We start from the raw sequence: 72,089 nt of genomic DNA on the forward strand, positions 1-72,089 counted from the left end.
GGTGCATACGCCATGCGTTGCCTCTTTGCCAAGGGCAAGTCATACTGTGCATGCCTCCTTTTGCCTACTGGGTCCAGCTCAGGTAGTTCCTCCTCTGAGTCGCACTGTGCCTGTACAGGCCTTGGCATTGGTGGGGGGCTGTGTGGCCCAGCCCCATGCTGTTCCTGCTGCAACTGTTTCCGCAGGATCATATTGTGTAGCATAGCACATACCATAACAATTTGGGTGCATGTAGCTGGTGAATACTGCAAGGTTCCACCGGATGTGTCCAGACACTGGAACCATGACCTGAGCATCCCAAACACACGCTCAATTATATGACTTGCCTGTGCGTGAGACTCATTATGGCGTAGTTGTTCAGGTGAGTGTGCATTGCTGATGGGTGTCATCAGCCACGGCTCCAGTGGTTACCCAGCATCCTCCACTAGGTGACTGTAGGGGATGTCCATATTGGCAAAGGTGTGGTACAGCTGCATCAGATGCCATATATCGGAATCGTCATAGCTTCCAGGGCAGCCAGCACACACATTCAGTATAATGCCCTGGGCATCGCATCCAACCTAGCAGTTGAAGGAGGGGATGCCCCTGCGGTTAATGTAGGCCCTACCCCACTCACTGGGTGGTGCTTTGATGCATACGTGCGTGCAGGCTATAGCACCCACTACCCCAGGGTAGTCTGCCATTTGGTGGAAGAGACGCATATTGCTGGTCAACACCTCACGTGTGTTGAGGACATGTACATGCTCACTGGCATCTGGTGACATGGCATCTAGGAACTGGTGCAATACTCTGGATGCAGATGCCTCTGAGATCCCATGATATCCCCAGTTGTGCTTTGGGAGGTACCTGTGGCTAGTATACCTAGGCCTACACATACCTTGGTATCCACTGGGATGGGTTTCCCTCGGCCTGTTCGATGTGTCAGGTGTGGCCGGCACAGCTCAACAATCTGCTGTAGGAGGTCTCTGTCCACTCCATAGCGCTCCACTGTCTTCAGCTCATGTAGCCCCTGGTAGGTTACCCTGGGTCTGTAAAGTCTTCTCTGTCTCCTCACTGAGGGTTGTTCGGCAGCATTCACATCCTCACCACCCTCAGCCTCCTGCATATGTTGGTCTATGTTGCCTGCTGCAGCCCTTCTCATTTGGTTGGATTGTTTCGAGATATGTCCCCGCATGTATACACCGGTGGTGTAGAGTGTGGAAAAAACCTGTGTGTATGGTGCTTGCTCACTTTACCATAGTGTTCTGGGCCGGGCTGGGCTTGTAATCTGCTGATTGTGCTAATTATCACCTGTTTGCGCAGCTTGTCCACCTTGACTACTCTACTACTGCTGTTGTCCCTCCCAATTTCACTAGGCAGGTATAGACACACCCCTAGCTTAGGCATGCTAAGGCAGGAGCAATCCCAAGACACAGGGCTCCAATGTACGTACAGTATGCCTGACACCCCCCCCCCCATGCTTTCACCTATATTTGAGTCCTGCACCCGGCTATCTATACATATACACTCTTGGGATCTGCATCACACCCTGGGAATAATCGGGATTCACTATTTTCAACCTCATTTGCATTGTATTGTCTTCTAATGCATAGTTATATGACCCATACTGAGCCTCCAAAATAATAACCACTGCTTACTGTCGCGCAGATCTGCACAAAACTGGTTAAAAGTACCTTACTATCACCGTATTCAATGTCGCTTATTCTTACCAGCAACAAAATAACTGGTCTCTACACGACTAGAACCCGGGACCCTGCACACCACAGACGATGTGCTTTACCACTAAGCCATGGCAGATATACATACATCTGAGGTGATCACGTACAGATCATCCAGCACAGGCATTCAATAGTATAGGACATTTATTCCATCATGTAAATTTTGTGTGCTAATGTCCACGCACACACACACACACATATATATATATATATATATATATATATATATATATATATATATATATATATATATATATATATATATATATATATATATACACACACACATACATAGATATAGAATATATATCATAACAGCGGACCACATGACACCAAAGCATTAGACAAAAATGAAAAGGAAACCACATGTGCCTCCTGCATTATGTACTGGTGTTACTATCAAGGCAAATGTGTTTCGTTGCATCACATGGGTCAGACTGTATTAAGGGTAAGAGTAGGGCTGCTGACATTTACTCACCAGCCCTATTGGCAAATGTATGTGTATGTCTTGCCAACCCAGTCTCTTGGGCGATTGTGACATTTGTGGACACTATATAGGAAAACAACAAAACATGCTCAACACATCCTGGAGCTAGCCACTCACAGATACCAACACATAGGATATGACTGCCAAACACACACACCTGTCATGCCTTGGAATAGAACACCCAGCTGTTGATTCTATCACACTACAGCATTACGCAGTTACAGAACGCACTACAGAGATTACTGGATCACAGCACTCCCAGAGGCATACTTCTAGGTGGGTGACATCATCAGCAATGGAAAAGACGGCGATAGGGATTGTATGGAGAGTGAGCAGTCTAAAAGCATTACTCTGTCCCCAGGCAGATGGAAACACACACACACACACACACACACACACAATTGGCAGGGCTGGGATTAGAACATAGACCTAACTACCTTATCACACTACAGCATTACGCAGTTACAGAACGCGCTACCGAGATTACTGGATCACAGCACTCCCAGAGGCATACTTCTAGGTGGATGACATCATCAGCAATGGAAAAGACACCGATAGGGATTGTATGGAGAGTGAGCAGTCTAAAAGTATTACTCTGTCCCCAGGCAGATGGAAACACACACACACAATTGGCATGGCTGGGATTAGAACATAGACCTAACCACATTATCACACTACAGCATTACGCAGTTACAGAACGAGCTACCGAGATTACTGAATCACAGCACTCCCAGAGGCATACTTCTAGGTGGGTGACATCATCAGCAATGGAAAAGACGCCGATAGGGATTGTATGGAGAGTGAGCAGTCAAAGGATTACTCTGTCCCCAGGCAGATGGAAACACACACACACAATTGGCAAGGCTGGGATTAGAACATAGACCTAACTACCTTATCACGCTACAGCATTATGCAGTTACAGAACACGCTACTGAGATTACTGGATCACAGCACTCCCAGAGGCATACTTCTAGATGGGTGACATCATCAACAATGGAACAGATGCTGATAGGGATTGTATGGAGTGTGAGCAGTCTAAAAGCATATTACTGTCCCAAAGCAGATGGAGACAAACACATGCCAGTGGTGTGAGCAGGACAACTGCCTATCTATGGACCACTATTACAACACTACATAGATACGAGATGCGCCACAGACACTACACCTTGTAAGACAGTCAATATGACCTTCTAGGAATGCGGACATCGACATGGATGCTAGCAGTTACGATGTACATACCTGTGAACCAGTGTGTTCAATGTAGGAATCCAACCTGAAGTGGGGTATGGCCATCTGTTGCCTGGATGACCACTATCACTATACAGGATTACAATGGTCATGCCTATACACATAGAGGCACATAACTGACACAAGGTGTCACTGTGCATGCTCACACACTTAGTAGTACACGTCCGTTTGGAATGCACTATGTGTCCATCTACACAATGGCGTACTGGGCATGCTCACACACTTAGTAGCGAAGGGCTGTTTTGTATGCACTCTGATTCTAAACACGGAAGGGCACAGTGTGTCAGTAGTCGTCATTGTTAGCATGAATGCTGCACTACATATATTTGACTCCGGTCTTCTACACAATGTCTGCTGCTGTCCATCACCTTAGATGTACCAATCTAAACCTGGCACACTAATACCACCCGTGGTGATGTCCTGCCAGGAGTGGCTACTTCTCCCATATAGTACCATTCATAGACGAATGTCCTGAGATCAGGTAAACACCCTGACACCTAGAGGACAACTGCATTGTATGTGTATGCTAAATAGTGCTAGATGTGTAGCGTTCGTAATCACATCTGCCAGTCTAGATCCAACAATGGGGAATACTGACATCTGTGCAGTGAGGAACACCTGGCTTAAGACTCAGTTCTGCACAATAGCACTACCACCCTATACCTCAGATACAGACATGTGGGCCATAACACCATTACGGACCGCTCCAGGTGGTAGTGTCCCCACGTACATGAAGGCCACTCACATGTACTGACCAGTACACTGTCAAAAGCCATCACAGATGTGTCAGGTGCAGATCACAGTGTCAAAAGCCGCATTCTAGGATGTAGCCCTCAGACATCACCATGTCCTTGGACCAGCAACACACATCCATACATGTGGCAGAACATACATTAGTACAACACCATGTTACTCATGACCAGTGGACTGTACCTAGCTCTACAGCAACTGTGCAGACTACCCATGTACTGACATGGTTCCATCATGTGTTATGCAATGCAATGATACCACTGTTCATAACCAGGTCGGCTGTACACATAACAGGGGCCCTGGGTCATATACAGCTGTAACAGATAACTGTTGCGCACCAGTAAACACACTCATGTTTGGATATGACATACATGTACCTGCCGTGGATATGTACATGCCCCACACACACACAACACATATGTACATAGCATAGCTGTTGCTGTCCTTCATGCAGCAGACAAGTGGCTACAGCAATTGCACACATGCACATGGAAGGTAGGTCCATGGCTGTTGAATGCTAACAGTACATAAGGTGTGATAGCAATGTTGACTGAGTTAACATTCCCTCTGTACTGGTTACCCATGACAACTATCATATCATACAACAGTCCATGTGTCATGTATGTCATCACATATGTCCACCAATTGCAATGCCTACAAATATGGCTAAATGACAGGAATGTAGGACCTACACACATGTACATCTAGTGGTGTGCATTCAGCTACCATGCGTGTGCAGTAGCTGATGTTTGCAGTTGATCTGTGTCTTACTACAACATGCAGTTGCAATGCAGCCCCATCATTGACACCTGTATATGGTGAAATACTGACAGTATGGTAAGATGTACATCAGGTACGGATGTGTGTACATAAAGTGGTGGGCCAACTTTGCAGATGGATGTTTGCTGAAGACAGCTCACAGGTGTGTCACAAGCCATCCTACCATAACATGTGCAAACACTAAGCTATGTTTCTGTTAATTGAAGGTGAAGACATACAACCTACACAGCGGTCAGGGTGCCACTGACTGTAAATCACTTGACACCTGCAACACTTAAGACCACCCATGTGCATATAGCAGCACAATTGCCAAAGGTAGCGTTGGTACACATTGCAATGCGGGCAATACTGCTGCATGTCTGTCATACGTATCATAAAATAGCAGGTGTTTGATTCACAGTACTGCCATGTGTGTTTGCTTGTGTGTCCATATATGCCACATATGGTGGGGAATACATCCCAGTTGTTACACACCCCTGTACACTGTTGTAGAGATCTGTACATACTGCAGTGTAGAAAGCAAGACATAGGCAGGGGTGGTGTGTGTATCACACACGTTAGCTATCTGTATGTGCATGACATAGGTGAATTCAATTGTGGACTCCACAGTGTGTGTGTGTATATGTATGTCTGGCTGTCTGGTCCATGGAGTGAGGATGTATGCTACCATAGTGAACAGATAGGACCCCTAACCCCTCCAGGTGATGCAATCTACTACCCTGTTGATGCCGTCGGTCTTAGGCATTACTGACTACCTGTACATGTTCATTCTCTGTGTTGCGTCATGTGAGTGCACAGTACTGTAATGGTGATTACCACATAGGCAGGGGTCCTCACCTCAACACTATCAGGTGTGTGTGTGTGTTACAGTGTCGTTGACCCCGTGAATGTGGGCGTGTTACTGTGTCTGAATACATGTGTGCGAATACCTGTGTGTGTGTTCTCATCCTGTAATGTGTGTGTATTACTGCTACACAGTGAGGCCTCATGCTACCAACTGGCCTCTACCCTTGACATCAGCTAGACCGCTATGTAAACTCCCCATACCATGTAACTCAACCTGTGATGTCACCCAGTATGGATGTCACATCTCTAACCACTGTAGCTTAGTACACAGCTCACATGCTCCTGGATCAGTAGATGTGTAGACATCTTTGGAATGTCAGCCTTTCTAACAGTGAGGTTGAAGCTACATATAGCATGCTGGTATTGCCATACATGCCTGTGAGTAGTCCACATTTACACCTGGGAAACTGAAAACACTGGTACTTAATGGCACATGCGATTGGACCTTAAGAAGGGAAGCAGGGCATCATTACCAACATGCTGTTACTGTTGTTACCAAGACACGTACTGTGAACATAAAACAATGCATTCTAAACCTGTACTGTACTACATGGTATGTCTGCTGCGTGTCAACAGTACACAACAATTGTAATATACACTTATCTCCCTATTCTGTTCACCCTGTGCATCAGACCATATGAGCATGTCCCTGCACCGATGGTGTGGATGACAGGGATGCAGCACAGGCATCATCATATGCACAGGGTGATAATGTTTGCCAGGGATGACATCATGTGTGTGGGTTAGGGCCTGTGATCTAATTGGCCATGTGTGGTTGCTATGCATGTGAGTGTTGCGGTGCCCTACAGATGTTTCTGGTGTGTGCGTGTATGTGTGCACACAGTTCTGCCATATGTCCGGCCTACACAGGGGTATTACTGACAGCTCCAGACTGTACAGACCAGGATTTACAGCTCATGGTGTCTGGCCACGGCCACGTGACCTGTGCCTGCCAGGGGTTGCACGGGCACTACCAGGCAGAGGTACAGATTGGGTACTGTCCAATGACACATGTCCACTGGAACCGTGTCCCCATTGGGACTGTCCAGGGCCACGTCCATGTGGCCTGCTGTGTCCTGGTGTGGACAGCGCAGCACCAGCTGCTGCTACCGGCACTATGGGAGCGGGCATGTGAGGTAGCTTGTTCATGTAGACCTGCACCAGGTGGTGTAGTTGGCTTATGTCCATGTGCCGTACGCCTCACTCCTACCAGATGTTCCAGCACAGATAGCTCACGCTCGCAGATTGTCATGCCACGGTCAAGGATTCCAACCATGTCACCCAATCATCTGTCCAAAACCTCAGCAATCTGCTGTTGAGCATTTACCAATGCCTGGATGTTGTCATTTAAAGAACAGATAGCAGCCCTCTGAAGCCTCTGCCCTTCTCTGTTCTGCCATTCAGCACATGCCTGTGCCACCATTACAGTCTGAAACGTGTCTGGTGACACCAGCTGCTGCGCTCTGTCCTGCAGAGACATATCGGCCAGAGGTCCTCCTACGAACAGCACTGGCCACATGCCTGTGTGGCACATCTGGAGTCATTTGACTGACACCATGGTGTGAATACACACCTTCGGTAGCCACCACACATTCCTGTTACAAGCTACCACACGCTAACTGTCCTTCCTCTATGGCCACTGGTGATGGGGTATGTGTTGGCATGAGAACTGCATGCGGCGAAGAGGGGGATATAGGTGGAATGGCAACCAATGGCACAGATTCAGCCCCTGCCAACCCTGCCTGTGCCTCAAGCATATGTTCATCATCACTGCTAGATTCTGTGGGGACACTAACATCAGATGGACCACAGGAGGGTAACGCACCTACATCACATGTGAAGGCAAACAAAGACTCTACATTACAATAGAGACACACACACACCATGCATGTGATTTGACAGAAGGCATGCAACATGCATGTGATACAAGTTTGAATAAAGAAAAAACTCACTGCCAGGTGAAGCACTCTCCTTAGTAACAATAAATCAGCAACAAAAAATTAGTGAGTGCACCATGGGTTGAAGCCTGAAAGCAAGTTTATCAAATAAATCCAGTAGGTCTTCTTTAAAATCTTCGTTTATTGCAAAGAATAAAACTGCAGAAAGTAGCTAGTTGTGAGCTAAGCGTTGTTACCCAACGCTTCATCAGACATAAAAAATTCTGAAACCTTTCCTCTTATAAAGCACTGTTTGTCATGATGTCATAATAATTAGTAATTAAAATTTAAAGAAACAGAGATACAAAAGCATTGTAAATAAAAACATAAACTGTCTAAAACACAAACATAAACATAAGCTTGTATTAAATATAGTTATCTGCATATGCTAGTGCTTCAATGGTCTGGAAGCTAAAAAAGGCTTAAGGGTAAGCCTCTCATTAAGCCCAAATTTGTGGGCTTGTAACTTAACAATCCACTTGCCTTCTCTTTCTTCAATTCTATTTCTGATGTTACCTAATCTCCCACCAGTATGCACCAATTCAAGAACCTGGAACTTAAAAGTATGAGCATCGCCTAACTCAACTATATGTTTGGCTAGAGCGTTCAAAATATTCCCTTTGATATGGCATAAACATGCTCTCTAACACGTTCTCTTAGGGATCTAGTTGTCATGCCTACGTAAAACTTTTTGCATAATTGACAATCAGCTAAATAAACCAAACCAGTGGACTTACAGTTGGCTTGATGTTTGAACGTATAGATCCTATGTGTGTCAGGATGTGTGTATTTGTTGGTATTAGCCACATATTTACATTGATTACAGGTTGAGCAAGCATGGGTGCCACAATGTGTTTGAATACAATCTGTGGCATGAGGTTTGTCATAACAGAGCAGCCTGTTTAATGAAAGCATATTTCTATAGGCTACACGGGGTGTGCTGTCAACTAAAGATCTAATGTCATCATCTATCATGAGAAGGTTCCAATGTTTGTTGAAAATCTTCAAAATGTGTTTGTTCTTGTTGCTATAAGGAATCAGAATCCTGTTGGGATTCGACCTTGATGTTCGCGTGGGATCTAAACACTGAGATTTATGTCTTTTTATGATGGGTGCAGCTTCATCATCTCTCTTGATGTCACAATCAGAAATGGTTTTATGTACAGAATTCTTGTTGTAGCCCCTAGATATAAAATGGTTGGCTAATTCTGTTTTCTGTTGTTGATATGCTGTCTGTGTGGAAGTAAGTTTGGAAGCCCTCAATGCTTGATTCTTAACAATGTTCTTATAGATGTGTTGTGGATGCATGCTTTGTCTATGTAATAAGTTGTTCCTCCAGCAACTCTTTCTGAACAATTCAGTATCAAAACCATATTCATTCTTGTAAACACTTACGTCCAAGAAATCAATGCGCTCGCTGGAGTAGGTATAGTCAAAACTCAAAAAATCAGTGGTAGCATTAAGGTAACTAATGAAATCATGCAAATGCTCAACCGTTCCTCCCCACAGAAAAAACACATCATCTACAAACCTGTTGTAGAATAGCAATGATTCTAGAAATACAGAGTCATCATTAAACACAAACAACTGTTCCCAATGTGCCAACACTAAATTGGCGTAAGCGTTGGCACAAGGAGTGCCCATCGCTACACCTTTGATTTGAAGATGATTAGTATTCCCATAGCATAATACATTGTTTTTAAGGATGATCTCAAGTAAAGACATACATCTTTCTACCATAAGAGGTGTGAACTCATAATTTATAAGAATGGCTCTAATGTACTCTAAACCAATGTCATTGGGAATTGAAGTAAACAACGATTTGACATCTAGAGTTACCAATATACATTTGTCATGGGGTGGAAAGGATAGACCAAAATCTCCTAGGTTCTCCAAAAAATTGGTGGTATCCTTCAAAATATGTTTGATCTTTAAAACAATAGGTTTTAATGTTTTATCAAGATAAATCGAGAGGCTCAGTGAGCCAACCTCGACTAGAGACTATCGGTCGTAGTGGCGGTCAATAACATTCTTGTGTATTTTAGGTAAACCCCTAAAAGATGGTATAAGGGGCTTATCAACTAGTAGGTATGAATATAAATCATTGTCAATAACATTTGTTAGTACTAAGTCATATAACATAGCATGTACATTCTTGATCAAATTATTCAAACCATACTTAGGTAGAGGTAGATAGGTCTCATAGTCAGACAGCATAACACTCATTTTCTCAGAGTATGTAGTACTGTCCATGATTACGACGGCACCACCTTTGTCTGCTTGTCTGATAGTAATAAACTCATTGCGTCTCAAACCATCCAAGGCTTGTTTCTCATCATAAGATAAATTCACAAAATTAGATTTAGCTTTATTATCATTGTAAAGTTCAAATAAATCTTTTTCCACAGCTTGTTCAAAAGCATCCAAAAGTGGATGCTGTTGTGGAATAAAGGTAGATGGCTTCCTAAAAAGAGTAAAGTCAGTGGCATTATTCTGGTCATGTTGGCCATATAATAATTTCAAAGTTAAAGTCCTTGTGAACTTCTTGACATCCACTACGATGTCAGTAACGTCGTTACTATGTGAGGGAATGGAGCCCAAACCCTTATTGAGAACCGATGATTCATGTGCATTCAAAACATATTGAGAAATATTTACTACTAAATTATGTGAGTTCAAAGACTCAGGTAATGAAACATCAACATTCATTTCTTCGGTCGCCATACCTTTTTTGCAAAGTGTGTGTGGTCTTCTGTGAACTTCCTTTTGTTGGTTTGTGTGGACGGGGACCAAGTTCTCTTTTCTTGTGGTCGAAAAGGTAGAGGAAAAGAAGGAAGACCCTCTCCCAAGGCAAACAACTCGTCCTCTGCTGGAATAACAAAGGAATCGATGCTTAGCTGCTTGTTGCGCATGTCATGAACTTTCGGTCTCACCGAGTCAACTTTTTCAGCATGAGGTGTAATATCTGGAATAGAATCCATGTGTACGAGTGCCTGTGTTGTTATAACATGCGGATGTGATGTATTAGTCGTGTTAGGCTCCTCGGTAACGTTACTGAGCATCTCAGTTGCCACAACTATTGTGGAATCCGTGTTCGATGGTTCGTCTCGTGACGTCAGCGTCATGGGAGTGGTCAAGCATGTAGAACGCTGTCCATCAATAGTTTCAGGATGTTGACTTATATCATTCAAAGATTTGCGAACATGGTTGGATCTCATATCGGTTTTCTCTTTGGGCCAAGAGAAAACTTGAGACTTGCTGAAATCAATAAAGTCTCTTTGCAGCTTGCGTTTCTTATCACGTAGGCACTTCATGTCGAGAGATGTTAACATATTTTGTAGATCCTCAAAAACGGTTCTAGTTTGCTCTGTATTAATTAATCCAACCAACTCAGTGTGAATGGTTAGAATGTCACATTTTAATTCAGTAATAGAAATATCATAATGCTCAATTAGGATGAGGAGATAAGAGAAGCTAGTATCAATGTTATGTTTTTGCCACTTGGCCAAGAGGCTAGGTTGTGAATCGCCAAAAGTCGGCATTTTGAGGATTCTGAGACCTCGCGGCACTAATTTGAATTTCAAGCAAGCTTCCATATGGCATGCAGCTCAGACATTAATAGTGGTAGTTATCATACATGCCTGGGTTGCACACAACAGCAAGCATGTTTCATAGCAGAAGCCATGCATTTCACACAATCATGGTAGTAAGCATGCATCCCTGTGTTACACCATGTGGATCAGCACAGGTTAACAGTACACATGGCTGATGTGAGCCATATGACCTTGACATTAACATGTAGTATGACATGTAATCTGCTGGTGTGTGCATTGACATGCATACATGTTTGACACAATGGTGTCCTGACACATGTACAGCGGTGTAATGGTGTCACATTGCAGTGTTGTCTGTACGCCCTACAGATAGAATGCACTTTTAGCAGATGTGCATGACCATTGAAGGGTATTATGAGGCATCTATATTGCTATACAGCGTGAAGTACAGACACAGTGCCATTGCATGGAATCATGAGGCATCTCTATTGCTATACAGTGTGGATTACACACACAGTGCATAGCCATGACTGTGTGCATACACAATACATAAATACTGTGGATTGTGACCCACATCGCTGAGGTGTATACACACTAAACCATGATGTGTCATGTGTGACAGGTCACCAAAGGATATATGGATGACACCCCTGCACAACTGCTAACATTTCTTAGCTGCCTGGCAACCATGTCGAAACATGGCAGACTTGTCAGTACACCATGTCCCACATGACATTTGTGTACCACACACACGAGGTGCACAGCTGACAGTGATGTCCAACAGCAGCAAGGGAAATGTACTGTATCTGTGGACTGATGTGGTGTCTGTGTATGTATGTGGATGCTGTACAGGTGACTACTGTCATGCTGTGACACAGTCATGATGTTCAACACATCTTATGTGGTCGAATTAAGTGACGCCACCACAAGCTGTGCACAGGCTTGTAGGATGTCCAGTCCACATCTGCTATATAACTATTCAACAAAGGCTATAGTTGGACCATGTGTAGCCAATGTACAACAGGGTGTACACACAAACACATAACATCTACTGTGTGTTGCTACATGTCTTTGTCCATCCTCCATGGCCATGTGTGAACATGTGTTGGCCAAATGTTTGTGATGGCCATCTATCTCACATGTCTGTGTTGTCCCATTTGACATACACCCATAGATGTGAGATACTCCACTGTCCATAGGGTTATGTAGACAAAGGGTTGTATGTTTGGTATGTGGGGTATGTTTTATGGGATAGTGAGACAATGTTGCAGCTGGACCACTACATGTCATGGACATGTCAGATAGCACATCACAATGTGTGCACTCATTGCAGGGGCATATTCCACAATGGTGAATCATGTGGGCTGCCCATACTCCAGCTCACTGTGTAGTACTGTTTGTGTAACCCACATGTGTTGTTCTGATGTATAGTACATATTCCTACATTGAACAACACCTCCACCGTTGTATGCACAGCTGTCCACACATCTAGCAATGACAGTTTCTGTGGTTTCATGTCGGTGTTTCATTTAGTTTGTATGTATTGCACATGGGTAGCCAGTGTGATTGATTAAAGATGTGACCTGTATATCATGACCGGACCATACATTATGTGTACATGTGTTAACTGACCACATGGCAAATAGATCTGTGCATTAACATGCCTGATACTTATAATTGTCTCACCTGCAACAGTCTGCTGTCCCTGCAGCACGCCAGAGGTACCTTTATAGGGGTGACAGCAGTATGATCATTATCCATGACTGTATGGCAGCTACAGGGTGCAATGTACATGTTAACACATTCACCAGTACAATAGGATATACTATGGAGTATGCACATGTGTGCATACACAGGGTAGCATACTATAGTATGCGGCATATGTGTAAACATACCTTGCACATGATGTTACATTACATATTGTGCAGTGACACATGCAACTAAATGGGATATAATAGTTATATGTGCAGTAGAGACTTACCAGGCAACTCCAGGCTCGGTGGTTGGGAGACACCCACCTCCACAATGGCAGCTAGGGTTTGTGGATACTATTCTGATGATGTCCCCAGGTTGGCCAGTAGCTCCTCGGTACATGTGAGTGGGGGCTGGGTTGGTGGCCCACCACCTGTTGCACCTTGTTCCCTGGCAATTGCATTTGCACGCTGTTTTGCATGTCTGATCAGGTCCGTGCAGTGTCTGTGGACCTGCTGGTATGTGTGGTTATGGCCACCCACATCATTAACCCTCCTGCGAAGTTCCTGCCACAGGTCATCACACTGCTGGGTATGCTGTGGCACATGGCTGAACAATACCTCATAGTTATCTTGGAGGTAAGGTATGAGGGCCTCATCTTCCAAGCGGCTATAAGCTGGGAGTCTTGATCGAGGCATATCTGAAGACATAATGATGGAGACAGGTCACAGTATCTCAGAGATGCACAGAGATACAGCTGCACATACATGTGTATTACATTTAGTATATATGAACAGTTGTCTTTGCAAATCTTCATGACACTGACACCACTGACATGTTTGTGTCACACACATGTGACACCCAATGGGGGATTGGATGTTATCACCATATATGTGTGTCACCTGATTACATTGCTCATATTCCATGTGAATGCTGTCTTGATGTGGGCATGTCTGTTTGCCTGTACTGGTGTTCTTACCTATCAGCACATGCCTGGATGTGTCCACATTAATGCTGTTGACCTTGATGCTGTGTATATGTCACATATCAGCACATACACTGCCTTAATGGACATGACCTGTGACAATGCAGACATGCGCACGGAAACCTTTACATGCATGTGTTTTGCCATATTCACCTACATGACACTGTACAGCAGTTCAACATCCTGCCATGTATCGCCTGTGTTGAACATGTGATACACATGGGACAGTGGCTAGCCGGATGATATTTGCTGGGATGGTTATCAACTATAGCATGTACGGCCAAGGTCATGTAGTAGTGTGTATGCCCTGGGCCATGTATGAGCATAGGATGTAAGGTTTTCTAGCTGTATCTGACAGCCATGTTCCCGCCGCCAGGTGAATCAGTGCCACATAACTGATCCAGACAGTTAATGATACATCTACCATGAGGTCATCACACCATGTCTGACAGAGATGAAATGTGCAGCTTTGCTGGACAGGGTTGCATAGTATGGTAGGAGTATGTAACATATATGGCACAAGGATCTGTCCAGTATGTGGCGATCCTTGTACTAGGAAGCTGGCTGTCCATGACGTATGTATTTCAGATCAGGATATGTACGTGTAGCATGTCCAACATCACAGTGTTGGACATGTCTTTATGCAGGGTAGGCAGCATGCTGCATAGTGGAGATGAGGACTGTGAAGGCTGGTGTCGCCCATCCAAGCATGGGCAATACCCCTTAAAGGTGATATGTGATCCGATATTGGTCACTTGAGTGATGAGTATGGCTGTACAATGATCTCCATGCTTATGGATGGCACCCTGTCATGACTAGGGTTGCCTCTTCTGACTACCTAATAGGCTTGGTGACATCACTAGCTCAGGGAGGTAAACTGCACAGCACCATCCCTTACACACAGTGTCCATTATATTAACCGCTGCCTAGGTGGTAGTTCATGGGTACAGGGTTATTAACCTAGCAGTGATAATGCAATATGCAGCTGTCAGATTGTGCATATATGTCACACACCTCACCCACAAAGCCCATTTTGTATGTTGTCCACAACACTGAGTCAGCTATTGCTCCTAGGTCATAGCCATTCACAGACTTACATACGCAGATGCCTCCCATTTGTCTGTGTGGTATTGGCTACAGTGAGGGGGAGTACAAAACATTAACCCTTTTTTACTGTAGCTGCCACTGGTGTGATATGCACATATTACTCAGACACCTTTTGTAATGTTGGTTCTGTCAACAGGCCACTGGGAGAACACTCCTGTGACATACAAAGGTACATCTAGTATACTGAGTGTAGGTGGAACACAGTATGGGTGATGATGTCCTATGACCTGTCACAGGTATGATATGCAGTGTGAAATCATCCGTACTGTCATCTACATCTGCACTGCTAACAACATATAAGTTGATTAAGGTTCATGGACTTTCAGACCAGACTCAGCAGGGTAATAGTGCAGTGCCTCCCATTATGAGTGGTGTCTCCACTTTGTGGGTTGTGATAACTGTTGGTGTGCACCATTCAGTGTTTTCACAGACTGACATGAAGCTATGTTTTACATGATGTGTATGTGTAGAGCAAACTGTTTTGCTATATGTGTATTATACAACCAGGGATGTGGATAGGTCACATGCAGCCTGAGTGCACCTTGTACCATCATAGTTATGGTTACAGGGGCTTTGTAGTGTTCATGGATATGTGATTGTGTACCTGTTGGGGGGCAGTGAGTTTATGTTATCCGACACCCTATCTGTATTGCTTATTCATGCTCAGCACTTGTTCACAACATGTAAGCACTTCATGAGCCACTAATTACTATATCACTCAATCCTACTCATTTCCTACAGGTAAACACTGTTTGTACTTACATTTCCAGCTTGCTTAGGGTAAAACAGCTGTTGTACACACTTACCTCACATATCTAGTGAGAAATAGTTAAATATTCAGGCATGTCCAAGTGACAATTCCCAGTGTTATCACCTGTCTATATGATGAATATGGGCATCATGAGGCAATATAGAAATTGTCTTGTGTACACAGTCAATGCTCCCCTTCTAACATACAACACTACAACCTGTGGGAGATGCACATATGTAGCCATGCTGGAGGTAATGCTCTCTCCAACCCAGACTGAACCTGACAGTCATGTAGGGATGTTAAAAGTTTGCACCACACCACACTCATCACATAGTCTTGCTAGATCTCCACCACCACAGGCCACACATAGTAAGACTACAAGATTTTCGGAGCCTCTCAATACTACTCTGTGTAGGCAACAGAGGACTCCGAAGCAGGAACGCAGGCAGCCCCCATCACCCAACACAACACCAATTACTTATAGCCCACAGACTCAAGTGTGCCCATCAACTACAACCAATAGGACGATATAACATACCCAACACACTAGTCATAGGTGACTCTATAGGCAGTCACACTGATGTCCCACTCAGCAGGCTACACAAGGTGATAGTCACTTTCAGCTGGCTGTCGAGTAACAGGATCCGCAACATAACCTATGCACTCCAGTCACTCCTCAACAGGTACAATATGACTGTCATTCTCCATGTTAGTGTGAATGCCCTGAGATGTAACTTCCTGGACTACATGTACAGAGACATGCAATAGCTCTCCGATCTTGTAGCTCAGGCAGGTATCGCCCTAGGCCTGAGAAGCATTCTACATTTGTCCAAACTGATAACGCAGTACAACGACTGAATTATTCACTTCAACAGTTGGGTATGCTTCTGGTGTCATTCCAAGGGTATCCAGTATCTGTCTGCTTTGAATGACATGGTCGACAGAACACAATGCTTTGGCACAGATGACCTGCACCTGTCGGCCCTGGGATTATGGATAATGTCTAAGGCTCTTGCTGCTCCTATAGTGCCTGTTTTAGGCACAGTTCAAATAACATATTCACCACCATAACAGGAACAGGCAAGCAAAACCTGAGGGTAATGTTACTCAGTGCTTGACATCTTCATCTCAAACGCACTCACCCGAGACACTCCTTGTAATGGACCACTTCGATATCTCTGCAGTGACTGGGACCTGCTTCTAGGCTCCTGAGGGCACCCCTGCACTAACAGGCTATTACTCAGACCACACCTTTCAGTCATGTAACCAGGACCGGAACACCCACAGCGGAGGTGTGTCCATATTTCCCAAGGATGTACACACCTCCAGGCTGGTTGCTTAGCACAGTGCATCAGAGGTAATCCAAGTGCAACTAACTGTGGCCATAACTGCTATACAAATTGTAGCTTGCTACAGATTTCACACCATACCCCACGGTTAACGGCCCTCACTTCTTGGTGTACTGGAAAGTAGGGTTCAAACAAGAACTACTAATGTGCGACTGACACTACCCCACACTTAACTGGGATACCTACTCATGTACCAACACATTAGGCCAATGCTGTCTGGGATTCATAACCTACAATCGGCTGGATCAACCTATCCACACCACTACCAGGGCCAACAATATCCTAGACCTGGACATTACCAACATGTGTGACTGGTGTTCCACACCTGGGGTTATCCCCTCATTGGTCAGATCCGAACGTATGGTAATCACCCTTGTTATCCACATCCCAACACCACACCCTTCAAGAAAAACACAGTACAATATTACTACAAAGCCAACTTCAGGCTTCTTATGACAGCAGTAGTAAACGTCATGACACCCATGCAGATGGACAATATAGTTACAGACGCTGAATCATACACAACTGCACTTAATTAGCACTTACACGACTGCATGGATCATGCTATCCCAAACAGAGCCATGACGGTACCCACCAGAAAACGGATGCCACTCTGGGGGTCCACTGCCATGGACATAATGTACAACAGAAGGAGGAGACTGTTGCAAAGTAGAGTACAATCCCATGGTTGGGGTAGCTCCCTGGTCAGCCTCAGTAGAAATCTGAGATCCCTTATCACATCCTCCAAAGCTAGATACATAAACATTATGGCAACTCATTCCAAGGATTACCACAAAGCGTTCTGGAGGTATGTCACTACTCTCGATGGTGATACCCACATCTGCTCTGACACACAGCGGTTAGGCACGAACATTACAAAACCGACTGATATTGGCAACATCCTGGCAGATAGGTTCAGTGCTAACTTTACACCCCACTCACACCCTAAAGGGCCCAAATCTATACAGGAACAATGCAGAGTCCCTGCGGTCACAACTACGCAGTTTCAAGCTGCACTCTCTAAAGCCAGGAACACAGAATCCATGTGACTGTACAACATCCCAGGCTGTGATTTACACAAACTTCAGAATGAAATGGCTCCCCACTTGGGCACCAAATTCACTAATAGCCTTGTATCAGGCATTGTGGCCCATGAATGGTGCACAGCAACAGTTATCACACTCCACAAAGGTGGCGCCACAATGGACCAGAGGAACTATTGCCTATACGCCTGACTAGACTGTTCTGCAAGGCTATGGAGCACATCATCATGGATCTCATTCACAGAGACATTGGTGGCCTCCAAACCTTTGATACCACCCAGTTTGGATTTGTTAGGGGCAGACCATGACTCCTTTGAGACAGTTACCAAGGTAGTAGATGTGGGTAAGGAGGTCCACACAGCCTACCTTGTCCTCTCAATGGCTTTTAACACCGTTCCCCATTCTGGTATTGTCAACATACACATCCACCTGCACATCAACCCCTACGTCACGAGATGTTATGCAAAGTGGCTCACGGACAGGACCCATGCAGTGAGGGTAGCATACCCTAGTTCCTACTGTAAATCAGTTACAATTGGCGTACCCCAGTCCTTGGTCATAGAGCCCCTCATGTTCGGTATATGCTTCTCTGAGGTACAGGCTTGCACAGAAGGACTTACCCTGAATAGGTTTGCAGACGACTGCAAACTAGGGGCCATGATTGATTCACCAGCTGATACAGACACCCTTCATAAGGGTGTCACTGTGACGGATACCTGGTGTCAATAACATGGCCTCAAGCTGCATGCCACAAGGTGCATAGACACCCCCTTTGGATTACACCAATCACCCGCTGACTATCACATAGGTGGTAGTCCCCTACATACATAAGACATTATAAGGGATCTTAGAACACAAGTAGATAGCACCCACTCCTTTGATAACCATATTGCCAAGGTGGCGTGGATATCCTTCTATGTGGCCACCCTAATCTGTAATGGGTTTGTAGCCGGAACAAAGGCAGCCATTGTACTTCTCTACTCCTGACTTATGAAACACGTTAAAGGGTACAACACCCCATTTGGGATGTACCTTACAAGACAACAGCAGCGGCTTTAAATACCACAACATTAACACACCAAGAGGATTACTGACCTCTGAAGGATGACGTATGCAGCCCAACTACAGAAACCCCAGCTGTACTCATTTGCATACTGCATACTCAGAGGTGATCTCTGCTGAACATACAAAGCCCATGTTCAAAACAATATTGATAGTATGCTCCACATAAGCAAAAGCTACTGAGAGCCACATGCTCTGGGATATGTACCTAAACGCAATGATGACTAGGACGTGCTGGAGGGATACATTCCTGAACCGGACACTCACCATGCTTTGGAACATGATTCCTATGTACATCAGGCAGGGACCCTCACTAGCACTCTTCAAGTGATACCTCGATGGGTGGATGGGAGACAGACATGTATGCCAGGGATCACTGCAGTGGCTGTACTGTACACAGGTGCAGGAAACAAATGGCTCTGCTGTTCACATGCACAGGACACTAACCTAGAGAGGTGCCGCAAGTGAAAACACTGTAGTTGGGCTTACGAATGGACTTGGCCAGACAGCATAGTACCTAACTATGAACCTATGAAGCTATTACATGTCCTTTGTGCATGGATAATTGAGTAGCTCTTCCATTTCAATTAGCTATCATGCTGTTACACTGTCTGGTGACTACAAGTCATATGTATCCTGTTATTGTGTATTGTACATGCCAATAGACATACCTGATGTTTGCATAATATAATAGTAATGCTATGTAAAATGTTAGACATATCTACCTACAATACTGTACATTTCACATTTTTGCAACAATATCCCATAATGCAAATCATAATTCCACAGCAGGACCACCTTAGACATGTTATTCTCAGTTATACGCCCATACATATGCCTACTGTTACAGTATATCAACATATACTATCCCCTGTTATGGCACGTACTTGTTGGACAAACCCTGCCACTGACAGCGGCTGGTGTGGAATTGTTGTGTTTAAAGCCCTTATGTAGCATCCCTTGTGGTGTATGAGGTGTTTACCTTGTGGCCCACAGTACACACAATTTCTTCAAGCGTTACTATGCTCAACGATACATCACTACGTAATACCTTTTCCCACTATATGCATTGCGTACACTTTCATTAATACAGAACAGGCACTACATACACTAACATACTGAGTGTTCTACATACCTTCTTAGTAGTCCGAGTTTACTAAAATATCAGTCTTATTCCTTTTCTGTTTTAACGTTTTTCTTGTATGTACATACAGTTTGAATGTATGACAAGCCATCCTTTTATACGTAGATACCAGTAACATGTGGCATCCTGCCACCAGTTGGTGTTCCGGAGTAGATGATTACATGCACATCAGCTGTGCAGCTACTCCATTAGCCAATTACATGGCAACAGGGGGGGTATAATTGAATACTCCACTTGGGCGTTGTTCCTTTGCCCTACCTTCAAGGAAGACGGCCTGGATGTGTTGTTTGTGATGAATTGCAACTGCTATATGGAGGGACACAGAGATATTTTAACTTCATGTCCCCCGTGGATTGTGTGTAACTGCTAGAAGATGTAGTTCTACATGTGATTGTAGCTGTTATATCAAGATACGAGACTATTGCAAACAAAACCTGTAACATCGGCGTCTGTTCCATTGTACAACAGCAACGATTTCACATAGCGCTATTATAGTGTGTCTCTCACAAGGTATGTTAAGGCTTCTGCAGATGTCATTGAGTGAGTGGATGTTTGTGATGTTATTACAGTCTGTATTGCAATTGTTTTGGGTGTGGGGGAGATGTAGGTGGATATACATAGCAGATAAAAGTTTGTGGGGACTGCATGTATACATATTCCATATGTGTGTGAGGGCTCCTTCCCTAATTGAAGACCTATCATTTAGTAGACTAATACTATGGTTATTGCAGGCTTATTCATTAAGCCATTGTTAATTGGTTCCTATATAGCATGCAGGTGATGTTGATCCTTCAATCCCTCCGGAAATACATCGGTATGTAATGAAATGTTGCTACATGAAAGCTGTCTCGTGTATTTCTCTCACAGATATTTGCACTCATTGGAGTTGTGTTGGTGACTGAACCTCTTTGGCTTGGGTTGCCACCTTTTCAAATGGCCATAGTGGGACATTTGCAGGACACACATCGGATTTTAGAGGCCGACACATACCCACGGTCAGTAGAAAGTATAGAACTTTACATATATGCCTATGTAAAAGCTTATATTCTTGTAGCGGTTTACTTGCTTATCCTGTTTCTTGTTACATGTAGGTATGTTAGATACAGATGACTATTTTATGCAACCATTATATTAACTATGGAACATGCAGAACGTCTTGAGATTGTAGGACATTGGTATTTGTACTCATTTTGGTCAGGACACTATCGCACATAGAGGGACTGCCCCTCGCAAGGTGGGACAGGTGTTAACCCCATGTTTAGCTCATGTCCATAGCACATATTTGTAATAGTGTATTATAGCAATAACCCATGCCTGGGTGTGGGTAATGGTGAATTTACCTGCAGTTGGTGTGGTTTGTTCACAAGGACGAAGCCTGAGTGGCCGAACAAAGACAACCGTGGGTGAATTCAGCATTACCCACACCCAGGCGTGGGTTATTGCTATAATATAGTCTCCATATCCTTTGTTCATAACGTTCGGTCATGGCATAATTTGTGATTGCTATGGTCCATGTTGTGCACATATTTGAAGACTTCATCTGCTGTATACGGCATACCCACGGATTCAGGAACGCACACACGTCCAACAACCACATTACTGTTCACAGACTCCCAAACCCCACAATACCGAACACTCGAACTCGCAACAGTCAAACTCCCGGAACTAACACAAACACAGAACACACAGACACACTGTTACCCATCACATCCAAACAAACCATCCGACACTACATATGGCCAGGTGGCCATGCCCCATACACACTCCATGTGGGTGGCTTCGCCCACACACCACACCCAGGAGCAGCCTTAGGTCAACTGGTGCCCTAGGCAAAGGGCACAACAGCACCCCCCACCACACCACCCAGTGCCCCCATCCTGGTCTACCTACACCAAATAAATACTGGTAAAGTGCCCCCACTAAAGCAGCTGCTTTGGCCTATGCCTAAGGCTGGCTATGACCACATCTACTGTAATAATCTACCTCTGAGTTAGCACGAACAGACACACGAAGCAAACACACACACACACACACTCACACACACACACTCACACACACACACACACACACACACACACACACACACACACACATTACAGTCCAACGGAAACACACACCACACTCAGAACACACACATACACATACTACAGTAATCAGAAACACACTTAAACACAGTACCTACCTGGACTGCAGCACCAGCTGCAATAATTAAATGTCCCTTAAAATCGCGATAATAGTACTCGCGGTTCTAGTGTTTCGGTACTGTGGTCTTTCGGTCTTTAAGCCTCGTGATTATGCGTGTTGGTATGTAAAACATTTGATATTTTTTAGTATCTTATTTATTTGTACCTCCATGTTTGTGTACATGTTGTTAACCTATCTATATATTTGAAGATATATGTATATCCATATATATCGTCATATATCTCTCTATCACCCTTTCTATCTCTATAATATATATATCTATATATATATATATATATATATATATATATATATATATATAGAGAGAGAGAGGGAGAGAGAATACACCTTTCATTGTGTACATGGCTGTGTATACTATTTCCTGAACTCCGCCCTTTTGCGTTTTAACCTGTCACAATACACACCTGCCGTTGGTACATCTCAGGTAACTTAGTGGTAGGTGATTGTGTACATGGTTGCGTGTTCTACTCCAGGCAGTGGTCATTTTACCTCTCAGAGCAGGCACTATTAGTACAAGGGTGAATAACGCAGATTTCAGCTGTTCTGGCCAGCTTTGACCGTGATCTGTGCGATATTCAGCAAAGCTTAGACCTGTTTTGCGCATATCCGTGTAGTCATGTTTAAACAACGCTTACCATCACTTGCCTGCTCATAAACCTGCTAACATGTGCTTAAACGTGCTCTAATGACCTGCATCCAACATCCATTATTTGTGCCATCGGAATTACGTAACAGCCCTTGTAGGTTGTGGAACCGGGAACATGCACGACACAGTCAGTGGCTTTACCACTGAGGCATCTGGGATATGTACAAGTGTTATGGTGTTTTGTATGTGGACTGTACTACGGCTGTTCCTCCATACTGCAAACATATGTGTAACTCAGTTAGTTTACATATGGATGATACCTATTAATGGTATGTCCAAGTGATGTTTAATGGATGTGCTCCAGCTATGAGAATCCATGTCACAGTGAGCCACACACTGTAATGTGCTACACGTTGCCACAACCATAACTGGAGAATGCTGGGGTGACAGATACCAGTCATGGGTACTCCCCATGCTTTGGAACTACATCCCTGATTACATTATATGGAGCCCCTCATTAACACACCAGGGAATCCTTCCAGTGTGGGTGGGGAACAGTGGTTACACCGCAGGGATCCCACAATTGGCTCTGCTCCACAGAGGGACAGTTAGTTAATCGATGGGGTGGCGACAGCAGACACATTTTGCCTAGGCTGATGAATGGTCTCTGACAATCAGGCATGTACCTACCAATGTACTTAGGAACCTATACATACAGTATCAACACATGCTGTTAGCTTCATTTACTGTTCAGGTGTTGACTTACCTTGTACCAATAGCTGTTGTGTGTGCAATAGTTGAGGGCTGCCTATCTAAGATTCACACAGTAGACCACCTATACATAACAATTTACAGGTGGTCGTGTGTGTGTGCCATCCATTTTACTGTGTGTGCAGGTGGGGAAGTGTGTTAGTTCGTAGGGCCTACACTGTCAGTGTATGTGCTATATGTTCCCTCTTTGCCAAGGCATGGGCATATTGGGCACGCCTCCGTCTGCCTACTGGGGCTGGCACAGGGTGTTCGTGGTCTGAATCCCTCTGTGCCTGTGATGCCCTTGGCAATTGCGGTGGGCTATGAGGGCCTTCACCATTATGTCCCTGCTGCAGCTGTTTCCACAGGATCATATTATGTAGCATGGCACATACTATGAAGATGTGGACACACATGCCTGGAGAGTACTGCAAGGCTCCACCAGATATGTCCAAGCAATGGAACCATGATTTCAGCATCCCAAACACACACTCTATGATGATTCTGGTTTGTGCGTGTGCCTCATTATGGCGTTCTTGCATGGGTGTGTGTGCATTTCTGATGGGAGTCATCATCCATGGCTCCAGTGCATAGCCAGCATCCCCCACAAGGTGGCCATATGGGATGTCCCCCCTGACAAATACCTGATACAGCTGTGAGGCATGCCAGATGTGGGAGTCATGGTAGCTTCCAGGGCTGCCAGCACACACATCCATGATAATGCCCTGGGCATTGCACACGACCTGGCAGTTGATGGAATGGTATCCCTTGCGGTTTATGTAGCGCCTACCATGCTCACCGGGTGGTGACTTGATATGTATGTGCGTGCAGTCTATTGCACCCAGTACCTCTGGGTAGTCTGCCACATGGTGGAAGAGATGCATATTGCTGGCCAACTCCTCCTGAGTTCGGGGGAAGTATATATGCTCATTGACATGTGGTAACATGGCATCCAGGAACTGGTGGAGTACCCTGGATGCTGATGCCTGTGAGATCCCCATGATATCTCCAGTTGGCCTTTGAAACAAGAAACTTGGTTCCATGTACAGAATTAAGAACTTTCTAACTCCTAATACCAAACTAACCATTGCACGTACACACCTTCTCTCCACCCTACTGTATGCCTCTCCGGTACTTTCCTTCCTCAACAAAACTGAGCTCAATAAACTCTCTATTGCTTATAACCATATTGCCAAATTCGTAACAGGAGCACCGTACCATACTCATCACTGCTTAAACCTAAAGAAACTTGCCTGGTTAGAACTCCCCAATCTTCTCAAACTTAACCAACTTACTGAAGCATTTAAAATAATTAAGGAACCAGATAAAACCCCCTCACTGACCAAACTTTTAACCCCCTATACCAATCTCAGCTGCCTCCGATCTTCAAATAGTGTCCTGATACAAACTACGAAATCTAATAACTTAGGTGGTGATGCTCTTTATGCTAATTCCATTGGAAAACTATGGAATACCCTTCCCAATAACCTAAGACTAACTACCTCTCTCAGCCAGTTCAAAAGTAACCTTAAATTATTCCTAAAAGCTCACTGGCTTTGTCCTTGTACTAAACCGAACTAGTCCTAAACATCCCCTATCCCCTCCATGTTATTTCCCTATGCCATCTCTCTCTTCCCTTTTTCCACTCGATCCATGCAATTAATATGTTTATAAGATCTCTAGTTCCTCTCGACTGCCTTCACCTCATAATTCCCTATGAGCGATGTATGGATAAAACTTTGTCCTTCTCCTCTGAGCTTAGAATTTAAATCCTCAATATTGTCTAGTTCATCCCTATTTCTTTTACCTACATATCACATGAATACTTAACGTATAGCTATGTCTTAAATTGAAGTCTCTTCCTACCATGTTACCAATAATTTGTTATGTATGTAAATCAAAGTCTTGTTTTTTTTACGTGGAGATTTTCTCCTTGGATCTATTATGAAAATGGACATGTTCAAGTTGTGTTTTTTCCTACCATGTTGTCATGTAATCATTTGTATGTAACTTAAAGTCTTGTTTTGACTGTGGAGCTTTTCTCCCCGGGTCTCTGCTGAAAATGGATATGTATCCAGTTGGACTAACCCGGTAAACAAATGTAAAATAAATAAAATAAAAATAAAATAAGGTACCTGTGGCTAGTATTCTCAAGCTTACGCATACCTTCGTGTCCACTGGGATGGGTTCCCCTCTGTTGTTTCTGGATCTGAGGCGTGGCCGGCACAGCTCAACAATTTGCTGTATGATGTCCCTGTCCACCCTGTAATGCTCTACTATCTCTACATCATGTAGCCCCTGGTAGGTTACCCTTGGTCTGAACATTCTTCTCCTCCTCCGGGGCCTGAGGTGGTTGTCAGCATCATCCTCCACACCACCTTCAGTCTCCAACACATGGTGATGAATCACAGCTATGGCAGCTCCCAACAAGTACATTGTAAAAGTTCCTCGTCTGTTTACACCGATGGTGCAGTGTTTGGGAATACACGAGTGTGTGTGAGGTGCCTTCACACTTTATACTATTGTGCTTTGAACACTGATGATGTCATAGCGTGTGTATGTACAATCAGAGCTGCAGAGTATCTTACTTATGTGTTTTACCACAGGTACTGCTATTGTGGTGCCTTTGGTGTTGAATTACATTTAGCTGCCATGGATCACCTCTTGCTCTTGCCTTCACTTTTCTTAACGATTCCCCTCCCATTGTCAGGCATGCATCTAGCAGCCTGCTTTCTTGTTTTGTACTTTCCCAAACCAGGATTGTGTTGCGAAATGTGTTCTATAGCCAATCTACTGCAGGTTTGCTTTGCTCTGTGGTGACAATTCTCTTTTCTTTGCAATACAACACCTCCCCTATCCTGTTCTGCAGGTTGCTACTAGCAGTCTTGTTAGCTGCCATTAATGACCTACTGTGAGTTAATAGGTGTTAATTACTCAGTTGTACTCTAGTTACCCTACTGCGGCATTTCCTTATTGTCTTCCCGTAACCTTCTTGTTTCAGCTGTGGTGCGCACCACGTGCGGCTGTTTACCAGGTTTCGAGCACGTTGTCATCCACGTACACATGCGCTTTCGGGCACCATGTGTGTTCTCAGCTAAGCAAAGCTATAGCTACATCCACACCCCTATCCTGCGGCTTTGCTTATCAACGAACAACCCGGATTTGCAATGCTCCAATGTGCTTACAGCTGTGGTGGCACACCCCACTGCTGAAGTCATGTATACCTCCAGGCCACTCCTCGGTGTTGTACCACTGCACCGTATGGTACATCCTTAGGCTGGCGGGACATTTGTGATTCAGTATTACTTGCCTCATTTGCATGGCATTGACTATTAATTCATAGTTACTGCGCCAAACACCTTCACAGACCCTTAGCAACCCTTGCAGCTTGGTTGTGGTGTAGCATGCATACCATTGACTATTATGGTGAAATCATGATTTGTGTTGCATTGCAATTTTATGACATCTGTATATATTTTCCTTGTGTTCCAGTTTGCGCACACATGCCCTGCGGTTGTACTTTGCATTAGTGTGGCCATGACATTAAATGTTATTTTTTATGTGTTGCGCATGTTTTTTATGCCATTGGCTGTATATTTAGCCATTGGCATATGTTAACTTTGTAATACGTAAGTTTGGTCCGCTTTCATGGCTCCGATGTTCTGTTTGGAAAAATGTAAACCATTTTCTTTTGGTTTACATTTCTGTATGCTTATGCTACGCCTGCACCACTTCATGAATCACTATGTACCTTCATTTGCATGCTGCACTACTGCGCATGGGGTGATTAGCATACATGAGCCGAGAGCTGCACAGATCTGGCATATGCTGGTAGTGCATGTGGAATTGGATTGTACCTGAATCGCTCGGTGGCCATATTTGGCAGTATACCGCCTAGGCTGTACCTGCGCCTGGCGCAAGCTTCATGAATCCTGGGGTGGGTATATTATAGGTAATGTATAAAGTTTGCAGCTGTAGTTTTGAGGGCATGGTTTGTAATGTATAGTGTTTGCAAATGAGATTTTGCTGGTGTGATTTATTTTCATTTATATAAATGTAAGATTGCCTATGTCATACAAGATCATTTAATAACGATGTTTCTTGTTTAAAAAAAATAAAAAAGGGGGAATCTATTGACAGGCAAGCAAAGATGATCAGTAAGTGCACCTTAGAGGATGCATACAATACGCCATCCTGAAGTCACTCACAAAAATATTTCAAGACCAGAGGGATGTTAACCTCATCGGACCATCTGTTCCTATTTAGGCACCACTTACAACACCTCATACTTTTGTTAAAATAAGTTTTTCTAGTAGCAATTTTTTGGCCTCCTTTAACACCTGCTGTAGATCCTCATGAAACAAGTGCCTAAATGGAGTCAAGACTGAATCATCCAGGCTGTCATTTGCAGTAGGTCTAAAGTGGGGTGCACCAGTTGGCCCTAAGACTGTGTGAGCAAATCAAGAGTAAGAAGAAGTCTGTGGTAATTTCCCTTGGCCAATACAATTAAAAGGGGGAACCAGGATAGCTTGGGCCAATAGGGGGTCACCACAATGATCTCTGGCATTTCTTTCTAACCTTCAGAAGTACCTTCTAAATTAGTGAAAAGGGTGGAAACACATACAGGGACATTCCCATCTGAGGGAACAAGAATGCTTCTGTCCTCTAAGCACAGCTGCAAGGATGTCTGGAACAGAATTTCTCCAGCTGTCTGGTTTTAAAGGAAGTGAACAGATCTATTTGAGGCATTCACCACATCTGGACTAAATCCCGGAAACTACTGCCCTTAGCTACCACTTATGCAGGTCTGCCCAACATGTTCTTAGTCTGTCTGGCATGACATTTTGCTCTAATGGGAGGTACGATGCCTGAAGAGTAAGAGAATGCTGTAAAGCCAAACCATCACTGTCAACTGGCACAGAGGATATGACCCTTGTACCCCTTGTTTAGTGAGGTACTGCATCACTGTAGTGTCTGTAACCTAAGAAGAGGACTGTAAAAGTGGAGAAGGACTTTCAAAGCATGGATCATCGACAACATTTCCTTGATATTGATGGGGACCCAAGGACCCTCAGAAGCACAAGTGGTGTGCATTTGCACTCCCATTGACACATCTCCCCAGGTGAAGTTGGATGAATCTGTCTGATCAGATTGTGCCAGAACAGGAGGGAAGAAAAAAGTCATGACTTGATACTCAACTGTGTTGTCCATTATTGTAACTCTTGTCTGATGAAGGGCAGCACCAGCAACTGAGATTCCAGGGAATGTAGATGCTGATTTCAACAATTGCAGGCATACCACTGAATTTTCCTCATGTGAAGACAGGTCAGTGATATTGTCAGTTGTAGAATTTTTAGGCATTCTTTTACATAGCAACATTCCTCCTCTCTAATTCCTGAAATACTGTCTGGTTAAGACAGGACCTTGTCTTTGAGAAGAATGTCCATTCTTTTGTCAGTGTCGATTAAGCATCCAAGTATGACAGGTCTTTACAAGGGTGTCAGGCATGACTTCAGAAGGTTCAACTTGAGCCCTAGCTGGGAGAATGAGGTTGAGACCTTCTGTAGAGATTACAAAACCTGGATACAGACTTCACATAGATCAGCAATTAAGGAAAGATGTGAATGCCAATAGTCTGACAGTGGGCCACTAACTGTGCTAAGCATTTTGTAAACACTAGTGGTGCACTGGATAGCCCAAAGAGCAGGGCAGACAACTAATTGTGCAAGACACAACACATTTCAGATATCTCCTGAAGCAAAGAGAAATGGGGATGTGAAGATAAGCATTTTTCAAGTCAAGGGTCACAGTGAAGCAGCAAGGAAGCACTGTCTGCAGGATAAGCATCTTGAGCTTGGGGACCTTGACAAAGTTATTCAGAAAGGATAGGTCCAACACTGGTCTCAATGCCAGGTCTTTTTGGGGAACCAGGAAAATTCTGGAGTAGAAACATTGCATTGTCTCAGAAGAAGGGATTAGTTCTTTGATACCCTGAGTCCAGAATTTGCCAGAGTATAGGAGGGAATAACAAAATCTTGTCCAGGCAGATGAGGAGGAACACTTTTGAATGGAGGCCAATGTCCCTTCCACTGCCACTTGTTGTTGTTATGTCTTTCGGCTTTTCCCAGTTAGGGGTCGCCATAGCGGAACTCCGGTCCACTAATGATTGGCAGTAGATTTTTACTTGCCGAGTTGCCAGTCCTGACGCACAACCTTCAATGAAGGTATGCCTATTCACGTATGTCTCCACACAGAAGACGCTCTAGCTGAGAATAGAACAGGACAATGTCTTACTGTGAGGCGACAATGCTACCACAGCACCACCGCTGCAGTCCCTTCCACTGCCACTTGTAACCTGTGCAAATGATGTTGAGCACCTATTTGCCAGAAACCACTGATGGTCAGTCCACCTTGCTGAGAGCTAACTTTAAAGATGGGGCAGCTAGAAGGGAACTTCAGAAACACTGGTGCTGTGCCTTGGCATAATCATAGATTGGAAGTGGGGGGTTATCCTTTTGGGAAATGAACCTCTCTTGTTAATTTAGGTGGAGATCTCATCCTGCCATTTCCTTTTGGTGCCTTTGTTTTTGTTCAGCTGGGAATTCTGTATGTTGGGCTACTGAAAATTATCGTGTTTAATGGAGGGAAACTTGGGAATATGTAACATTTTTAACACTCCTTGCATAAGTTTACCTCTGTCACCCCAGTGTTTAATGATCTGATTAGCTGCTGTACCAAGCATTCAATCAGAATCAAGGGGAGCATTCATAATCTCATTTTTTTAACTCCTCAGAAAAGTTCTGGCTGTGCAGCCAAGCATATTTCCTTATCACCACAGTTGTCACTGCATTTCTAGAAGAAGTATCACCCCTTCCAAGGGAACCTTTAAAGCATGTTTTGATACTTGAGAAATTCTGGAAATAATATCTTTGACACAGACTTTTTGCTCAGCAGGTAACAATGCAGCAAACTCTTTTAACTTATAAATGCACCTCAACAAAAACTTCCACACAAAACACTGGTAGTTAAACACTTTAAAAGCTACCATGCTAGACTGTGCCAGCTTCTTTCCCTAAGATTCTAGCCACTTGTCTAACTTATCTAAAGGGACTGAGTTTGATGAAGTCATAGTCTTTTTATTGGAAGTGGTTACTGGGGACATAGAAGCAGGATCTGCAGGCAAGGGGTCTTGGAGGCCAGATATGATCAAGCACAATCTATTTCTTAAACACTTTAGGCAAAGACTAATCCAGCTGAGGAGAGTTGAAATCATTCTTAAAACATTCTCCAATGCTGGGCTCAATGGAGGGAAGGTTGCAGCATTCGGGGCATTATCCTCCAATAGATCATATCCTGCTGATCTTAGAGACAGCCAGTGATTGCTCCCAACTGAAGGCATCACTACATCTAGCAACATTTGGGAAAAAGAAAAAAGACGTTTTGTACTCACCATAACGTTCCATGTGTGTTGTCCATCTAGCCTATATTCTTACTAAGGTTGGGTTCGGAACCAATTCTCGGTTCTGACCCAGCCTTATATACAAGCTTGAGGTCTTTCACTAGCTTGTGGCTAACCCCTGTCCCATCATGCACCAGGAGAGTTCCCCAGATCTTGTTTGCAGCTATAAAAAGGAATTGAAAAATAACAGTAGCTTAATACCTTATAGAGCAATCAAGAAGGTCGGAGATCGGTAGTAGCCAATTGTATCAACTCGGTCTTCCAGGAGCAGAAGGCTGGGGGAAAGAAGGGTGGGATGTAAGAATGAAGGTGAGCTGGACAACACACATGGAATGTTATAGTGAGTACATAACATCTTTATGTGTTGTTGTCCTATCTTGCCTTTATTCTTACTAAGGTTGGGGCAGCATCCCTAGCACCATCGTTTTTGGGTGGCTCACGGAAGAATATTCTTCAGAACTGTGGAACCAAAGAAGGCCCTGTTCCTGGAGGCCAAATTGACTTTGTAATGAGTGATAAACTCTTACTTTTAATTCTCTGTCCATGACAATTCTGAGTCCCTACTAGGGAATCACTACTAACCCATTGTATATAATCACTTTGTTTTTCTAATTGTTTGCTAACGTCTGTGTAATCTATGTAAGTTTGTTTTTGTGGAGCTTTTCTCCCCGTGCCTCTGCTGAAAATGGACAAGTATCCAGTTGGACTATCCCGGTAAACAAATGTAAAATAAATAAATAAATAAATAAAGGTATGTGGCCTTGCCCATGTTGCTGCAGCACAAATGGTATCAATAGGCAGTCTAGCCTGAAGGCGGAAGAGGTTGCAATGGGTCTTGTAGAATGACCTTTTACTTTATGGGAAAGATCCTTGTTTTGAGATTTGTAAACAAAGGTTATACAATCTGAAAGCCATTTTGAAAGTGTCACTTTAGAAACTGGAGCACCTTTCTTTGAATCTGAAAAGGATACAAATAATTGGTCAGATTTTCTGAAGTCCTTTGTCCTATGTAAATAGAAGCGTAATTGTCTGTGTACATCTAGTTGGTGCAGCATGTATTCTACCTTATTCTCATAGTTAGGGAAAAACACTGGGACCTCTAAGGATTGGTTTTGATTAGAGTCTGAACATACTTAGGTTCATAGGTAGGTACTAGGCTATCGGCCCTAGGGCCTATACAAGGCCAGCCAAAAATGTACCTTGGCTTTTGCCACCCAAGAAAATTATTTGCCTGTGCCACTGTCGAGCAGAGCCACAGAAGTGATCCCCGGGGTGAATTTACTATTTCCCATCCAGTCATCAAGATTTTTCTTGAAGAGTGCTAATGAGGAGCTTTGTTTGATATAGATAGGTAGTTTATTCCAGAGTATGGGAAGTCTCTGGGACAGGAATCTATCCCTGCAGCATGTTCTATTTATTGTGGTAACAAGGTTTAGGTCCCTAGAGCGTGTAGCTCAGAGGGATTGGGATTTCTTTAAGTGGAGCATGTCCAACAGCTCTGGGTTTGACATAGCTTTGTATGTTAGGCAGAGATCACCCCTGAGTAGGCGATATGTGACGGAGTAAAGCTGGAGTTCTTTGAGACGGTCTGCGTAGGGCATCTGTTTGAGGCTGGTAATCCTCTTTGTGAGGTATTTCTGTGGCCTTTCCAGTTGTCGTAGATGTCTTGTGAGGTACATACCAAAAGGGGCATTGTACTCTATAATGGGTCTAATGAGTGATGAGTAGAGGGGAACAATGACCTCTTTTTTTCTGGATGAGAAACTTTTTGTGATGAGGTGTGCCATGTAGAAGGATTTCCTGACTACTGTGGCAATGTGTTTATCAAAGGAGAGACTACTGTCCACCTGTGTCCCAAGGTCTGTTATCACACTTTCAGTGTTAAGTATACTATCACCTATGTTGTAGTTCATGGGTACAGAGTTTTTACCAAAGGGGATGACAATGTGCTTTTTGGCATTGAGCTTGAGGCCATGGCTTTGACACCAGGCAAGGAGGGCTTTGTTAGTAAGGATACTCTGTCTCTGTGGAAAATCATGTAGGGAGGCTTTATTGACAAGGCTTGCAGCTCTGACATCCTTCTAGCAGAGGTAATAGCTATCAGGAGAATAGTTTTCCAGGACAAAAATTTGAGATCACAGGATGATGCTGGCTCAAACGGGGGAAAACAAAATGGGATAAGACGAAATTTAAGTCTGATGGTGCTGAAGGGTCCCTAATAGGTGGTCTTAATAAAAAGGTACCTTTAAGAAAGGCTTTGCATAGTCTGTGTGACATAATATTGAGGCGTGATTCACCTAAATGGAAATTGGATATCGCTGCTAACTGAACTTGAATAGTAACTGTGCTTTCATTGAATAGTTTTGTCAAGAATTCTAGGATGGAAGCTACTGGGGCCGAAAAAGGATCAATGTGATTATTTGAAGTCCATGAAGAAAATCTTTTCCATTTGTTTGTATATATCTTTCTCATTGAAGCCTTATGAGAAGAAATAAGGAATTGTTTTACTGAAATAAAAAGGTTAGGGAGCCTGGCTATGGTTGGAATCAGAGCAGCCAAGCTGTCAACTTGAGAGATTGAAGAGAGGGATGGAGCGTTACTGATGCATGAGTCAGAAAGTCTGGAACTAGGTCCAAAATCCAAGGCTCATCCCAAAGGTGAGGCCACAGGAAGGGGAACTTGATTTGATGAGGCCATTATGGAACGGTGAGAACCAAGTCCCTTCCCAAGTAATTGGCTTTCTGAATAACTTTGGGTAACAATGGAAAGGGAGGAAAGGTGTAGAGACCTGAGGGTCAGTCGTGTACAAGTGCATCCCTTGGTGACTCCCCCGAAGGGGGATAAGGGCAAAGTAGTTGCTGCATTTGGCATTCATGGATGTGGCAAAAACATCACAGCAAGACTGGCCCCATTTGTGGAAAATCTTTTCCTGCACTTCCTGTTTTAGAGACCACCCGTGAGACATCAGAATTACTCTGCTGAGTTTGTCTGCTATCACATTGGATTTCTCCAGGATGTGCGTTGCTATCAGAAAGCATTGGGAGAAGGTTACCCAGTGCCATATTCTCAGGATTTCCCAGCAAATGGGGTAAGATCCGGTTCCTCCGTGCTTGTTTATGTACATACAACTGACGTTGTCTGCCTGTATTGCAATACTTCCCAGCGGAAGAGAGTCCTGGAATGCTTGCAATGCCAGAAGTACCGCTCTCTTCTCTAGGACATTGATATGCAAATGGGGTCTCATGAGCCTGCCAAGTGCCTTTGACTGTCTTTCCTAGATAATGACCTCCCCCCACCTTATCTGAGAAGCGTCAGTGGTCACTGTGGCCAATGGTTGGGGAAGTACAAAGGGTCAACCTAGCATCACCTGAGTGGAGTAAATTCACCAACAAAGGTCTTTTTTGCAAGATTCCATTATTAATATTTTGTGGGACATAGGTAGTTCCTGCACTGACCACTGAGTGGACAGTAGCCACTGCAGAATTCTCATGTGCAGACATGCTAATGGGATCAAGGTTATTGCTGCTGCCATGGTCCCCAAGACTTTTAGGACTGTCCTTGCTTGTGCTCTTTTTCTGGAAAGAAGACTTAAGACTTGATGTTGTAGAACTTGAACCCCTTCTGGAGGGAGTTTGACTATCATCTTTGTTGTATCTAGTTCTGCTGCTATAGAAATGATACTCTGTGAGAGCAGCAAGGTAGTTTTTTTGTAGTTTATTGTGATCCCTAATTGAGAGCAAAGATGCATGGTGGAGACTCTCGCTTTTGTTAGTAAATGCTTGGTGATGGCAATTAGGAGCCAGTCATCTAGGTATTGAAACACTCAGAATCCTAGGTGTCTTAAGTGAGCTGTGACTACTGCCATACACTTGGTGAACACTCTGGGGGCTGTAGTGAGGCCAAAGGGCAGAGCCCAAAACTGGAAATGGCTGGATCCCAGATAAAAGCGTAGGTGTCTCTCAGATCACCTGTCCATTTTTATGTGGTAGTACGCATCCTGGAGGTCTTTTGAGTACATCCAATTGTCTTGTCCCAAGAACAGGAGTATTAGCTGCAGTGTTACCATCCAGAACTTGGACTTTCTTACAAAGTTGTTTAGTTTGCTGAGATCCAGAATTGGTCTCCAGTCCCCTGTTTTCTTTGGAACTAAAAAGAATCTTGAGTAAGTTCTGGATCCTATTTGGTCTGCGAGGACTGTTTGGATGACTCTTTTGTCTAGCAACTTTTGAATTTCTAGAGTTGCCTGTTCCCTTTGACTCCTTGGGACATCTGGTATCTTTTTATGTTTGGGAGAGGGAGGAAAAGGCTATGGAGTAACCTCTGTATTTGCTGCTTTGTACCTACTTGTCTTTTGTTATTGTCAGCCAGGCTTTTGAATACAAAGACAAGCAGCCCCCAACTGCCTCCAGAGATGGACAGGTGGGCCTCCATCCAGGAGCGCTGAAAGGGTTTACCAAAGAAAGATTCCCGGTCACCCTGATTCTGCAGACCCCCTCTTCTTTGTGGTCGGCATCTTCCCTTAGCAGTTCCTCCTCTGCCTCTGTGGGAAGAGTCACTACATGTGTCCTGGAAAGCTCTCTGGGATTTTCGAAACCACATTTTCCCACTACCTTTCTGACCTTTGGGGTAAAGTCTGGTAGGTAGGGAAAAAACAGACTCCTATTGCAGAGAGAGTCTTTCCTTCCTGTTCACAACTGGTCAGTGTGTCCTTGACTTTAGGCCCGAACAAGGACAAGCCATCAAACGGGGCATTCACAAAGGAAGGTTTAAAGGGTTCTGCAAAGTCAGACAAGCACATCCAGGAATGTCTCCTTAAGGAAATTCCTGAATTTGCTGCTCTGCTTGCTCCATCAGCTGCATAAGAAATCAGTCTCATGGAGGAGTTGACCACAGAATTGAAGGTAGAGAGCTGAGAGGAAACTTTTTCTGACACCCCTTCAGCTACTGAATCTTGGAGAGTATCTGCTAGCTTTTTCAGGAGATCTCTCTGTAAGCTTGTGAAATGAGTCAGATAATTCAGCAACATGAAAGCAAAAGTCGCTGAGGAAAAATATGCTTTCCATATCTGTCTGTTGTGTGAGACTCCATGTTTGGTAGATGGAAAGAAGAAATCTCTGAAAGTTCCTTCTTGGTGGCTGCTGCCAACACCATAGCATCTACTGGGACTCCCTTTGTCCAATGGGGATGTAATGTACTTATTTGGCCTCCAAGGAACCAGTTCCACAGAATCAGGAGACTCCCATGCTTTTTGAGAAACTAAATCCAGAAGTTCATTGAAAGACAGAGACACCCAAGTGGAGGAAGGGTGAGATCCAAAAGCCTTCAGGTACACAGACTCCTTCCCTAAAGGGTTGGTGGACTTCCAGTTGCCTCTCTGTTTAAGTATTTCCAAGACATTATCAGAAGTCGACCGTAGGGACCCTTCAGCATCATTGAGGTCTGTATCCAAAGTGAAGGACTCCTTTGGGGAGTCTAAATGCTTCGTCTTACATAACCTCTTCCATGGGACCACTTCAGAGGGGCACTCTGGACAGGTTTCGGAAGAGAGGGGGACACCCGGTGAGGCATTCTGAGGCTTAGGATATCTACATCCCTGTGGATACCAGGGTAGACAGACAGACACCGGTGCCTTTGGGGGAAGAATGTCCAGACCTGATGGTGGAGCTGTCTGCGGAGACAGCACTTTCCTCATCACCTTGAAGGCCCCCCGCCCCTGATCTGAGAAAATCTCTGGCTCCAAGGAACCGGAGGGAATTGCCAAAACCAAGGGGACAGCTCCAAGGCTGATGTAGGAACCGAACTTACCCAAGCTAATGCCCAGAGAGGCAAGTTCAGATCCGATAATTGTCCAGTCCGACTTTCCTCCCTGGACCCGACTGGAGAGTATCAGCTCCTAGACTCTTTGAGTTCTGATGGAACCAAGGACATCGGAGCGATGTTCGGATCTGTCAATCCTGTGGTAGATCTCAGTTCCGATGGTTCCACCAATATCAGTTCCGGACATCCCAGCTCTGAGGTCAGCTTGGTGGAGGAATTGGTACAGAAAAGGGGGTGTTTGGTCAAATCCGAAGCCTTCAGGGTTGGATCCGATAACAGTCTGGTGAGCGCCGGTGTACTTAACAGTCTCTGCACCACCCAATCCACATCATCATCAGACAGGCTCCTGGAAGATCGTGTCGTGGGGGCAGGAGATTTTGAAGGCTGAAATAATGGTGACCTCAGAGTTGGAGATACCAGTTCCAATTCAGGGGACTGGCTCCATAACTGAAATTCTACTGGCACCGAGACTGATGGGGCTGAAGTGGAAGGCATCTTGGAACCAACAGCCTTTGGATCTGGAGAGGATACTTTAGGCACCTTTTTGGATGGCTTTGATGGAGTGCTAGAAAATGAAGACCTTTTAGACTTTAAAGAAGGTGATTTTGAAGTACCCAGACCTTCCTGAATCACTTCAGTGAATAGGGGGTTTAAAAGGCCTCTTAAAATCAGTTTGTTTTTGCATTCTAACAGAGCACTGTGGCTTAAAGAGTAACAAATTGCACAGGACTCCTGGAGGTGAACGGCTCCTAAACAATAGATGCAAATTGTATGCCTGTCTGTAAGGGACTTTTTCTATCTACATATTTCACACTTTTTAAACCCAGTGGGTTTAGTATCCTTAGCATCCTTAGAAGACATAATTAGTAAAAAGAAAGTCAACAAGCAACTGTCAAACTATAGATATATCTGAATTTTGTTTTTTGTTTTTTTAGCCACCACAACAACACTAATAGTAACAACAAAGTCTAAGTAATAGAAGGAAAAGGATGGCAGAGCCCTCTAACTTAAATGGGCTATGCCCCCGAGGAGTGAGAAAAGGGAGGGGGAACCCTCTAAGTTAAATGAGTTAGGTAGTTCTCTAAGTCAAATGAACTAACCTGCAAGAATCAAAAGAAGAGAAAAGGGAAAGCTCTCTAACTAAAATGGGCTGTTTAATTTTAGTTGTAAGCCAGAATAGGGGAAGGAAGGCCTTGCGGAAAAAATGACGGCCAACAGCAGTTTAGACACAAAGCAACGGAAACATCAACAGTAAAACCAAGCAGTTTAAATTGTAACACCCAAGAAAAGAATATACTAGAGAAAAAACACTATTTATTACAAAAAAGGAAGCAGAAAATGTACTTACCCAGAGCCAGTGAAAAGAGTACCCAATCTGTTTAAGAGGCAAAGGAGATCTGGAGAACTGTCCTGGTGCATGATTGGATAGGGGTTAGCCAAGAGCTAGTGAAAGACCTTGAGCTTGTATATAAGGCTGAGTCGGAGCTGAAGATCGGATCAGAACCCAACCTTAGTAAGAATAAAGGCGAGCTAGGACAACAACACATCATGTATTTGGGTTTCTGAACCAGTTCATCCTCAGAGGAAACTGACTGATCGGACTCTGACACTTCCAAAACCTGAGATTCTAGATCCCATTCAAAATCAGGAAGCTTGAGTAGTTGAAGGGGGGGGGGGTAGAAGCACCAGTGTTACTCATAACCCGAGCATGCACCCCATAATCAACTGTCTGAACAATGGATCTAGCCATAGCCACCTTCTCAGGTGGAAACATAGTCAGAGACTGTTGTCCTGCAATGTGGTAGGTCATATGTCTCTTTTTTGCATGCAGTACACTAATGGGAAAATCCCCAGGGTAAATGTGTCAACAATGGCAACAGATTCAGCACCACTGACTTCCTCTGCACCTAAAGAGTTTGCTTCTCCAGCACCTAAACCAGGCAATGGTACAGCTCTGGAGAATGTGTCTGACCCTTGAGTCATGTACAGTTGTGGCACTAACACCACACCAGGGGACCTGGAAGCAAAAGAAGGCAAGTAGTCTGATAGCCTGCCCAGGGCAGCTGTGGAGTCACAAGCCATGGGCAGAGACATATTTTTTGATTTATTTCTATGTTTCTTAAGTGCACAAGGGGTAGATGGTTGGAGAGACAACATTTCTTAGTCCATCAAGTCTGGGGACAAAAAATAGCCATATTGATACCAGATACCAGCTCCACAGTCAGCCCAATAAAAAATGGACAAATCCCACTATTCTCCTTCTAAATAGCAATCTGAAATTTATTAATTAACACCGTACTGAGGAAAAAGTCATCAGTTCAAGTAACACAATTCAGTGCACAAAATATTTGTCACTAAAGTCCCCCAGTTTTATTACACAAAGTTAGTTTTAGTCCCAAATGATTAAAAATTGTGTAAAACAGCACTAACAAGGAGTATAGTATAAAACTATGAAAAATTCATGTCAGAAATGTTTAACATACAAAATGTCACCAAAATTATGATATAGTCATAAAATCATGTTAAATGCTGTAAACCTGCTCAACCACCTCAAATAATCATAGCCAAAAGGAAAAAAAACAGCAGGTCTTGCCATTAAAACTTTCAAATGAAGCTTTTAATCAATGGAAATAACAGGTGTGGTTAACTCACAGCTCTGGAAGCACGCGACAATGACAGGAACTGCAATAAAATAGCCTTAGTACAGAAGTTCAGTTAAACATTCACCATTGGCCATAAAGCACTATACAAGGGTTAATAACACACATAAATCAATAATCAGCTTAAAATAAACAGTATATATCTTATACTGTACATAAAGTAAAACTCCAAGTATGTACAAAACTCCAAGCATGTACAATGTCCCAGTCAGAAAAAAACAGATGAAAAGCACCAGAATACAATTTCGAGCACTGATGGAAAAAAGCAGATGGAGAAAATAAAACCCAAATGGGTTTCTTATCTGAGCTCAGCAGCTGAAGAGATCCAGAGTAATGAACAGTCTTCCAAGAGATCCTTATCTTATTATAGCACTAGAAAATACTTTATATATCATTATCATACCTCTCAAGTGTACCTCCTTATGAGGAACGTTCCTCATTTGGGGTCTTAAAGAGTTCATGTTCCTCGAAGTTCCACATTGAAGGGGTCTGTAACACATTCAGTGTTATGAATTTTTTAAGTGAAATCCATGGTAAATAGAAATGAATCATATTACTTCATTAAAAGATCTTTATAAGTAAAACCAGCATATTTTAACTATCCTATGACCTTCCTAACTGAAGTTGTTAGTAAGCCATTAGTTTGCATTCCACATTTTGCCCATTTGTGCACATTATGAGGGCTAGTGTTCCTCATTTTGGAAATGGAGGGTTGAGAGCTGTGATCATTATATTATTTATACTTGTGAGGCTGCCAGCCCAGCTAGCTGGAATGTTGTAAATAATTCTACGTCATTTGTGAATATTAATATGATTCATATGCTTGTCTTACAAATGTAAGAAAACTATATGTTATGTAGATATTAAACTACTGGTGCAGAAGGTTGTGTTAAACTGTATGTTATGTACTGAGCTTCAAGAATGTAACCACAGTGTACTCCTATTGGAAAAGAACAGAAATGTTTATAAACTATATGCCTATGCAAATGTATGTTTTGATGGTAGAGGCTGGAACATACAGAGTTAACTTGCAAACCCTCAAGAAAAGCAAACAATTTTATGATTGTGTTTATCTCAGTTTCAAGGCAGCTTGGAGACAGGATGTCTACAGCTAGAGGTTACTTTCTGTTGTCTGGAAACAGAAATAATTACAGGTTTCAAATGTAAAAGTGTTTAACTGTTTTACGACTTCCAGTTCTAGGCAAACTTCTGAGAGAGAAGTATTTTTGACACAGAGGTGCTAAATTTTAAATTTCGGTTAGCCTGGGAACTGAAGGCACGTGACAAATAGTGATGTCATCCAGCTGACCCAGCAGTAATGTGTTGTTATTAATTTAAGAACTGTCTCACAGAGAAAGTATGTGCATTTTGGATTTGTCTTTGGACCTAGAAACATCCTCTCATCAGCACTTCTGCCTTGCTAATAGTAAGTACTAGATTACAGTAATCTCTCTTGGAGACAAATAGGAATATAGTAAGATTAGTTTAGATGTTTTCTGTATTTCTGTGAGACTGTCTTGGAATGTTGTTTTAAAATATTTCCTGCTATTCTGAACTCTGTTGTCACTGTATTGAGTTTTTATTATTTATTATTAAACATATTTAAACCTTTTAATTGTGGCTGGTTTGTTTGGAGATATTTAAGCTCTTATAGTACTTGCATATGTTTTTGGCGACACTGTACAGGCCAAAAATAGCCTTAAAAGTTTTGGACACACTTATTATTTTCGATAATAGTGACATCACTTAGTAGGATTGGTCCCCCTTTGGTAAGGGCCTTATAGTAGCTGATAAGTAAGGGTGGTTGGCGGCACTGATTACTACCTTATAATCTGGGCAGAAGGGGGCATAGCTAGTAAACCTGTGCCAGCCTTCCCCAGGAGTGTCTGTGTGTCTGTATACAAATCAAATCTCAAGGTGTGTGTGTGTGTGTGTGTGTGTGTGTGTGTGTGTGTGTGTGTGTGTGTGTGTGTGTGTGTGTGTGTGTATATGTATGTATGTATGTGAGAGAGCTACTTGGGCAGGGACACGAAGCACTGGTTGGACAGAGAGGGTGCTGGAGGTTTTGGCTTGACCATTCGGCTGAGATCTTAACCCTATAGCTGTGCCAGTGGGAAGTCTTATTGGGGATCTGGAGAAAGAGGGAGAAATCAGCCCCAGACTGACTGTGATCTCTGTGTGCTCTTAAGGGAAATTGTATTTTACTGTGTGTGTGTACTTGTTATCCTCCCAATATGCATGTCTCTCACTGGTGCTAGTGTTGAGGACTGAGGCTCCTTGATTACTGGGCCAGTGTAGGGGCGTCACAATACTCAACAACTTTCATCCTTAGGTATTACTGTAAATAAATAGTGTACATCCACTGTAGCCAAGTAAAATCATTGCACTTCCCATTGTTGAAGTACATTTGAATTCAGTCACCCATCTCCTTTCAGACACTATGGGTCTCATCAGTGTTCTTTTTTATTATTATTTTAGGAAGTCCCTACAAGATTGGTATAGAGGGTTCTTGGACACAAAAATGTTAAATAACTCAGCTCAGATTATTAATAAAAATGTGATTTTAAATAAAATATACAAATATTAATTTCAAACAAGTTATTGCATATGTGTCTATTTAACAGCATTTCTGCCACATATAATAAATAATCACTAGTATTCAAAATAACTATAGTACCATGTTTATCTGCAGGCTTAATTTTTATCTCATAGTTTGCTTTTAATTCATTTAAAACTGCTTTGTTAAATTATAATACCTAAAAAACATTTTCCATTCCAAAAAACATTTTCTTGATGTAAGTGATTTACTTTGAAGTAAGGCCTATTTATAAATATGCTTATACAGTGGGCCATATTTCAAAAGACCTGCTGCTGGTTTAAGTGACTTACTTCAGCATCAGGTCTTTTGGAATTGGGGCAGACTTGCACTGAGGTCAAGTCTTGTGGAATCTGACTCTATGTTTTTTAAATAGAAGCCATCCACATTATTTGGGAATAATTTCAAGTTTATATTCCTTACAAATAACTGTAGTCAGTTAGTACTTCTATAAGGTCACTATCATAGCTGGAACTAATGTTAGTCCTTTATTAAGTAGCGTACTCTGTGCTTCCATAATAGTTACAGAGAATAGGATAAAGGTGCTCATCTTCTCCCACTGGACATGTCTAAATGATGTCCAATTGATTCCGTATATGTTCTCTTCCTCTTTCCCTGCTCCTAGATCACTGTGTTGGTATCTGACCTAAAGGTTCTGGGAGTTCAGGACATTCAGAGGGATTATTATTTCAATGGTAATGGCAGCAGTTTTAATAACAGGGAAAGTAGTGGCAGCTAACTCTTGTTCATTCAGAACATGTCTTAAAGTATTACTACATTACCAGGAAAAAGCATATTTATTTTCAAAGTCATTATGATCTCAAATTAATTTCCATTTCTTAACGCCTATAATTTGCTGTTCTTGTATGGTTACAGTGTTCAGATACTCTGTATACTTCAAAGAATATTTATTAAAACTCAGATGAATTTCTAATCTTATTATCATGTTCAGTAATCTCTGTTAATAACTCAGTTTCATTTTCCTTAAATAAATCATTCATTAACATTATGTTGTCAGTATTAAACTTCAAGTTTAAGCGATTCCATTTTGAGATATTGGTCTAGGTATGTTGGCATTTTTAAAATACATTGTCCACTTGGAACAATTTTTAAATGTGGATAAGTAGTTATTGAAATGGACTTCATCCAGGATTCCTATTTATGTTTGTATGAGAAACTCAAGAGATTCTGGTGCAGACTAGCACAACCCTGAGTCAACATGTAATGGTTCCTCAGGACAGGAGTGAGGTTATTGATAAAACTTTTATTCTCCAGAAACATATGGATATGATAGCCACCGTACTGATCACCTCACCACTGGAGAAACTAAAGATGATGGCACTGAGGCATACCTTGCTGCTTTTGAGAGCTATGTCACCTAGAAGAATTGGGCCTAAGAATTATCTTCATAATTTACATAGAAAGCTCTTAAAATATGGACATGGAAGGTACTGATTATATGGACTATTAAAACTTAGAATTAACTAGGGCTGGTGTGTCTTTTGAAAGACAAGCAGTGGTGTTTTATAACTGATTACCATAACAAGGTAGCGTACCCTCAAACTTTACCACAACAACGAGCCAGAAATTAGGCAATGCTATAATATACACACACTTCCCTCTTACTGATGACACCAATATTCTCGTAGCTTACTTAATAAAAATCACAGTACTCCATAAAATGTGATTTATTCAGGATTTAGTACTTTCATCTACTAAATGTGGTCGATTCTGATGAAGTCCAAGATTAGTGGATAAAAGTGCTAAATCCTGAATAAATCACATTTTATGGAGTACTGTGCTTTTATTATGTAAGCTACGAGAATATTGGTGTCATCCGTAAGAGGGAAGTATGTGTATATTATAGCGTTACCTAACGTCTGGTTCATTGTTGTGTTTTTTAACTGGGCATTTTATTCAAGTAAAACAATAAAAATACAGATGTTTGATTTAAAGCATATTTTAAACTTCTTGTTAGAACTAGACATGAACAGTAAATTAAAATTTTAGAAACTTTAGCAGTTGATATATTTAAAAGGGCACTCCCAAGAAATTCATGTATGTGGGCTTTTCAGGATGATCCTAAGAGTATTGATAAGTTGGTTGTGCTAACTGTAAGGTTATCAACTAAAGAAGTACTGCCTAAAACTGAGCATTCTATCTGTAACTAATAATGTACTGATGCCTGTGAACACAAAAAGTGTAAGCAACCGAAATAGTATATCACAGAGGTTGTACTGGAAGAGGGGGCACACTGTGAAGCATTCTGTTAGTTACTGCATTTCTAATACTATCAAAGATGAGATTTCTAACCAACATGCCGATGATGAAATTGTAAATGCTGTGCCTATCAAAAATGTGATTTCTAATGAAAATGTACTGACTGAATGTGATAAAACAACTGCAATGATGGTAGAATCAGCATATTTTCTGTGTGTTTTTAAGTTATACACATAGGTGGTATTGATGGATGGAAGGAATTGAAGGAGCTACCATATTTTGGGAGCATGGTCATACTTAAGGACATGTATTTCAGTAGACATAAAACATATGGCAAAAGAAAGGTAGAAGTGATATGTGTCCATGGAGACAGGAAGGAGAATCTTATAACATGCAGAAATGAAAACTCTTTTGGATAAAGTACATCGACAATGTTATGAAAGCACAGTGGAAAGACAGTATGTTAAGCAGGGCCTCAGACAATATAGTCAGACTAGGAAAAAGAAATAGATGAGTATGTTGGCTCCATAGCATATCCATATATTGAGCTGAAGAATGACTTGCTATACAGGACAAACAAAGGCAAAGAAGAAATACTGCACGAAATGTTAGCTCCAGTACTTTTTAGAACACCTCCGATGAAACTGGCACATAGCGACATTTTGTGAAGACACTTAGAAACAGACAAAACCAAAGGTAGAATTTTAGCTACATTTCTTTTGTCTTGGTGTAAAGAAAGACACTGAAATGTTATTTATAGCTTGTCCAGAATTTCAAAACATATTGCCTCATCCAGGATTCAGAAATCCAATGTTGTCTGTGTCCGTTATTGAAGTCCTATTCAAACAAATAATGACGGATCTTGTACATGAATTAGTGAAATCTTTAAATAGCTACTAATACATTGTAGTTCATAGGTTCATACGGGGCTAATGACCACTAGGGTCTTTACAAGCCTAGCTGTGCAATCCAACCCAGTTTTATCCCAGAGTTCCTTGGACACCTATATGATAGGGTATGTTAGTAAGGAGTTAGCTAAGGGTTATGTGGGTGGGGGGGGTATGTTAACTGGGGATTAATTTACTTACTGTCAACCTCTGTCCATCAGAGACATGGGGGCCAGACTGGGAATAAATTTGCGATTTCTCATTCAGTGATCAAGGTTTCTTTTGAATAGGGTCAGGGAGGAACTCTGCTTTACGTAGATGAGGAGCTTATTCCATAGTGCTGGGATAATTTGAGACACATATGGTCTCTCTAGCAGGTTCTATTTATGTTGCAGACAAAATTCAGGTCCTTGGATCTAGTGTTTCTGATGGTGTTTGTCTTGCAGATGTGTACTAGATCCATCAGAGGTGGATCTGAGGATGCCTTACATGCTAGGCATAGACTGCCGCTCAGTAACCTGTAGGAGACTGAGTACAGACGTAGGACCTTAAGGCGATCTGTGTAAGACAGTATATTCATACTCTAGATTTTTCTGGTAAGAAACCTTTGAGGGCATTCCAACTGTTGCAAGTGGCTGGGTAGGTACATGCCAAAGGGGGCATTATACTTAATGCTGGGTTTGATAAAGGCTGAGTAGAGTGGTACTGTTGCTTTCTTGGACCTGGATTCTATCCCCTTGCTTATTAGGTGGATGATATAGAATGATTTTATTGCTATCTTGGCTACATGTTGGTCAAATGCCAGATTATTAACTATCGGGTCAACTCTTAGGGGTGTTATATCGATGAAGTAGTTAGCTTGAGTGGATGGTTTCCCAAAGGGCACTAAAATGCATTTCTTTGCATTGAGTTTTAATCTTTGGCTTTTAGACCAGTCATTTGTTTGTGTTAGGCCCTGTTGTAGAATGTTGGTGTTGTGGGGGGAATCTGTGATAACTCCCAATTTACAGTCATCAGCTTACTTGGTGAGCCAGAGGCCTTTGATATTGGCCTTGACGTCCGAGAAGTAGATACCAAACTGGAGCTGGCCCAGCTCACAGCCCTGGAGTACTCTGCTGGTGACTGGTCTTTTTTTTAGTTGCATCAGAGAGCTGTTGTTTCTTTGAGAGTTGCTCTTTCCAATTTTGGCCATGAGTTTTTTTTTTCTCTTGTTATATAGCCTGTTAAGGTAAAGTAAGGATTCTACCAATGTGGTTTGTTTTTGGTGTTAGATCTGGGCGTAAGTCTGGTAGATATGGCATCCTCAAAGAAGCCATTTACATGTTTGTATGGGATTTCTGTAAATTCACCAATGAGGACGTAACATGGGGGGGGGGTTGCAATGCTCTCCTATGTTGGTGAGAGCTAAGTCAAATATGTTTGAACATCTGGTTGGAAAGTGCAGTATCTGGTCCACAGCTATCTCTCAATCCGGGTGTTCCTCTTCACTCTCCTCAGCTGTCTCAGGAACTGTTCAAAGACACAAAGCTGGGGTGGGATCCCCTTCAGGCACTCTGAATGTGCAGTGCCTTTGGTTCCCTCAGCAGAGTGTGGAGCTTATCAACATCAAAGAAATGTGGGCCCACATTTTGGGCTTTCAGGCTTTCCACACATGCTGGATCCTAGGCCCCTTGAAGATGTATATGGTCAACACCACAATCATGTGGTACATCAACAAACAAAGAGGGATGAGGTCTTACTTTCTTTGCAGGTTACCCCTTCAAGCATGGGAAATAGCTATCAATCTGCAGGTCAACCTATAGACGGTCTATATACCTTCGGAGTGCAATCTTGTGGCAGATTTTCTCAGCAGGCACTGGACACAGCCTCCTGAATGGATGCTTCACAGGGATGTGTTTCTGGACATAGTTCATTGGTGGGGTATTCCACAAGTAGATCTTTTTGCCTCACCTCTGAACAGGCAACTTGCTCAGTTCTGTTCCAGAGTCACCAGTCCTTTGGCTTGGAAGGAGGAAAGCATGCTTTCTCATGGAAAGGAATCTTCCATTATGCCTTTCCTCCCCTTCCTCTTCTTCCAAGGCCCCTTCACAAAATCGAGAAGAACTCCAAAAATCTTGTTGGTGACTCCCTTTTGGCCCGGACAACATTGGTTCCCCCTCTTATTCCATGTGACCAGGGGCAGTTGTCACAAGTTACCTCACTGCATGGATCTTCTCACACAGGACAAAGGAACTCTCATTCACCCTCTTCTGTCCACTCATCAGCTGATGATTTGGATGACAGGATTTTGATTTCTTTCCAACACCAGTTTTCTGAGGACATGCTTAGGGTCCTGCAGGAGCCCAGAAAATTGTACATGTACAAATGGAAGACATTTTTCTGTTTGGTTTCTCAAACATCACCAGGACCCGTTTTCAGTGGGGGTCCATTTGGGTCTTTCATACCTATGTGAATTACTGTATGCTGGCTTGGCATATTCTTCAATGAAAGCCCGCTTGTCAGCCATTTCTGCCTGTCTGATACTTAATCCTACTTTGGCCTCTGGGCTTGAGGTCAAGCAATATCTTAAAGGTGTCCATATTAGGCCACCAAGAAAGCTCATTCCTCCTTCTTGGGACCTTAGTTTTGTCCTTGAAAAGCTGACTCAGGCTCCTTTTGAGCCTCCCACTTCTTCTTCATTGTAATGTTTCACATGGAAGCCTTTTATTGGTGGTTTTAACCTCTGCCAGAAGGGTATTTGATCTACAGGCCTTGATGGTGATCCCTTCTCTTTTGTTTTTTTCATAGAGACAGGTTGTCTCTACATAAAAATTTTTCTTTTATGCCCAAGCTGGCTAATGAGCTGCCCCTTAATCAGCCTATGCAGCTTCCCCCCTTCCCCACAATCTGCTAGTGAGAAGGTTCTTCATACTTTGGATTTGTATAGACAGCTCAGATATTATTTAGACAAAACAAAGGCCTTTCATAAATCTGATCAGCTTTTTATTTCTTTTCATACCAGGACATTGGTTTGGTGGCTTGTAAGCAAACCTTCTCCTCCTGGATTTCCAAGAGTGTTTCTTTTTATTTTCATGGTAAGCAGTTTGTCTGCTTCCATGAGGGCTCATTCTGCTAGAGTAATGCTTACTCAGGGGGTTTCTTCAAAGGTTTGGACACCAACTCCATCCTTGAAGCTGCTACTTGTCTTTGGTTCACATATTCACAAAACATTACAAAGTGGATGTAATTTCCAGGGCCTAGGCTATCCTCCATGGGTTTGTGGATGGCTCCTCCTTGCCCTCCTCCTCCCTGCCTTCCATACAGTTTTTGTACTCTCCCAGAGGTAAAGAGCAGTGATATTGTAGGACATAATACAGATGTGTAAAATCTTACCGTAACAGTAAATTCTCTTATTTTCACTGTTGCAGTATTCACTCCCTCTTTCCCTCCTGCCCTCTTTTCTTTTCCTTTTGTATGGGTGACATTTTTTGTACTGGCTGGGGGGTCCTCTTCTTCATTCCATTCCTTCCTTTTTATGGCTGTACATGTCCTCCTTTCCACTGGGGGTCTTAGTCCTTCTGGGGCACTTCAGTTTTGAGTTGGGATCTTATGTACATTATGTTTATGCCTTCTGCTTGCTTGGTGAGCATACATCTGACATATGACTCTCTCTAGGTAATAAAGGCTTTGGTATACTGGCCATACATTGGACTATTCTTGGCAGGAGATCCCAGAGGTGATCAATACTGCAACAGTGAAAAGAAGGATATCTTCAACTGTACTTTCTTGTGGGATCATTGGGTGTAGACATGTGTAGTGTTAGGCATTACTTTTGGTGTGTGTTTAGTGATGGGTGAGAGTAGTTGTTGCAATTTAATAGCTGAGGAGGTCTTTGAGGTTTGAAGAGGCTTCTTTTAAGTGCTTCAGCAGAAGAAGGTGTGTGTGCGTGCGTGTGCATGTGCGTGTGTGTGTGTGTCAACCTTGTTAGTAAGAGAGATGTTTGCATCCAAGGAAGTTATATATGTACATCTCTCACATACTGTGTTAGTTTCTTTAAGGATTAAATGCTTGCCTGAGTACATGAAACAATTGCTACATTGTCTCAGGATGTCCATATCTATCAAGTTGGCCACAGAAACATTAGAAAATTGCAAATCCATGTTGTTAGGACCTGTTTTAGGGTTGGGCTATTATGGTTTAGGTCTTGGTTTAAAAAAAGGTCACCTGAGTGGTGTCTAGGGTGAAGGCTAAGTTTGGCTCCATACAAAGCCTTTCTGTCTTGCAGGTTAAAGTCCTAAGAACTAGCTTTATAGGTTTGCTACCATACAGGGTACTGCTAACCACCACTGAGTGATGAACAGCTCCGTGAAAGCACATCTAATCTATAGCAGACAGAAATAGCTGAAAATAACTCCCATGCCCTCTGGCCAATAAATGGCTATACTTTAAGCTCCATGGTGTGCCTCGCAACTCAAACAGACCAGGTAAACAGCTTCTGCCACAAGATGGATCATCCTAGAACTTTTTAATGTAAAGGCACAGCTCTCAATTGCAGATTAACACCCAACTAAGTCCTTAAAAAGCCCTCGGGCTGATGAAGCAATCTCACGTTACACCTCTCTGTGCGTTTCCCAACTCAGACTGACCAGGCTACTTTACTAATGCCACTAGGATAGCAGTCCCCACCTTTTTAATGTAAGAACACCCCTTGGGTAGCCAAAAGTGAAAAAGTACCAACTAGTTACAATTAATTGTCATTTTAAGCTCCCTTGTGTGTTTCTCAGTTTGAGCAGATCAGGCAACCCTTCTACTCCCCCTAGAATTGCAGTCCCAGCCATCTTAATATAAAAACAATTTTAGATAGCCAAAAGTGAAAATGTATCAAAAAAATCAAATAACTAGCTACAACAAGTAATTCTCACTAAAAGCCTCTCTGTGCATTTTCCAACTCGTACTGACTGGGCTGTTTTAATACTGCCATTATAATAGCAGTCCCAGTTTTCTTTTTTTTTAACACCTTTATTGAATTATCACTTGTGACATAGGCAAATTTACGTTTCTTTAAATACAATCAAAGCACATTAACAAGTTCAAGTTTATAAATGAAAACAATCCACACCGACACAATCCTAGTTGCAAGCATTTTACTTCACAAACCATACTGACACACTCCCAATTGCAAACATTATACATCACTTATAATCTACCCAATCATTTTCAGTCAGACATTACATAACTCATTTAAGTCCTGCCTTCTTTTAAATCTCATTTCTCCCCTGTATGTATTGTTCCCACAGTTCCCATTTTTCCTATGTAATTTGCTACTACCTTTTTCTAAAGATCTCAATTCCAGTTCTTTTATCTCTGTTACTGTATTCACTACTTCTAGTATAATTGGTTTAGATTTTGATTTTGTAAAAACACACTTTGGTTGGCCAAAAGTGAAAAGGTACAAACTAGCTACAACAAGTAATTGTCACTCTAACCTCCCTTGTGTGTTTCTCAACTCGGACAGAACAGGTTTCCTTTCTATACCTACTTGAATTGCAGTCTCAGACTTCTTAATATAAAAACACGCTTTAGTTAGCCACAACTGAAAAGGTACCAGAAACAAGTTAAACAACTAGCTACAAGTAACTGAAAGTGATTCAAAGGCAGACAAGACAACAATTGTGAACGCTCACACATTCTCAAAGTACACTAACAGTCTAAGGGAAGGGCCTTCCCAGTTTCTTCTGTCAGTAACCAGTAAGATGAGCAGATGGGATAAGCTTGGGAGGAGCTTCTAGGGCCAGCTCTACAGTAGGAGTAGGCAGCTCAAAAGCCTCTAGGTATAAAATCAAAGCAGCAATAGAAAGGGTGAAAGTGAAAAATACCCAGGCCTAACACAGAAACCAAAACCAGAATTATTTTATTATTTTTTTCATTTGTTAACTGGGAAAATCCAGCTGGACCAGGTCCATTTTCAGCGGATGCCAGGGAAGAAAAGCTCCACAATTAAAATATAGTAAGAAGTTAATACAATGAGAAATATACAAAATGAGAAGATAGTGGATTACATACAAAAAGTTAACAGACAATGCAGGACTGAAATACAGTTAGATAAAAAATTTACAAAGGTAGTATAGACAGTTTGCAGGGCGGCCATGGTGGTGCAGTGGTTAGCGTTGCCACCTCACAGCAAGAGGATCTCCAGTTCAATCCTTGGCTGGGGTGCCTTCTGTGCAGAGTCTTGCATGTCCTCCCTGTGGTCACGTGGGTTTCCTCCGGGTGCTCCGGTTTCCTCCCACATCCCAAAGACATGCTGTAGGTGGATTGGACACTCTAAATTGGCCCTAGGTGTGAGTGCGTGCGTGTGCCTTCTGTGGAAGGTTGGGTGCCGGGCTGGCAACTCGACACCGTAAAAACTCCACTGCCAATCATGAGCGGACAGGTGATCCGCTGTGGCGACCCCTTACTGGAAAAAGCCGAAAGAAGAAGTATAGACAGTTTACATTACTAGTAAGCATACACTGAAAGATGTACAAAGACCAATGTGACTTATTCTAAGAGTATGTATTTCTAAGTGAGTAGAATAGTGTGAATTCTAGACTGAAGTTTGAAGAAGAAGAGAAGATTATAAAAATACCTTGCTTAAACTAAGTTTTAACTTCAGATAAAGAGCAAAACACACACAAAACTGATTTAAATGGTAAGATAAGTGCAATTATAAATCTACTTAATATGTCCTTCTCTGAATTTATTTATTTATTATTTATTTGCAGTTTGATTACCGGGGAAGTCCACTAGGCCAAATTGACCTATTTTCAGTGGAGGCCCGGGGAGAAAAGCTCCAAGATGCATTATACAATTTACAGACAACTGATAGTTAATATTAAAGATAATATTATGTAGAATAGTTACTCATAAATGCATTCAATATCATGCATAGTTAATAAATTCATTAAGCTTGAAGGTAGGGATCATACAGTTTAATTTGAGGAAAACAGATATGTATTAGGTGTGGAAACAGTTTACATACAAACCTTTTAAGAAAATGTAAATAACGCTTTACATACACACATCAACAGTAGAATGCTATTTACAATATTTTCAAGGTTGGGCTGTGTGAGGGTAGCTGTAGGAGTTGTTGAGTGTTTAGAGAGAAGCTATAGAAATTGTTGAGAGCTTAGATAGGCTCATAGGAAGATAACTATGAGAGTTGTAGAGCTTGGGAACCAGAGCGAGAACTCCCTTGGATTAGGTTGGGTGAAGGCAGGTACATTTCCATTTAGTGGACAGGTGTTTGAATAGTTGAGTTTTGAAGTTTACTGAGTTTGTTATGGTTCTTAGTGTGGAGGGAATTCTATGTTTTGCCTAGTGAGAAAGATAGGAGAAGTTGGCCAGCAGGACGTTTAGGTCTATGGGTAGTAATTAAGTTCTGATTTTCAGATCTGAGAGCTGTGTTGGGTGTATAAGGGGAAAGGATGTTAGTTAGAGCGGGACATTTTGTTGGGTGAAATATGAGTCTATGTGCAGTAGTGAGCTGGAGAGAGTCTAGGTAGTTTGGGAGTTCAAGCCAATTCAGGGATTGTAGGGTTAGGCAGTGATGGGTGGTATTTTTAGATTTAGAGGCAAATTTAGATATTTTGTTGTAGCAGTTTTCTAGTTTAGAGGTGATAGAGGAGGGCAGGTTGGTTAGGAGAGCGGCTCCATATAATAAGGAAGGAAGAAGATAAGTCGAGGCCATAGTTTTCCTGGTAGGGTTGGAGAGAAAGCGATTATTCCTGTACAGCATACCTAGCTTTTGGTGGGTTTTCTTAATATTTTGTTGAATATGAATATCAAACTTGAGGTGTTCATCTACAGTAATGCCAAGTAGTTTGGCAGAGGGGACTACTTCTATAGGCGAGTTGGTTAGACTATAGACTTTGAAGTTTTTTTTATCTTAGGAGAGGGTCTTTGTGGGAGGGAATAGTAGAATCTTTGATTTATCTGCATTGAGAGAAAGGTGGTTTTGGAGCATCCAGTTTTCAGTTGTTGAGAAGGCAGTTTGGGTTTTAGTCAGCAATTCAGAGAGGTTTGAAGCAGAGCAGACTGAATGCAAATAGGTAAACCAAATGCTTTTGTTATCAGCTTGCAGCAGTCTCAATGCTGAGTGATCGATTATGCCACAAGTTTCCTAAAACAGTACTTCTGTGAAAACCCAAAGCTAAGTCAATAGCTAGAAACTAGTGTTACTTTTTCTCCAGGCTAGGGATACTTGAAAGAATATTTAAGGACCAAGGAAATGCATCAGTTATGCCAATATTTTAAATTAAAATCTCAGACTTCAGTGTGCCCCCTTACAAACTGATGGGTTAGTGGAGTGCTTTAATAAAATTAAGTATATGCTAACAAAGGCAATAGAAAAGTATGGTAAGAATTGGAATAAATTACTTCCTTACCTTCTTTTTGCTGTGAGAGAGGTGCGCCAAGCTTCAACAAGAATCGATTTACCTGATTTGAGTTACTATATGGCAGTCATCTCTGAGGATTGTTGGTCATGGTAAAGACAACTTGGGGGGGGGTCTTCTAAAAAGTGTGATAGCACACTTTACCAATTTGCAAGTTGGATAAAATGTTGTTATATCAGAAGTTATGGAAAACATGCAAAGGGCACAAGAGATTCAACAGAAGGTATACAGCAAAAATGCCAGACTTGGGGAGTTTAAAGCAGGGAGCAGAGTATTAATCCCCTCTGTTGAAAATAAGATTCTAGCAAGGTGGCAAAGATAATTTAAAATGGTATAGAAAATAAAGTCAACTACAAAATAAGACAAACTAGAATGAGTCAATTATAGCAGCTATATCACATAAATGTATTAAAACCATGGAAGGAAAGTGGAACTTATGTAATTAATCTGGTAGCTGACAGAGGTACCAATACTATTGTATTGGAATCCTATCCTTGGTGTTCAGACAGACTAACCTTTGTCTAATGCCCAGAAACATGAAGTAGAAGTTTCTATTTTTTTTTTAACTGAGAAATTTTTTTTTTCCGAGTACCCTTGTAGAACAAATTTAATACAGCATTATACTGATACTGCACCAAGGGAAAAGATAATCCTAAAACTTTATAAGATACCAGAATCCCCCAAAAATCAGTTTGTGAAGAAGTAGAAATATGCTTAAACTAAGAGTTATTGAGGTGTCCCACAATTAATGGAAACAGTCTGAGTGTATCACTTCCTAAGCTGGATGGCTTGTTAAGATTTTATAATGATTCTGAGAACTGAACTCCATATTCAGATATGATGCTTAGATGAGCTTATAATGAGGCTAGACAAATCAAGGTTTCTGACCACCCTAAATTTAACCAAGGGGGATTGGCAGATTCTCCTCACCCTTGAGGCCACAAAGAAGACAACATTTTTCATCCCTGAAGGCCTTTTTCATTGTACTGTTCTAAATTGTTTTACTTTAGGGAGCTCTTCACACTTTTCAAATTCTTTTAGAGAAATTTCTGAAACCTTATGCCAGGTACTCACCAATATACCTTGATTTAGTAATTCTTTCAGAACACACGGAGTCACATTTGTCCAATGTACAAGTAATGCTAGATTCTTTAAGACAGGCAAGCAGGACGTATAGTTAATGCTTCCAAAAGTAAGCTTTGTATGAAAGAAGCAAAATGTTTAGGGTATGTGATTGGGAGATGGTTAATTAGACCCCAAGCAGACAAAATAGAAGCTGTCAAAAACTGACCTGTAGTCAATATTAAATGACATGTCAGGAAAATTCTCAGGGCTAGCAGGCTGTTATGGAAAATTCATTCCCAATTATGTCAGGATAGGCTGTCCTCTGACAGACCTAATAAAAGGTAAGTCAGCTATCCACATATGATGGACCATAACACCAGATGAGGCTTTTAATCAAATAAAAGCTATTTTGTGTCCATATCCTGTCCTGGTTGCCCTTGACTTCTCTAAACCTTTGCAACAGAGGGTGTATAGCAAAAATGCCAGACTTGAAGAATTTAAAGCAGGGGGCAGAGCATAGGTTCATAGGTTGGTACTAGGTTATTGACCCTAGGGCCTATACAAACCTAGCCAAACAATTCCCCGGATATTTATTCCCGCAGTATTTACTTCCCTGGACCCCTGTCTAGCAGGGCAACTGATGTGATCTCGGGATGAATTTCCTATCTCCCATCCAATCATCAAGATTCCTTTTGAAGAGGTCCAAGGAGGCGCTCTGCTTGACATGTATGGGCAGTCTATTCAGAGTATGGGGAGTCTCTGGGTCAGGAACCTATCCCTCCAGCATGTTTTGTTCATTGTGATGACAAGGTTTAGATCCTTGAAGCATATGGCTCTGAGAGATTGGGATTTCTTTAAGTGGAGCATGTCCAACAGCTCAGGGTGTGACATGGCCTTGTATGTTAAGCAGAGATCGCCTCTGAGTAGACAGTATGCCACAGAGTATAGCTGGAGTTTTTTTAGATGATCAGCATAGGGCATCTGCTTTAGGCCTATGATTCTTTTAGTGAGGTATTTCTGTGGCCTTTCCAGCTGTTGCAGATGTCTTGTGAGGTACATACCAAATGGGGCATTGTACTCTATAATGGGTCTAATGAGGGATGAGTACAGTGAGACAATGACACCCTTTTTTCTGGATGAAAAGCCCTTAGTGATGAGGTGTGCCACATAGAAGGATTTCCTGACTGTTGTGGCAATGTGGTTATCGAAGGTGAGACCACTGTCCACCTGTGTCCCTAAGTCTGTCATCACACTTTCGGTGTTTAGTGTACTGCCATCTATGTGATAATTCATGGGAACATGGTTTTTCCCAAAGGGGATAACTATACATTTCTTGGCATTAAGCTTGAGCCCATGGCTCTGGCACCAAGCATCTGTTTCTGTAAGACCCTTTTGTAGAATATCCACATAATTTGTGGATTCTGTAATGGCTCCCAGTTTGCAGTCATCTGTGAACTTTGTTAGCTAGAGTCCCTTAGTGTTGGCCTGTACTTCAGAGAAGTAGATGCCAAACAAGAGCAGTCCCAGGACTGAACCCTGAGGGACTCCACTTGTCTGGAGCTGGATTTGGAGTCGGCTACTTTTACAGTTTGGGTTCTGTCTGTAAGCCAGTTGGTAACCCATCGAGTGATGTAAGGATTTATGCCCAGCTTAGTAAGTTTATCTTTGATTCCAGAGTGGGGGATGGTGTTGAAGGACTTGGTGAGGTCCAGATAGGCTGTGTGGACCACCTTATCCTCGTCCACAGCTCTGGAGACTGATTTGAAGAAGTCAATCAGGTTCAGGAGACAAGATCGGCCCTTCACAATCCTAAACTGGGTGGGGTCCAGTGTTTGAAGTTTGCCAATGTCTTTGTTTATAAGTTCCATGATAATGCGTTCCATGCCATTGCAGATCAGACTCGTCAGATTGATGGGACGGTAGTTCCCGGGATCCAAGGTGGAACCCCCCGTTGTGGAGTGGGATAACTGTAACTGTGCGCCACTCAGTGGGCACAAAGCCTGAGGTGAGGCTATGATTAAACATGACACTTAGGTGAGGTGCCAGTTCATTTTGTAGTTCATGTAGTACACAGCCCCCGGGATGTCATCTGGTCTCATGGATGCTGTATTCTTAGCTTTGGAGATTTTGGTTTCTACCTGTGTGGCTGTGATTACAGGAATTTGGCAATCTTTTGGTATTGAGATGGACCCTTTAGGAGGTGAGAGGGGGTGAAGTTGGCACTAAACTGATCTGCTAGGATATTGGCAATATCCTTGGGATCAGTGTATTTAATGCCATTCTGTTGTAGCTCAGAGCAGATCTGAGTACTGCCATTTAGATTCTTGACATAACTATGGAATGTCTTGTGGTTGTCTTTGGAATCTTTGGCAATTTTATTTTCATAACTAGCTTTGGAGGATTTTATGAGGGATCTCAGCTTCTTACTGAGGCTGGTAAGGGAGTTTTTTTGCATCCTGGGATTTTCCTCTTTTCTGCAATAGTTTCTTCCTTCTGTTGTATAGTTTGTTTATGGCAGGGGACCACCAGATTGGCTTCCATTTTTTGGAGGAGTGTGTCTTGGTTCTATTTGAGATGGCACGATTCATGCACGAGTGGATGTGCTCATACAGTGCCTTAGTGTAGGATTCAGCAGTTGAACTTTCAGCTCCTGTCTGCATGGGTGCCATGAAATTTGTCACGTCTTACTTAAGTAGCATGAAGTTGGCTTTCGAGAAGTTTTTTATGGAGGTTTCCTTACTGGGGGATGGGGTGGGATGTGGATGTCAAGGGTGATTTGCTTATGGTCAGACCTGACCAATGAGGGGGTGACCACTGGTGTGGAGCATCTATCTCCCATGTTGGTAATGACCAGGTCTAGGATATTTGAGCCCCTGGTGGGACAATGGATTAGTTGATCCAGGGCATTGGAATTTATGAATTCCAAGAACCGTTGGGAAAAGGTGTTGGTACCCGAGTAGTTTTCCCAGTTAATGGCAGGGTAGTTGAAATCACCCAGTATTAGGGTGTTTGGTTGTATCTTAATATTTTCCGGTATGTTTAGAAAGGTGTAGTGAGAATCTTGGTGCATGGTGGGGGATCTGTAGCAAGCTACAATTTGGATTGCAGTCTTACCTAGTGTTAGTTGCATCTGGAGAATTTCAGATGCATTGCGTTGGGCAACTAGCCTGGAGGTGTGAATATCCTTGGTGAATATGGACACTCCTCCACCTTTAGTGTTTCGGTCTTGGTTTGGTGGTTGAAAAGTGTGGTAAGAGTTGTAGCCTGGTATTGCAGGGGTGCTGTCTGGAGTCTTGAACTAGTTTTCAGTTACTGCACAGATATCGATGTTCTCCATTTTTAGGAGTGCCTCAAGAGAGTGCATTTTGAGGTTTAGACATCTAGCATTGAGTAGCATTACCTTCAGATTTTGCATGCTTGTATCTGTTACGGTGGTGGTTTTGTCCTTTGAACCTTGCCTAAAAAAGGCACTATAGGGGTGGCAAGAGCTTTAGCCATTAACCTGAATCCCAGGGGTGACAGGTGCAGACCATCTCTGGCAAAGCATTGTGGTTTGTCAATCATGTCGTCCCAGGCAGACAGATACTGGATCCCCTTTGAATGACACCAGAAGCTTAGCCAATTGTTGAAGTCAATCATTTTGTCCTTATACTGTGGTATCATTCTGGGTGAAGGCAGGATGCTACTCAGGGCTAGGGTCATACCTGCCTGGGCCACATGATCCGAGAGCTCTTCCATGTCTCTTTTTATGTAGTCCAAGGAGGTATGTCTCAAGTCATTCACTCCAACATGGACAATGACAGAGTCGTATTTGTACTTGTGGTGGAGTGACTTGAGTGCATGCATTATGTGGCGGATCCTGGCACCCCACAGGCAGCTGACTGTAATTTTCTCCATGCTCAGCCTGGTGAGCGGGACATCAGTGTGCCTGACTATAGAGTTACCTATGACTAAATTGTTGGGTACATTGTCTTGCCTTAGGGGCTGTTGTTGGTTGGAACACTGGTGTTGTGAGCTATGTGTCACTTTGGCTGTGACTGGTGTTTGTTTGCGTTTCAGCTTCAGAGGTCCTTGTTGCTTGGGCAGGCTGGACAGCATTAGTCCCCTCTGCTGAAAATACTTTCTTAGCAAGGTGGCAAAGATAAATTAAGATGGTATAGAAAATAAACAAACCCAAAGCTGCCTCTCTCCCCCCAAGATGGGTAAGCAGACAGCATTCACGCAATACCAACTTCCTCTGCCAGCTCTTACAGGTGTTCAGGCCAGTAACTGAATTTGGGTCGCTTGCAACATAGTCAGGGGATTATCCCTCTGTATCACTGGCAGCTTCATAGAGTGTGATTTTAAGACCAAGAGAAGAAGCTCTTTGTAAATGCCTTGCAAACAAATTTAAATAAATACAGCAAATAAGAGTTAGGAGCTCCATAGCCGGCTTTAGGCACCATTAAACCCTGCGGTCGCTGGGGGGCCCCCAACCACTGCAAGTTACCTTATCTTGATATTTTGTAATAACTTAATAATAACTCTTATTTATTTCTCCTTTAAAATTTAAAGATGTCACTGGCTATAGTAACAGTGTTTCATCAAGCAACAGTTTTCACAATTTCATTAAATATTTTATCACTGACATAGTGCCCCTGGCTTAGTTAAACCTTGCTGGTGGACATGCTGTCCACTAAAACTAACAACATGTTCAGCTTTAGGTGCCTGCAATACCCATGGCTGCAAAGGGCCTCCCTAATCATCCTTGACTGTGTGGGGGCCCCACAAAAGATTAATTTCCTGATTAGGCTGTGATATGACTCTGTTATAATAATGTAACATAGGCAAGGTAAACACTAGAGAGATCATCAGCCCAGTGTGACTGATCTCAGTGCATACCTCGGAGTTTAAGAACAGCTGATGCTTCTGATATTCATGGATGGTTTTCTCGTACAAGGAGTTTTATAAATACTGACAAAAGAGCAGATACTATAACTCTCAACTTCTTTGTTGAAGAGTTCAGCGCAATACCAATAATAACAGAATAAAGGCTCAAAATCAGGAACACGTTTTAAATATTACTCTAATTCAATTAAAAGTTAACAGAATAACACATTTTGCATCAACATGCATTTTTTTGATTAATAAATATAAAACTCTGATATCTGGATTTATTGACTGTCTCTAGTCTTGAATGATTCACAAGCAAATCAAACTTTTTATGAAGGACAGAGCAAAATTATGAGCAAAATCAGAGAAGGTGTGTGAAACCAGGGACAGTGACAGGTTTGCATTACTCCTCATTGACGTAAATAAAAGTGACTTATAGCTGCTATTTATTAACTGCTAAATAGCAGTCACTAATCTCGTGTGCCAGTACCAGTGGTACAAATCTAGTATTGCTACGAGTTATATGTGTGTGTGTGTGTGTGTGTGTGTGTGTGTGTGTGTGTGTGTGTGTGTGTGTGTGTGTGTGTGTGTGTGTGTGTGTGTCTGTGTAAAGTATCAGTGATTTTTATCTGTAATGCCAGGGCACACATTATTCTTCTGGGCATCAGTAAAAAATGTAGCTAACAAGTAATTATATTTTAAAAGGTAGGCATAAAATATGTCACAGAACATTTAGACACTTAAATCTACTATGAATCTGGGGGCCCTCACTCCCCAGATTATATAAATGGATACAGGAGGCTCACGTAATCATCTCTGACATTATAGGGGCCCCACAAAAGCTGTTGCTTGTTTTGGAAAAGTGAGGAGAAAAAATGTTTTAATTTTCTGATTATGCTCTTTAACCTGAAGAGGCTGTGATATGACCCTGTTAGAATAAAGCTGATAATGACCTCTGCCCTCAACTGTAGCCATGCTAATATCAGCCCTGGATATGTGTGTACAGGAAGCTGCTATAGGCTGTGTGTAGGTGTGGTGGTGGTAGGGTTGTATGGTTATTACTTATTTAATTTTCATCACAGTCAAACCTTAGAGGCGTGCACGTGAGGTCATTATAGCTTGTGTTTGTGCTCAGGACAGTGTGGTCATTATTTTCTTTTACTTTACTCACAGACCTCAGAGGTGTACAAAGAAGGTTACCATGGTTTGTGTAGGGACAGGGTACTATCTAGGAACAACAAAGTAGAATATGTCACTGCAGTCATTATTTGTTTCACTTTCCTCACAACCTTACTTCAGGAATGCATTCAGGTATTGACAGTTTGGGCTGAGGAGTGAGGAGGCATGCTATGTATATGTATGTCTGCAGTGACTTGCAAAACATGACTGTGGCAGTTTGAACTTCTGCTTTCTTCCCAGCCTAACACCAGAGCGATGCTTAGGCAGTTTTTTTTTGGGGGGGGGGGGGGTAGGAAGGCAGGCAATTCCCAGATAGGACTTGTGTATCCAGACAACAACTAGCTTGTTAGTTTATTGTTGCTGCAATTCTGTCATGTTTGAACATTAAGTCTTGGGTACAACTTATGTCTTTCTTAAAAGGAAAAAAAATAAGCCTGAAATTCTTTTCTTACTCATGTTTTTTTTTTTTTTTTTTATTTAGGTCACCACTGGATTAAAAGGCTGGGAAAATGATCTAAAATACACCACAGAACTTCTATAACCCTATGGCTTCTTGGACCCTGACTTATTTGAGTTATTTCCTAAATGGTTATTACTGTGCTGTCTTGGTCAGGAAAGCTGTGTTGAAAGGATGCAAGGAAAACTAAAGCTGTACAGCAACATAATTTCTTTCCTCAATCATAATTTCTGTTCAAGTCATCATTGGTTGAAAAGATTATGTACAAAGAAAGAAAAATCTTTAAAATGCACTTCAGAGCATATAGGGAGTTATGGCTTCTTGAAAAAGCTGAAGAATAAGGAAAAATGAGAGAAAAGGAAGAAAAAAGTAGTGTGCATAGTATGGGGAGCCCAGGATGGAGGAAAACCAGGGGAAGACGGGAGTGTGTGTATGTGTGTGTGTGTGTGTGTGTGTGTGTGTGTGTGTTTGTGTGTGTGTGTGTGCCTGTGTGAGTGTGTGTGTATGTGTGCCTGTGTGTGTGTCTTGCTGAAACAGTAGGTCTAGGGTGCCATTTCACCTAAATCCAGACCTGTACATAAAGCTGCTGCAGTGTAACACTGCTGCAACTAACTTCCAATAACTGTAAATGTCCCTTTGTGAGATGGTCCAACATAGTGTGCTACACAGGCCTGTTGTAATGTAATAGTAATGTAGCTACAGGTCAGTCTGTGAGCAATACTCCTAAAAGTTTGCAGTATGAACTAAAATGTTTCTTAGGAAGGGTGGCAGTTACAAGGTGATACATAGACTTGAAGTGCCCAGGAGGGCCCAACTTGACATCTGCTGGGGGCCACCAAAATGCTAACACCAGCCCTGAGGAGCTCTGTTGTTTCATAAAGTAGATGATGAAAAACACACAGTCTGCTATATAAGTAGAGAGTTAAGTAAAGTTAAGACAATGTATTCTGCCATAAAACTTGAAAATCTTCCTGTTAAGTAGGCACTGACTTCTTTACAGTATTACTTGCTAGTACATATATTTACTTAGGTAACTGACCATGCACCCCTCACAGTGGTTATACAACCAACAGGATGTAAACACCAATTTATGTAGGTGGGCTTTATCACTGTAAGCACTTTATTTCACCATCACAAGAATGCATATAGGTTTTCCGAGTCCCATAACACATCCATTTCAATATAAAACTGGGAGTTCTGTGGTGGTGTGGGCATTGTATCATAGTGGCTGTTTGATGTGTTTGAAATGCTATATATGTTCCCAGGCCGAGCCTGAAATTGGTCAATATTAATCATGGCACAACTCCGATAAATAAGTATAAATAAACAAACAAATAAATAAATATTATGGTAAGAATTTCATGATGTATGTACGGACAACTATCATGGTGTTAAAAAATTTAGAATAGAATAATCTGTTGTTAATCACCTGTGAAAGACTATTAGAAAATGCCTGATGGCCCACATTGTCAGAGATGCTTTCATAGAAAGAATTTGTTTTTTTTTTATATCCCTGCAGGGCCAAGCCAAATAGCTTCTCTACCTGCACCCAATCTGCCATTTCATTCTGCAGTCACAGAAGCTAGGGATTCTCAGGCAGTCGAGATCCCAGTAGTCTATTTTTTCCTGCCCAGGAATCCCGCATGAGCACATCCACTCGCGACAAGAGCTGGATGATATGGAGCAGCCCATCATTGCTGATCCTGCAGGGCATTCTATCCCCTTACCTGCAATGGCTCTTTTGAGCTCTACTATAGCTCCCTCCTAGAGTTTCCCCTGGCTCGCAGTGCAACTTGCATATGTCAGCATGGGCTAAATAGACATCAGCTCCACAGGGTTGACATATAATGCTCCCATTACATGTCACCCATGTGGCGAACCAGAGCTGCTACCCTCCCTTCAAGATGGATGAGCAGGCAGCATTCATACAATACCATCTTCTCAAGCCAGTAATTGAACTTGGGTTACTTGCAACATAGGGATTTATCCCTCTATGCCGTGGAGAGCTTTATAGAGTGAGATTCTGAGAGCAAGGGAAGAAGCTCTTTGTGAACTCCTGGTAAACAAATTTAAATAAATAAATAAAAGCCTGACTTAAAAAAGTTGTAGAAAATCCAGGTAGAAATGATGGAAGTTCTGTGGATCTACTGAAGGAGAACCAGGATCATAACTGTAGATTTATTCAAGGAGTACCATGAGCTTAACTGTGGATGTATTTCGGATTATAAGGCAGTTTGAATAGAGCTGCAGTACCAAGGATTATTGTGTATCATTCAGAGAAGTAAATATAACAAAAAAGTTATACAGGTGGTGTGGAATAACAGTAAAATAAAACAAAGAAGACTCTACAAACGGATTCCAGATGTAATATTACAAAATGTATTTAGTGATTGCTACTTACTCATAAAAAGACTTCTTTAGAATAACCATTTAAATAAAACCACTTTTTAGACTTACAAGAAAGTCACACATTTAACCACCAGTTAGAGACCATCTTATTAAAAATGTACCTAAAAACACATTAAATTCATTGATTGAGTCTTTATTTAACTTTGAGACTTTTAACTTTTAATACTAATAAAATCAAATCAGAGACACCCAGGTGGTGCCCTGCATTTAAATGCATCTGCCTCTTATGTTCTCTTTTGTCTAAAAAGTGTTAATTTCTTCACTTCTAGTATCTCATCTACATTGTCATTTATAAAAAAGCATAAACATTGTTTTTAATTCCTACTATACAGTCATTTATTAAAAGAACTTTTTAAAATTCTTTCTGCACAGTTATGAATGTTTATGTGGTGCATTATTATTGTCATGATTCATATTTTTATACTGATGTTTGTACATTTGCTGTGACAGCTTTTTGTCTTTCTCCCAACATAGAAGCTGTTTCAGCTTTGACATAGCAATGTAAACAACAGTCTGGGAACTGCAATCACATTTCTTTGTAATGTGTAAGGACTTGTTCATGTTGTTTAAAAAATCTGCAAAATTTTTAGAAACCACATTTAAACATATCAGTGTTGGATATTGTATTATTTGCACTTGCAGTTATTTGTTTTTCCATAATGACTTTCATGTTCATAGTATTATTTTGCACATTTATCAGATGTCTACCTCTAACCTTAAGCAAGTCCTTATTACCTGGTAATATATCAGTTATTGATAATAAGCTTTTTCTCTTTTGTGCCAACACTGTTCTCTATGACATTAGGACCAACATAAGTTAACTCCATTTACTTTTAACATGAGCTCTGGGTTCTTCAACATGGGTAATAGTGTTAACATTCAAAATGGGCTGATGTTTTGTATGCCTGCCAGATCTAATCTCCTTCGCTATCAAACTCATAGCTACTGGCTACAATGCTTTAATACCTACTCCGTGACTAGGAGAAGGGGGCAGAATGCACTATAGTGGTATTTACTCTAAGTGAGAGTTGGACTAATTACTGCATATCCTAGGTAGTTGTGAGCACTTTGGCTACAGGATTGACTTGTTTTCCATGGGTTCTATTGTTTGCTTCTTTATTTACTGGGAAAGTACAGTTTAGACCTTAGGAAACCAAGAAGACAAAAAACAATGAACACCATTTTACAAGTATTTAAATTTAGTTTAGACCTTGTCTTCATGCTAAGTTTGCAGACAGACTGTAAAACTTATTTTGGACCTGCTGATTTTCAGAAAAGCTCCAGAAACTGTTTGCTCTTAAATTACCTATGTGTTTTTGCCATTTTAAACTTTTGTTTTGTCATTTTAATGGTTCTACATTGTTGTACTGCCTACTGCATTTTCTCACTGAATTAGTGTGGATAGTTATAGTAGCCATTTTAGGTTAGAGTGGTAGATGTTCTTCATTCCCACTGCTGCAATAGCCTTTATATGGGTTATGTCCTGCCAGCACACAATAACTAGGCAGCTTCCAAAAGATCTGTCTCCCTCCCACACCTTCACTCTGAATGCTGATTTGTCAGCCCTGTGGAGGGAAATATGCAGTAAAAGTGAATATTTCTTTAGTACTTTCTTTCCACCTTGTGAAGAAGTAGCTCAGAGGCTCCAGTATTCTTTTCAATATAGGAAGTTTCCAGTCAGGGACTGATATTTTTAGCTCTAAGCTATTTGGGCGGCTATTTTTGTGCAAAAATGTACTACTTATTTACACTTTGTCTAAGTTATTGAAAAGTTTGGCGTTGAGAAGTGTTTTATATGAGCAGGATTGATTTTGGGGGTATGTTACTGTTTGTGTACACTGTATGATAATATACCTGTCATTTTTTTCTGTTAGATTGAATTTTGAATAAGGGGTTTACTGACTGGAATTTAAGGAGCTGCTTATGCATTACTGTGATTGAGAAATGTGTATGTGTGCTGCTTATGAACACTATTTAATAACTTATTTTCAAACTAACTCATTCCAGCAAAGTGTACCATCTTTGAAACATGGATACTTAACCTGTTCCAGCTGTTCTGTCTCCCACTATACATTGAAAGAAAAAAAGAATTGCCAAAGAATCCCTGCTGACTCAGTCAATGCCTCATCAGATGTTGGGTGATCCTGCAGTGACCATTAGTCATTCCACAGACTACTTACTTACCTCTCAGGCTTCCTCTGGTGTAGTACTTTCAGCCACCATGAACCAAGGGTCAACCATATCCTCTTTGGCTGTTCCAGTGTCTGAGCAGAGCATGGGAGAACCATCTCTTCTAGGTCAGGGAGACTCTCCTGGTGATTTTGCTCAGTGTAACCAGGAAGGAGACCTCTAAATAGGGTAGGATATACCTTTTCTGAGTCAGTCTTCAACTAAACCTGTCAATAAAAAACAAAAGATTAAATGCTGTTCATCTGAAGACACATTAGAATCCCAACAGAGAATCCTTAAAGTCTGCCAGCTCACTGGACTCCCAGACAATATGTTCACAATTACCTCTTTCTTCCCCATCACACCTCCAACATAGGATCATAGGAGGTTAATGGCCTTGGGGCACTTACAAGCTTAGCCAAGAGTTTATCCACAAAAAAGAAACCTCAGTCAGCACCTGTCGCCCCTGTCAGTGTGGAACACAGGTGGAACCCCTAGGACAAATGTGTGGTTTCCCATCCACTCATCAAGGTATCGCTTGAAGAGGGTCAGCGGTGTACTCTGACGTGTATGGGAAGTCTATTCCAGAGATGGGGCAGCCCCTAGGAGACAAACCTGTCTCTCCAGCAGGTTTTGTTAATGTTGCATATTAGATTTAGGCCTTTTGATTAGGTACTGTGTGAGGAGTTATACTTATGGTTATGGAGTATGTTTAGTAGAGCAGGGTCCGAGATTGCCTTGTAGGCAAGACACATGTTGCCTCTGAGCAATCTATACGATATCGAGTAGAGTGATAGTGATTTGAGCCTGTCCACATAGGACAGGTGTTGGAGGCCATGGATTCCCTTTGTGAGGTATTTCTGTGGACTTTCCAGCTGGTGCAGGTGTTTGGAGAGGTACATACCAATGGGGCATTATACTCAATTATTGGCCTAATGTGGGAGGAGTACAGAGAGGTAATAACATCATTTTTTTCTGGATGCAATCTCTTTACTTATGAGATGAACCAAGTAAAAGGCTTTTCTGACCACTGCCACTACATGATGGTCGAATGTGAGACTGTTGTCAACCTGTGTACCCAGGTCTCTCACCACAGGTTGTGTGCTTAGGTGGTTGCCATTGATGTGGTAACTGGTAGGGGCCATGGTTTTGCTGAATGGTATGATAATACATTTTTTTTGCATTTAACTTGAGGCTGTGACTTTTGGCACCAGTCATTTGTTGCTGTGAGTCCCTCTTGTAGTATGTTAACATCATCTGAGGAGTTAATGACAGCACCCAACTTATAGTCGTCCACAAACTTGGTAGCCACAGGCCTTTTATCTTTGCCTGGACCTCTGAGACGTAGATGCCAAACAGTAGGAGTCCCAGGAGAGATCCCAGGGGAACACCACTAGTGACAAGTCTGCTGTTGGAGGTGGAGGCACCTGTTTTGACCTTGTGGGTCCTACTGGTGAGTCAGATGCCCACCCACTTGATGAGATTGGGATTTATGCCACGTTGTGTTAGCTTTTCGATGATGCCCGGGTGGGGGATTGTGTCAACGGCTTTGGCCAATTCAAGGTAAGCTGTATGTACTGACTTTCCCTCATCCAGGACCTTAGTGACAGTCTCAGAAAAGTCAACCAGGTTCAACAGGTAAGATCTGCCCTTGATGAATCTGAACTGGATGGGGTCTAGTGCTTGGAGATTACCTATGTCCTTGTTTATGAAGTCCATAATAATATACTCCATGCCGTTACAGATCAGACTTGTCAAGATAATGGGGTAATAGTTTCCAGGGTTAGTAGTGGCACCACCTTTGTGCAAGGGGATGACAATGGCCGTTCTCCACTCTGCTGGAATGAAGCCTGTACATAGGCTGTGGTTAAATAGGGTGCTTAATGGCAAAGCTAGTTCTTGCTGGAAATGGTGCAGAATACAGCCTGGGATACTATAAGCTCCCATGGAAGCTGTGTTCTTTGTCTTGGATAATGCCTTTAACACTTGATCTATGGAGATGTGAGGTGCGGAACAAGTATTGGGGATGTCTGATAGGACTTTGGGGGGACAGGAGGGTGAAGTTTGCTCTGACCCTATCTGCTAATATGTTGGCTAAGTCAACAGGACCAGTGTAAGTGGTACCATTAAGAACTAATTAAGAACAAACTTGGGCTTTGCCATGGAGGTTCCTGACGTAACTGAAGAAGGCTTTATGGTTACCCTTTGTTTCTGAGGCTAGTTTTGATTCATAATTGGCTTTGGAGGTTTTCATTAGTGATCTAATTTGCTTGTTGAGGCTAAGGAGTGAGTTTTTCCAATTGGGAATTTGTGCCTTTTTACCCTTGGACCACAATTTCTTCCTTTTTTTTAAAGACTGTTCATAAATGATGTCCACCAGATAGGTTTGTGTTTCCTTGAGGAGCAGGTTTTAGTTCTGTTGGGTATGGCTGAGTCCTTGCAGTTGTACAGATGGTTATATACTGCATTGGCGTACTATTCAGCATAGTTATCTGCATCCTCTGAGGGGAGCAGTGGTGTGGAACTACTGATACCCTCCCTTAGGAGGCTATAGTCAGCTTTTCAGAAGTTTTTTTAGCCTGGCTACAGCTGGGGAGGTTTGGGTGGGATAGAAACATTTGCTGTCTACCTGAGGAAAAATTCTCTGGAGTCTACTTGAGGTACAAAAATATCTATGTAAACATTTCCAAGCAAAATTCCTTAATCTTCTAGATTTTGTTGCATATTTGGGAGACATACATATATCCTCCCATTGCTTCTTTGTGAATCACTTATCCAATCTCTCTTCCCAGTCGTTTCTAACCACCTCTGATTGATTCCTATAGTTATCATCTAATTATTCCTTTTTTAATGGCAGCTTCTGTTCTATTTTTTAAACATCTTTATTGAATTATCACGTGTGACATAGGCAAATTTACATTTATACAAAAGTAATCAAATTGTATTAAATTAAGAAACATTATACTTGACATGTATTGCTATACATCATATAACCTAAGCAACATTACATAAATTATTCAGTTCCTGTCCCCACCTTTTTTAAACATGAAACATCATTATTAAACCATTACTTACTTAAGCAATCATACATTTACATAAATGAAAACTAACTACACTGACACAATCCTAGCTGCAAGCATTTTACATCATAAGCCATAATGACACACTAATTGAAAAAAATGGTAAAGTGCCTTAAATAAATGAACAATAGACCCAAAAGGAAGGCACTGGTATAGATGTATGTATTTATTATTATATATTAACATGTTCAAATGTTTATGCTTTGTAGTTTTTTAAGCTTTTTAAACAGTTCTTTTTAACTAACAACGATTTTCAAACAGTGATTTTATGTGACTATTTAGAAATGCACTAGTCCTTTTATTTTTGTGGTTCCATATTCACTCAATTCATTTGATTGGCTTTTGGGTTTTTAAACATTGTATATAATCAAGGATTTAGCTGTTGGTACGCACATCTGATGAAGTTATAAGATGAAAATGCGGTGAAAACAGTTAAAGTGTTTATGTTTATTCATCTTTTTGTCAGTGTGCTTTGGTGTCAACAATATTTTTTTCTTGACTGATATCCAGCCTGCCTTACCAGAGCCTTCCATATTGACACACTCCCAGCTACAAACATTATACATCACTTATAATCTACCCAATCATTTTCGGTCAAACATTACATAGTTCATTTAAGTCCTGTCCTCTTCTAAACCTCATTCCTCCCATGTATGTATTGCTCCTACAGTTCCCATTTTTGTCTTATGTAATTTGCTTCTTGCCTTTTCTAAAAATCTAAATTCCATTTGATTTATCTCTGTTACTGTATTCACTCCTTGTAATATAGTGGTTTAGATTTTGATTTCCATGTTCTGGTAATTGCTTTTTTTGATAGCCTCCATAATTAGATACAGCAAGTCCTTACCATGTGTAGGCAATTCCGATTCTGTATCTTAACTCAGAAAAATCATTTCCCTTATCACAACAGTCTGCTTACCCAGCATCTCCAACAGTGCATCCTGCAGGGAATCCCTAAAGTTTGCCAACCCACTGTACTCCCAGAAAATATGTTCCCAAGTACTTCTTTCTTCATTGTCACACCTCCAACATTTGCTGTCTACCTAAGGAAAAATTCTCTGGAGTCTACTTGGGGTATAAAATATCTATGTAAACATTTCCAAGCAAAAATCCTAAATCTTCTAGATTTTGTTGCATGTTTGGGAGACATACATATACTCTCCCACTGTTTCTTTGTGAGTTGCTTATCCATTTTCTCTTCCCAATCCTTTCTAACCTCCTCTGACTGATTCTTATAGTGAACATACAATATTTTATATGCTGTATTTATTCCTTTTTCAATGGCAGCTTCTGTTCTAGATTCTACTAAAACTCTACCAGTACTGGTCTTTCATTTAGGACCTCCTATTTCTTTCTCTTTGCCTATACTCTGATATCAATCCTTGATAGAGACGTCAATCTCTAACCTGCATTCCAAATACATACTTGGTGTCTTCCCATTCTATTACCTTTCCCTCTCTAGTTATTTGCTTTCAATACCTTGGTTCCTTTGCCAGTTTTCTCCAATAAATTCCAGCCCCCTCTTCCCTATTGTCTGTATCCCTAATTGCAGTCATCCCTAACAGCAGAATCTCCTTTCTCCATTCCTGTGTTGGTTTTGTTCTTAAGATACTTTCTGCTACTTTATAGATATAATATTTTGTATGATGATTGTTATTCTCCTTAAAGGCCTGCATCCAAAATCCTAGTCTCTCCTTGTTTCTCGAGCTTCTCCCCTATTTCATCATCATCCCTTTCCACTTTGAATTATAGGTTTCTGCTTGTGCTAAGTATAGGAGTTTTAACTGTGTAGTTCTGAATTACCCCTTCATATCAGGTAATCCAAATCCGCCTTGTTCTACTGGAAGAATCAGCTTATCCCAATTGAATCATTGACTCTTGCCACCCCCGCTAAGAAAAAAGTCATTCAGCTCTTTATTAATTGTTATCCACAACTTATCCTCTGGTTGATAAAAATATGCCTGACCTGTATATAAGACTAAAGGGACTAAAAGCATTTTGACTGCTTGTATCTTACTATCCATATCCATATAACAAAACTTCCATTTTCTCAGTTTTGTATTATCTTTTGTTTAGTCTCTTCCCACATATCCTTAGCTGCCACACCAGAATCATTTTTAATCCATACTCCTAAATATTTCATTTTATTATGTCCCCATAAGTATAGATATTGCTAAACCAATTCATGTCTAGGTACATAATTTGCCTTTGTTTTAGCTTCATTAATTTTGTATCCTGAAAAGATATGAAACTGCCTCAAAATGTTCCACAATACTGTAATGCCTCTTTCTGGTTTTATCAGGTATAAAATAATATCATCTGCAAATAGACCCAGATTTTCTTGACTACCGTACAAATTATAGTCTTGGGTTTCTGAGTCTTTATTTTCTTTGCCAGTGGATCTAACTATAATGCAAACAACAAAGTGGAAAAAGGACACCCCTGCCTGGTTCCTCTGCTTAAGCAGAAATTATTAGAGAACAACCCACCCACTTTAATCTTCACCTTCGATCCCTCATATATCTTGCTAATCAACCTTATCATTTTTTTCAAGAAATGCAAATGCTTCCATTGTCCTGCTCATAAAGTCTCAGCTTACTCTGTCAGTTGTTTTCTCTGCATCAAGACCCATCAACATCAATGGAATCTTTTTACATTCTCCTTCTCTCTGGATCACCAGTGTTCTGTTAATGTTGTCAAATGTTTGCTCCCCTCCACAAAACAACATTGATCCATATCTTTCAATTTTTGCATTACTTTTGTCATTCTATTAGCCATTATAGACATGAACACTTTATAACCATTGTTTAG

The sequence above is a fragment of the Protopterus annectens genome, chromosome 6.part0 (assembly GCF_019279795.1).
Source record: "Protopterus annectens isolate FY-2018-M chromosome 6.part0, PAN1.0, whole genome shotgun sequence".
Taxonomy (NCBI): domain Eukaryota; kingdom Metazoa; phylum Chordata; order Ceratodontiformes; family Protopteridae; genus Protopterus; species Protopterus annectens.